Source organism: Hippoglossus hippoglossus, chromosome 4, assembly GCF_009819705.1.
Source record: "Hippoglossus hippoglossus isolate fHipHip1 chromosome 4, fHipHip1.pri, whole genome shotgun sequence".
In the NCBI taxonomy this organism is placed as follows: domain Eukaryota; kingdom Metazoa; phylum Chordata; class Actinopteri; order Pleuronectiformes; family Pleuronectidae; genus Hippoglossus; species Hippoglossus hippoglossus.
The window spans coordinates 22,394,125-22,455,072 of NC_047154.1; the positions used below are offsets into that span (position 1 = coordinate 22,394,125).

At 42.4% G+C, this 60,948-nt stretch overlaps 4 protein-coding genes across 9 annotated transcripts in view; 1 reads left to right on the forward strand and 3 right to left on the reverse strand.

The window, feature by feature from the left end:
• The window catches only part of ebna1bp2 (EBNA1 binding protein 2), a 13,374-nt gene extending 12,963 nt beyond the window's left edge, over positions 1-411 (reverse strand). Inside the window, exon 1 of the mRNA XM_034583258.1 lies at positions 403-411. The gene's annotated coding sequence lies outside the window, so the exon portion shown is untranslated. The remainder of the gene's footprint in view (positions 1-402) is intronic.
• An 8,854-nt stretch (positions 412-9,265) lies between these two features.
• LOC117760323 (transmembrane protein 125) lies at positions 9,266-24,013 on the forward strand. 4 transcript variants are annotated; one of them, XM_034583265.1, is made up of 3 exons: positions 19,930-19,941; positions 20,595-20,596; positions 22,638-24,013. In XM_034583265.1, the coding sequence occupies exon 3, from the start codon at positions 22,748-22,750 to the stop codon at positions 23,444-23,446; it is 699 nt and encodes a 232-aa protein (XP_034439156.1). In that variant the 5' UTR covers positions 19,930-19,941; positions 20,595-20,596; positions 22,638-22,747; the 3' UTR covers positions 23,447-24,013. The 4 variants fall into 4 exon arrangements, with proteins under 4 accessions (XP_034439153.1, XP_034439155.1, XP_034439157.1 ...); XM_034583262.1 differs by lacking the exons at positions 19,930-19,941; positions 20,595-20,596 and adding an exon at positions 9,266-9,714 and having other exon boundaries at positions 22,529-24,013; XM_034583264.1 differs by lacking the exons at positions 19,930-19,941; positions 20,595-20,596 and adding an exon at positions 15,420-16,878 and having other exon boundaries at positions 22,529-24,013.
• A 3,283-nt stretch (positions 24,014-27,296) lies between these two features.
• On the reverse strand, positions 27,297-51,807 carry ap1m3 (adaptor related protein complex 1 subunit mu 3). 2 transcript variants are annotated; one of them, XM_034583255.1, is made up of 13 exons: positions 51,584-51,807; positions 45,866-46,022; positions 45,257-45,324; positions 44,852-44,982; positions 40,848-40,995; positions 39,577-39,703; positions 35,012-35,154; positions 34,268-34,339; positions 33,838-33,996; positions 32,126-32,251; positions 31,484-31,559; positions 28,862-28,918; positions 27,297-28,770 (listed from the first exon to the last, which is right to left on the reverse strand). In XM_034583255.1, exons 1-12 carry the CDS (start codon positions 51,623-51,625, stop codon positions 28,896-28,898), a joined length of 1,272 nt encoding a protein of 423 aa, XP_034439146.1. In that variant the 5' UTR covers positions 51,626-51,807; the 3' UTR covers positions 27,297-28,770; positions 28,862-28,895. The 2 variants fall into 2 exon arrangements, with proteins under 2 accessions (XP_034439146.1, XP_034439145.1); XM_034583254.1 differs by having other exon boundaries at positions 27,297-28,918.
• Positions 51,808-53,509: 1,702 nt separating this feature from the next.
• Positions 53,510-60,699, reverse strand: c4h1orf210 (chromosome 4 C1orf210 homolog). Of its 2 annotated transcripts, none has more exons than XM_034583268.1 (4): positions 60,499-60,699; positions 56,359-56,924; positions 55,670-55,858; positions 53,510-54,645 (listed from the first exon to the last, which is right to left on the reverse strand). In XM_034583268.1, the coding sequence occupies exons 2-4, from the start codon at positions 56,414-56,416 to the stop codon at positions 54,446-54,448; spliced, it is 447 nt and encodes a 148-aa protein (XP_034439159.1). In that variant the 5' UTR covers positions 56,417-56,924; positions 60,499-60,699; the 3' UTR covers positions 53,510-54,445. The 2 variants fall into 2 exon arrangements, with proteins under 2 accessions (XP_034439159.1, XP_034439158.1); XM_034583267.1 differs by having other exon boundaries at positions 60,491-60,699.
• Between the last annotated feature and the right edge of the window lie 249 nt (positions 60,700-60,948).

Here is a 60,948-nt window from a genome sequence, read left to right on the forward strand (position 1 = left end):
TCTCCTCCTTTCAGGCCGTTTCCCTCCTCGCAAATAATTGCCTTGCTCACTGACTCATCTTCCTCTCATTTATCTGCTGTCTCCTTATCTTTCTGATTACCGCTCGGCAAATCAGGTTCCTCCATCCCTCCACACCTCCCTGCAACTTCTTGTACTCCTGCATGCGGCAGTTGTACGGCCTTCAGCGTTCTGTCAGGTGCATGTGAGTTCCTGCGTTACTGTTTAATGGATGTACAATAGTGTGATTAGAATATATCACTTAACCCCCCCCGACAAGATCATTTTTATATTATTGTGTTTGTCAGGATTAAGAGGAATTTTGCACTTGAATATATATTTAACACATCTTTCATCATGTGCTCTTTCAAGTAGAATAGAATAGAATCACACAGGAAGCAGCACCGTATTCATCCTCATGAGAACAAGAACACCACGCTGACCTTGTTCCTCAGACATATATTTATTAAATTAACGCTGTAGTTTGATTTCCCAACAAGAAAGTTGTAAAAACAGTTGAGCAGGATGATATTGTAGAAGAGGTAAGGCCCTAATGGGACACAGCAACATGGTGGCTCTTGTTTTTTAATCTTGAGGTTTTGGTTCTACGGAAAACCAAAGTAGATAAATAATTAATTATACATTTTATCCCTCTCTAAAAGTGTTGCTCTGACTTTAAAAATCCACAAACTGAACACAGATCAGTTCAAAAGTGGGACATCAGCTGTGCCATGAGATTTGCATTTGAGTCCCTACGCATCTCAAAGCTCAGGCTTGTAGCTGAAAGTGTAAATGAACATTAATCTACTTATAGAAAGGCCATGTCTCCAATGATCAGCTGCAGGTAAACATCTGGCTGTGGTTCCAGCTGTGGTGCTAATGAGGAAATCCTAGCATGAACACCATGAGTCCTGCTTCCATCAACACGGCCCCAGAGCACTGACTTTGGAAACACTGGGGATTATGAGACCACTGGTGAATAATCTGTTAAAACGTGTTCTTATTATCTGATTGTGATAATGTGTCGTGACTGGAGTCAGAGTTAAAATAAGAGGAGTTGCTCTCAGCCTTGAGGTCTTGTATACACGCTTCAACACATGTTTTTCTTGGGTTGACTCACACAGACACGAGCTTTGTCCATGTTACATTCACCAGCCTGAAGGACACTGAGCATCGTATCGTGGAGCCTGACGAGATGAAAGCTGGGTGGGAAAATACCTGAAGGTCTCTTGAGAGAAGCTTCAAGAGTGTGAAGAAAAATATGAAAATATGAAATACATGCATTTCATTTTTAAAGTGCAATTGTGAGACTCTAAGTTTTTGAATTAACTCGATACTTGCTCCTAAACCATGAAGCACAGTTTGATACAAATACATTTCCATATGTGCATATTTCTAATACACAGATGGTTGTTTGACAGTGTTCTGCACTACTTCCCTTTTTTCCTGACACAGCACTATCCAAGGTTATGGTAATGGAGGTGGTGGAAGTTGCTTGGGATGCAAACCATAATCATGTAGTTTGAAATATGGCTGGAAGAGCGTCATCTCATCTCGTCTCATCTCATCGGGTCACCTCTTCATCCGCTGTGTTTGCACAAGCTTTTCTAAAAACTGCATTAAGGTGTATAGACGGTGGGGGGGGGTCATGAATACACACATTGAATCAGCATGCACACACAAACCCACACAGTAAGAAGTGGCCCCACATTCATGCACATGCTGTCTTATTTTCCATGCACCCTCTCTTATTCCAAACGAACCTCGAGGGATGAGTGTGGTGGCCGAATGTTTTGGGAAAGGTCATCTGACTTTCGGGGGAAAACAGAGACAGGGAACAAAACTTTAAAGGTTAAAATCGATTTTGGCAACAAGAATTCCATTTAATCAACCTCCTTAACTGATGCAACCAGGTTGTGGTGACTCCACGCTCGATAAAGATCAGTAGCACTTTCCCAAATCTCTGCCCATTCATCACGAGCTTTTGCAGAAGTCGGATTGTCTGTAACAAAGCTCACTGCTGTCTGTGTGGGACGGTTCTGGCATTTGCCTTCTCCTGGAAGTCCATATCTCATCAGCAGCACGGCTACTGTCCAGCTGACGGACAGAAATCTACATCCCGTCCGCGGCTGCTGTGTGTCTGTGGCTCCCTTTGTGAGCCAAGGAGGGAGTGTGTGTGTGTGTGTGTGTGTGTGTGTGTGTTCAGGGGGGGTCATTCAATGATAAGTTGTTGTTTGTGTAAATGTCAGTTGCTGACTATGGAAAGAGCCCAACAGTGAGGTTATGTATCTGAAAACTAATTGGATGAAAAACTAAATTTGACTGTTTGAATACAGAGACGTGTGTGTGTGTAACTGTGTGTGCGTGTGTGTGTGCGTGTGTGTGTGTGTGTGTGTGTGTGTGTGTGTGTGTGTGTGTGTGTGTGCGTGTGTGTCAAACAGGGAAGAGTTTGTACATGCACCGCCCATTCATGAATAAAGATTTGCTCGGAGGGCAGCAGCTGCTGTTCACACGCTCTGTTGTCAGATTGGTTTGTGGCTGTCTCTAATTATAATCCATTTAAAAAACTGCTGCTTACATTTCAATTGGGTTTTCATTCGATCACATCGCCGGGTTTGAAGCTGCGTAAAACACGGGTCGTATTTATTCTCTTTCATCAGAGCATTGTCTTTGACGGAGAGAACTAAAAATAAATCCAAACTTTGAATGTACTGTACAATATGACAGTTTAAATGTAGATTATGGAGCAAACTTCCTGTTGACGTGCTCTTGATTTGACGCACAATTTCCCATATTAGACTTGAAGCTTATAACAGGAGAGCTGTGATTATGAGTCATTGCTCGATCAAGCCGGAGGTTTTCAAGGTTGTTCTGGAGTAGAACGAGAAAAAATGAGAAGAAAACATGTTGAACCTCAAGAGGATCACATCAAAGAGATAAAACACATTAAAACAAAAACCTTTCAGGTGAATTTAACTAAAATTGTGTAAGTGAAAAAGAAATGAGGCAACGAACAGTGAGACTGAACGACCTCCTGACTCAGTCAACTCAGAGAACTTCCATTTATTTCACTAAAGGATCAGAACCCAAAGACAAACCTCTTGATCCATGTCCCAACCAATGACTGCAAATAAAGATGGATGACGTGACGGCTCCCTAAAAAGTACCTTGATCGCCCCCTGGTGGCTACAGTACCTGGTCATAATGGTCATAATGGATGGGACAAATTAAGGATGGTTCAGATTCCAGTTTCACTTTCTCACTGCAGCAACAGGTCCGCACCAGTAACGCAGCCTCCTGGGCTGTTTCAGGTGTGGGTGTGTCGAAGCACTGAGGGCCGCCCCCTGATGATGGATCCGCTACTGGAGGGATGTATGGAAATGGGCAGAATTGACAACCACTGCGACGCAGACTTAAATATGCAGAGGGAAAATCAATGTTTTCTCTAATTTATCAGCTGTATCGAGTATTAATCTATAGCTTACAACGGAAAGTGAAACGTGACTGAATGGATGAACAGTGACACAAAGGCTGGAGATGATGTATGGAGGACTCATGCAATGATATATTTTGTTCTATATTTGAATTCACGTCTATGATCAATAGTTTTCTGCAGCAAAACTCTTTTTGCATAATACAAGCTATACCTGGAATCACTAAGTTCCAGTTTTTTTTAAAGAATGGTGATAATTTAGATTAGTCTAAGAATTTCCCATTCCCACAATTGAAAAAAAGTCACGTATAGATTCAAACATTTAAAAAAAGGGAACTTTATTGATCAGAAAGCTCATTTTGTTGCTGTTATTGGGCAAGAAAAAGTTTCTGCTCTCCTCGTCAGTGGTGATAGTTTGTAGTGTCCTGCCAACTTGGGCTATCTTTAATTTAAATGGAAATGAGACACTGGTCCTTATAGATTGAAGATCAGGTCCCTGATCATTGCTCGATCAGCCTCTCCTCTAACCGTGTGTGTGTGTGTGTGTGTGTGTGGTGTGTGTGTTTGTTTGTGTGTGTGTGTGTGTGTGTGTCTGTGTGTGGATCTGTACTCTCTGGGGAACACACACATTTTTTGAGAGTGGGAAATCTTTGAAGCTGCCGATGAACATGCACGTCTAATCTCATATTTTCAGATCAGATTCTGGCGTTGAAACAGGCACAGATGATCTGGAGAAGTTAGCATGTCCGATCAGTTATATTGGGCTAATTTAGATTAAGTTAATTAGATAGTTAAACAGTTTCGTAGACCCCACGCTGGTGAGAAGACGAGGAGATGCTCAAGAAACTGAGAATGCTTCGGAGAAGGTTCTGGCTTCGGTTTTCACTCGCAGCCTCTTTGTGTTTTGACTTAAAATAGAAGCTTTCAAAACTTTAACCACGTGCAAAGGTTTTCTGGCAGAAATCCTCCGAGGCGAACGTTTCCCATGTGCTCATACTCAGCAGGCTTCCTGGAATTCAGCCAATCAGCAAGAAGCATGTGCCAGTGCATGTTTTATTCCAAGTGTGTGACTGGGAAGTGGATGTAAAGGGAGAGAATGTGTCCATGTGCATTGTTCAGAACTTGATCCAAAATGTGTGTCTTTGTGTGTGTGTGTGTAGTCATAACTCATGGCTCCCTTGTGGAGACACAATCCAGACCCCACAACAAACAGTATCGGATTTTTAGGGTTTAAAGTTGGTTGATGAGAAATTTGAGTTCACTGGGGAATGTGAGGTCCTCTCAAGTGATGAAAACAAATAGTGTGTGTGTGCATGTGTGCTGAGCCTCTGTGCATCCAAGTGTGCAGAATGAAGAATTATTATTCTTGTGTGTAATCTGTATTAGTAATACATACAAATTGCACTTTGCTGTAAGACGACCCAACTGTTGTCTTTAAGTGATAGATGAACATCTGCAGTATTTAAAATAGAGGAATACTTGACATTTTTTAGGATGTGAACATGTTTTCTCTGCATTTCAGGGATGAAAGTGAAGTATTTTTTTTTTTTACAGCAGTGCCACCACTGTTAACAGACTGTCGTACATCTGTTCCCGGGAACACTCCCCTTTTCTCCCAGGTGGAGCTAAAGGTGTAATAAACACAGATGGAGTTTTCCTGCCACAGGGAGCAACAGAGGAAAAACATGTCAGCGCTGAAATGTAACATGATGAAAAACAAGTCACTGAGATTTGCAGAACGTCAATCGTTTGGCAGCTCGATGCTGAGTTTGCAAGAATAAAAAAGACCAGAGTCTATTTTAATGCTGTTTATGGATTATCAAGGTTCTGAGAAAGGAATGAAGATGTTTGAATACAGGTGTGTGTGTGTGTGTGTGTGTTTGTGTTGTTTGTGTCCCTGTTGAGTTTCAGTCAACCCTTAAACAAGATCTGGCCTCTAGTGCAGCTAATAAACAGTATTATATAGTCTCTAAGTCAGTCAGCACCACTGTAGTCAAACTGTATCTGATTTCAACTTATATCTGTTCTGGGACCTCCCTGCCTTTCCACATGCATTCAGAGAAAGACTGAGGTAGGGAGAGCAAACCTCCTTATACCCTATGAGCCTTTAATGAAAGTGAGTCTGGGAGAGGATCGGCTAAAAGACCAGTGGTTCAGAACAGACGTCAGTGACAACACAAGCCATTGATTAGGTCAGATTCAGTATTAAAAGGAGGTGCTGGGCTGGAGGTGGGTTGCACAGTAGCCTTTCAGTGGAAGCAGGAACAGTAGCCTACAGGGTCGAGCAACTTAAATAGAGCGCACAATATGAGCTCTCAACTGAATGCATGGGACTGGGTCAGCTGAGCCGTCAGCTGACGCTTTGCTTAGCAAATGAACTGTAGCTATGTCACAATCGAGGGAACGAGTTGACCACGAAAACCTACCGAAAAGAGAAGTTCTCTCCGTTTTGCATCACCAGTTCGATCATTCTCACCATTAGCTAATTTGACCTACTGGACCAGTTACCAAATGTGTGTGTCTGTAAAGCTAGCTCATTAGCTCATTAGCTCATTAGCTTCATCACGTGTGCACAATGGATCTTGGGATACGTTGGCCCATGAAGGGTCCACTCATCTGCCCTTGCTCCAGAATTGAAGGACGCTTTTGTCCACCGCATTTGACGGAGCCTTAAAACTGGGGCGGCACTTTAAATGTAGTCTTCAAAGGATGCAATGAGTGAGTGAGTGAGTGAGTGAGGTAACATATGCTAACAGCTTTACAGGATTTAAAGAAAAGCGCTATAATCAATATAATAATTATGTATGCAATGTAAAAAGTGCTGTGTTAGAAGCCTTTTTAAGAAAACATGATTTTTTTTTTTTGCAGTTTAATTTCACTTGGAGTAAAACATGCTGCTGTGCGAATGCATCAATAACCATTTGCTTCCCACTGATGTTGCAGCCTCCCTCTTTGGGGCCATTTAGTGGCAGCTACTTTAAATTCATTCATTGTTGGTATTTGGTCGAGATCAGTGGGAGGGAACATAATGCAACTGGAACAAAACACACAAAAAACACAAAAACAGGAAAATAAGTGAGCCGCTAATGTAACCAAATGACTCAGTGTCTTTGTTATTCTCACACGCCTCCCTCGACAGACCCCTACATCGCCCTGAGTGAGTGCACCGGCTGGATCAATAGCACAGCACTGAATCCCAACCAGATGCAAAACATGAAATCTTCTACTTTAAAACGACACACGACAATATATAACATCTCTCTGACACTTCAGACGCTTTAAAACGGACAAATAATCCACAAGTTGACGTTGAATCGTGCTTTGCTGCTGAATCAGAGCAGGAAGTTGCTTTTTAGAACTTCCTGAAAAACACGAGCAGAACAAGAGGCAGTGAACTGTCACTTATACGTTTTGTCCGGCGCCATCTTGTTTTCTTTGAAACCAGAAGTAACCATATTTGGAGGAAATTGGGGGTGGAGCCTGACACAGTACGCCCGCCTACACCTGCGAGCTGCACCTATTGGACTGTCCTAGCTGTCAGTCACACAGTACACGCCCAGATGCATGTAGTGCTTTATCATCTAGTTTGCTCTAAATGGAACAATAATTAACAAAGTGGACATCACGCTGTATTGAAGAAGACTTCAAACTAGCGACTGAGACAATAAAGTCCGTAGGAAAATGGTTACTGACGTTATACATCAAGTGAGAAGTAGAGTCATTTCCTCATAGACTTCTTCATGCAATCGATGGAGTCGCCCTCTGCTGGTCATTTGACAGAATACAGGCTTCAGGCACTTGGCTTCACTTCCCAGACCCAGAGTACGTTCAGTTTTATACAGTCTATGTCAACAATGCACATTATAACAAATGGAATTAAAAATATGAGGGATGAGGTCATATAGAGCAAATGAAATACCCCACTCACGCTGTATATTAGTTCACTGTGTCCATATATTCTGAGCACGACTGTCAGTGAGAATGATGGTGTCTCGCTCTTCCCTCTTCCATTATTGGATTTAAACACATTTAAATCTGGTCTACATGCAGGTTTATTCACCGGAGGCCATAAAAAGTTATTTTTACATTAGTCCAGTTACGGCGCATCACTGGGCGATCGAGGAAGTAAATGGATGTGAGCTTCTCTTGGCACAGCCAAATAAAATCAATCAATAACAGCCTTTGTGTCAGAGAAGCCATGATCGATGGGTTACGCCACAGGGAAGCTATTTATTACAAGAAGCAATTAACTGTGAAGGCATTTTTCCTCTAAAAAGTTGAAATAGTTTGCATACTCGATATCAGCAACACAAACGCACGTTCATACAGCACAATCATGTACAAATACAGGAACATACAGAGTTCTCGCACCTCCTTTCCCACATTCACACTCTCCATGCACAGCACCCAACCAACACAACGCCCCTGATCAGTCCTCGTTGCTTTGGTCTATAAATAAGACGCCTCTGTCTGCACATGCCATTCTGTGGTTGCACCACAATCTGCAAGCGACTAACTGTGAATGAAGCACTTGATCTAATTTTGGATCGTGGCACTGAAGAGGATGAAAATATCAAACCTGAAGTAATCGAGGAGAAGGAAGCCTGCTGGGGAAAAAAAGAAGAGGAACATGATTAATGTGATCCAGATTCTGAAGAATCATCAGGCGAGGAGGCACATGACAGAGCTGAAGCAGTTGGTGCATTAATTAATTAGGCAGTTGAACTAATTTTGCCTGAAAAATACCAAATAAAACATTTCTCAGTTGTGAAGATTTGCTGCTTTTCATTGCCTCCTATGAAAGTAAAGAAAGCACATTTTGGTTTTGGACTGTCGGTCGGACAAAGACATCTAATGAGCATTTTGTCAAAATCAAAAGAAAGAGAGCAGATTAATTGAAAATGTGCACACAAGGGTAATTGTTGTGTGAGCACTGTGGGTGGTGTCGCCCAGTGGGAACTGCATCAGCACAAAACCTCTGCAGGAGCATTTCAAGGGACTTTGGGAGCCCCGGGCCAAAGGGACCAGGAGGCCCCACATCGAAACCAAACCAAAATAGCCCTTGCTGTGGACTAATGTAATCAACCATTCTCAGGGGCCCCTTCTCAGCTTGGGGCACCACGCTATTGCCAGATTTGCAAAACAACAAGCTGTGAGTCTGTGGAGTGATGAATGAAAGAAACACAATAGTGTCACCAGATACTACGACCTTATTGGTAATCAGTTATGACCCTATTCATATAATTGATCGATAATTCTGTCTGTGCAATACAATCAATTCACTGTAGATATTCTCACACTGTGCATATCTTAAAGGTCCAGTGTGTTAGATTTAGGAGAAATGGATCTATTGGTAGAAATTGAATATAAAATATTCCTAGTGATGTTTTCACTAGTGTGTTTCATCTAAATTGTACGAATTATTGTTTTCTTTACCCTAGAATGTGTCCTTTATATTTAAATACTTTATATTTACATCTTTTTACAGTAGCCCAGACGGGACAAACTAAACCTTTTGAGTTTTTATGACGACTGAAGCTACCACAGGTTCACTTTCATGTTTGGAAGGGGAGGGCGAGTTGAGGGGTGTTCAGCTGCAACATGAAACGTCACCACTAGATGTCACTAAATTCTACACACTGAACCTTTAAGTATTATTATCCTTACACTTAAGTAGTGCACGTTACTTATTATTACTTACTGATGCTTGTTTTTGACTCTTGCTGCTTTAATATTGCAAATTTCCCCATTGTGGGACTAATAAAGGATTATCTTATCTTAGCTTAATGATTGTGGTCTTTATTGGTGAAGTTACAGCCCAGGGACAACTTGCATGTGTCTTCCTCCTCAGGGACCAGATGGGCTGTTCCATGAGGATCGTCCCGCAGCTCTTCAGCCTGATCTCTCCATCACCGTGTGGGTTTTATTTATTCATCTGTCAGAGTTTCGCTGCTCCGAGCTGCGGTGGTTCCTCCGCCACGGAGGTCGATCCACCGGCTCTGTGTCTCCTCCCATCGCCGTCCCCCTGCTGCCGTGCGCGGCCACACCTGCAGCAGACCGGGGGGGGGGAGTCAGAGGCAGAGACGGTGTGGAGGAGAGAGGAAGCCCGGACACATCCAGCAGCTCGCACCGCTTCTATCCGGACTCTCCGGTGTGAGGGAGGATCAATGCACGGGAGACAGACAGCGACCGGAGGCTGGGACACTTTAAATCATGGGGATTAACGTGGAAGAGGAGGAAGAGGAGGAAGAGGCGCAGGGACCGAGACTGAGGAGCGCGCACAGGTACGAGAGGTTTCTGACAAACAACACGGCAACTGTGACAACTTTTTATCATCGGACATCTTCATTTCATTCGAAACTTGTGTTTATTATCATGAATTATAAATGATGGTTTGACCTTGATTCCATCATTTACTCATCTTATCCCCCAAAATTATTTAAAAAAACCAGACATAAACATTTGAGAATATAATATAGATAAGCTTTAAAAAAGAACACAGAATCATCCCTGTTCATATATATATATATATTGTATTTGGTAATCAATAACCTATAGTGAATTTATACTCAACTTGTATCACTTGTATGATACAAACTGTTCCTGGATTCCTGCAGACATTTAAAGGATGATATATTAAAGACAAATAGAGGCTACATCTGTAAATCATCTCTCAAATAGCTCATGTATTTGTGTTCTTGCGTAAATGCCAATTTCCTTATTTATCTTATTTCCTGTAGTCCAATGTAAATGCATGGTGACAGTGAAGATTTCTTTTTATTTCAAGATAACATGAGATTGTCCTTCATGAGGAAATCTACTGTGTTACAGCAGCAAAAAGGAAAAAGTGATCACTCAGTGGGGTAAAGATAGTAAATAAATAAAAGTATACAATATAAAGCACGATGAACTATAAAAGATAGAAATGTGTACAACATGTAAAACAGTATTGCATATATATGAATAATATAGATTTCTCATATTTTCATTTTTACTCCTCTCACAGAAGACAGATATGATTTCACTCTCAGGCCAAATCCCACGTAGAGTTTCTTTATGTAACCTTATCATACTCCTCTCATGATCTCCACAGTCATCCTGCCTGACTGAAAAGAAGCCTTTGTTGATTGTGGGCAGTTTCTGTACTGCTCAGCTACAATAAATATTAATAGACTTTTCAAATAGGTTCTCCGAGCACAAACTGTGCAATGTCCTTCTACCTGTAACTGAATATTAAATCATTATGGAAACAAGCAATCCCGCTAACACTCAGGGGAATTGACCTCTAAACACGTCTCATTTGAATGAATTTAATTGCGACTTCTAGGAGAAAATTACTACATATATAAATTATAGGAATCTAATAAGTGGTTCCCCTGTTTCTCGAATAATAATAGAGTGTTTCTGTGTTCAGGAACTGCCCAAAATAAATGAACTAACACTTATTTCCCCATAATGAACAGGGAAGTAAAACATGTTATCACTGTATCACACCCTGACCTTTGCACCCGTGGGACGGCCCACAGTCGCCACTCGCGGGCACCGTAACAGTGAAGGCCTCAGATGCACTGTAGATCATCAATTCATAGGGTTACTGTCATATGGGCCGAGGTCAGAATTTGCTGCATTGTGGAAAATCCATAAACCAGATAGAGGGGAAGTGTTGTTGACGCTGCTTTCAAGTTATCGGATCAATCCACCGTCCAGGCATGACCCGGCTGTGCCACTTGGCTCATATAGATGTGCCGCAGCCGTAATCTACCGACCCGAGATGGATCATGAAGCAGGGTGCACGCCGTTAGTAACGCTATATACTGAAAACCACTTTAAAGATCTTCCAAGAAGGAGACTTAACACTTAAAAACAACTCAGGCTGAAAACAACATGTGATAGACCTCATTAGGAAAGAGCCTGAAGTCAACATAAAGCGCCGGATGAAAGAACAGGAGAAAAACAACGTGAGCCGCTGATTGAGTCTGTGGATGACCTGCAGAGTGGAGGGGTTATATGAGAGCTGTGTATAGGTGAGCGGTGTGTGTGTGTGTGTGTGTGTGTGTGTGTGTGTGTGTGTGTGTGTGTGTGTGTGTGTGTGTGTGTGTGTGACATCGATGCCAGACAGAGTGGAGCAGAGACTAGGCCAGAATCTTAAATATCCCCGAGAGGCATTTTGTTTCACAGTCAGCAGATACTCAGAGTCAGGCATGTAGTGTGTCATCAATAGCTGCTGTGGCGAGTGAGACCACCTCTGTCCCTGGACGTATAATACACCCGCTAATCAGCATAATCAATTCAATAAACAGTCATGAGAGTGGGTGTAGGACACAGACGTTTGTGTGTCAGGGAAAGTGTCCTGTCCCCTGTCTCATAGCTTTAAGCTGCTCAACGAGCTTTAAGCTTTGAGCACCTGTACTGTCCTAAACGCTTCCTCTGGCTTGTTAATATGTTCAGACCAAACAATGCTGACAATGCTAAAGCTCATCCATCCATCCATTATCTATACCGAATATGCATTGAGGGTTCGCTTGGGGGTTAGGGCCAATCCCAGCTGACATTGGGCGAGAGGCGGGGTGCACCCTGAACAGGTCGACAGTGTATCGCAGGGAAATGCTAAAGTTTAGTACCATTTTCACCATCTTAGAGCAACAAAGGCTGATGGGAAAAAATCATTAGCTGTTCATGTGTCTCAGTTTTTGTACATGTTAAACCAAAACACATAACATGTTACTGTTAAGCTGCTTTCAGAAAAGCACTGGACTCCGCAGATCCTCCGTATTTTCTCCGGAGACAGTGCATGTGTGTTTCTACGGACTTTATCCACCTGGCTGCTGTAAACAAATTCACGTGGTCTAGGCAGTGGGGTTGATACATGTGTGAAAGGCAAACTACGGGTAAACTCTATCTTACTAACTCTTTCACTGGACTGGTGAATTTTGTTGCCGGTGGACAGAGGGAGGCTAAATGTTTCCCACGGTTTATAGTTCTCGTGCTGAGCTAATCTACCTGGCTGCTGGCAGCTCGAGCTCCTAGCTTCAGTCTACACAGAGAGAGAGACAGGTATCAGTCTTCTCATCCAACTCTCGGCAAGAAAGCGATTGAGCATTTTCCCTAAAAGGTCCCATATCATCCTGTGGGAAACATGAATGTCAAATCTCTGTAAAACTAATGGCAATTCATTCAAGATGTTTCACATAAAACCACAAATGTGAACCTCATGGTGAAGCAAGAGAAAAAAAGACAAGGCCAAAACCTAGTATATGGCTGGAGCCTGTATGGTCATTGTGTTGAATGGAGGATGTAGTTACAATGGAATTTATAAAGGCTTGAGAGTGTTTTATGTTGCCTCGTATTTGCATTCTACCGTATGTCAGCTGGTTTTATCCCTTGAACTGTTCGCTGCTCTCTTCTACTTTCTGTGCTCACATATTCTGTGTTTTTAATACGGCCAAATTCCCAGTCAAGCTGTTTACACGAGACAATAAAAGACAAAGAAATGTAATAGTGGGTAAAGCTTGACATTGCATTCCCCATGAAATATCGCAGTCTCGTAAAATGTAAACTAGAATGGCACTCAATAGAACGCATGCCTCCCAACGGTCTCCTTAAATACAAATCGCACTCACTCCTCCACCACCTGATCCGGATCAACGCCAAAACTTGCTGGGTTCTTCCCCGACGTCTCTTCAAGTTGCGTGGTATTCTGTCCCAAAGTTTTTGCGCAAACCTGCTGACAAACAAATAAACAAACCAACAAACAAATGGAGAGCGGTGAAAATCTTTGCAGAAATAATAAGTGAGGATTTGTCTCAAAGTTGCAGTATCGTAGCCACAGCGATGCTAAGTTAGCAACACTGCCTATCAATGCCCCCCCGACCAATTAGTCACGGCCTATGTTCATCAGTAGGCCTTTGCTGTTGCAGGAGATCAGCACAGTCAGTGGGGTTCATCCTCTGGGGAACATGACAAAAATCTCTCTACTATCCGTGGCTCAAAATACCAAAACACCAGTTCCCTCAGGCTAAATCGTGAGGTCCAACTTTGCAGACACCAAGCCCGTCAACTCATTCATTACAATCATTATCTCCAGACAGCCACTGTCCAATTAGAATATGCAGAATATCACCTCTGAACCCGCAGGAGGAGGTGATGATGGTTAAAAACAAAGACTGAGACAAAAAAAAAGGAAAAAAGAAGACGGCGCCTCTTTGCCATCGTCAGCGCGAGTGAAGCACGGGGGGGGGGGGGGGGGGGGGGGGGGGGGAACGACCAGCATGTTAATTGGTGATTTGATTAGCGGTTTATTATTGCAGCTGTGCCCGACAGAGGAAAGCAAGCGGCCGCCCAGAGGTTCGTTCTTTCTTTTTTCTTTATCAGCAGTCGACTCCTCCGGGACGGGGAGGGGGCCGGGGGGGTTATCACACAGCCGAGTCATTATGCATATCATTCAGTTCATTTCCTCCAACTTCCAAAAGACACACACACAAAAAAAAAGGAACAAGAATCGTTTCTTTGCTCTTGTTTGGTAATGGAGAGTATTTGACAGAAGCAGAACTATTCAATTTCCGAATTGGACGCAGCATCTAAGAGCCCCATTTGGCTCCTGCTGTAGAAAAGTGGCTGAGAAGGATCCACAGCCTGTGTTGAAGTGAACTAAACTGGGCTGGGTTACGTTTTCGTCAGCAGCAGTGTGTGTCACCACCGGGAGGAGGAAGCTCTATTCACAAAGAGGGAAATGCCATATGTAAAAATCTTTTCTGTGCATTTGTGTTTTGATTATTTGGGCCTGTATTGTTAACGTGTGTTTGTGTTGGGGGGGTTAACAAAACGTACACAGGCTGAGGAATATGGTGATTTGTCATGCTGGGAACGGTGGAAAGACAATGCAACAGGGAACAAAGGGGTAATAACATCTCACAGTGTAAACACAGGTGTGGCACACACTGTATATGTATGTGCTCGCATGCATTCTGCCACAAGGGCTTTGTGTCAGGCAGGCGGGTACAGACCTGGAGCCAGAGGGAGGGGGGGGGGGGGGCAAAGACAAGTAATCCACACTCCTACCTCATGTGCACATCTCTCTCCCCAAACACCAGGATGCCAGAGCCAGTAGCAGACGGGAGAAATAAGAGTTTAGCTGGAAAAAGTAGCTTCGGTGGAGAGACAGAGGAGGAGGAGGGGAGCAGAGGTAAGACAGGAAGGAAGGTGTGGAGGGCTGGTATGAGGAAGGATAGGAGAGTAAATAGATAGTGTGTGTGTGTGTGTGTGTGTGTGTGTGTGTGTGTGTGTGTGTGTGTGCGTGTGCGTGTGCGCGTGTGCGTGTGTGTGGATAAGATGTCAGACACGTCCTGGCTGGTCGTGCCAGTCGGGGCGATGCAGTGTTGTAAACTGAGAAATGAGCTCTCTCAGAGATGGTGGGATTAAACCATCTCACAGGAACCAGACAGCAAGAGGGAGAGCTGATATGGGGAACGGGTCTGTTTGAGTCTCCGGAGGCGTCAATGACCGTTAACGATAAGAGTCTCCAGCCAAGTTTGCATTAAGCATGCTAACATACCCACGATGACCAAGCAACGCCGAGGCAGACAAATATCATCCTATGAGGACCATGAACATCTCTACAAAATAGTTCATTCACAGACAAACTAATATTACCATTTCTCAAGCCACGGCCAAAAGGAAATGACTACTTTGTGAAATGGCAACAGCTGCAACCTCTAAATGATTCCAGTGGAGGGGCTCGTCTGTGCATCCCCTCCCGTCTTTACGTGACTCATTTTGATGAAGCTTGTAAATCTTGACGATAATCACACCGCTGCATCTTTTAAGATTTGAACAAAAACGATGCACTCGCTGTTGGACGAGTAGAGGCTGAAATTCACGGGCAGAACAGAGCAACGAAGGACTGAACAGATAAGCCCGGCTAAGGTGAGCCGCAGGGCGAGTTCCGTACAGTGCAGTATGTGCAGCTGATGTACAGGTCTCTCTCTCTCTCTCTCTCTCTCTCTCTCAGGTTTTGCTTGTGATCCGTGACAGAGCGAGGCCAGTAACACTGACTCGACCATTGTCTCCTCACAGCTCTGAGCAGTGCGAGGCTCTCTGGTTGCCTCGGCGGCCCATTGTGACTGTAGAGAAGAAAGAAAGATCCGGCTTGTCTGGATAACGACCCCATTCAGCATCCTCTCTCTTTGCCACATTAGAAAGCCTCAGAACAACAGTGAAGGCTCAGCACTATCCCGACCTCCCAAACCCTTCCCTGCATCCTCTACCCACCTCATCCCTACCGCCCTCTCTATCAGCCCCGTCCCTCTCTCTCTCCCGAGCTTCAGCCGCAGCCTCTGCCCCGTTCCGAGTCCCAGATGACAGCCATTACCCTCCCTCACTGCACGAGCCTCCTTTCCGCTCCCTCCAGTCCCCGTGGCGCTTGGCACCAATGCCCATCACACAGACAGATGGAGCCAACCCTGACCCCTCTCCTTGCCCGTGGGGACGCAAAGGGAACCAACCCTCACTAGAGGAGTGGGGGATGACAGGAAGGAGAGAAGAGGAGAGTATTGCTTTGTCACCACAGCAACTCATCATCCGGTCTCCCTCGGACTCCCCGTCAGCCGAAGCGAAGGACCTGGGATAGAAAGGCACACGGCGGGAACGTCAACAACAACAACAACAGAAGGACCTTTTTTTTTCTTCCTGCAAATTGTGCCTGACACATTTCTTGCTTTGATTATTTGGCAGAGAGATCTTGTTCCGTCGCGTGTGGACAGAAGAGGCGAACGCTGACAAGAATTCTAAATATGGGAAATATCATTCGAGAGAAACAGGATGTCACAAGAAGACGGATCTAAAAAAAAAAGCGCTGAGAGAAAACCGGCTCTACACATTCTCAAGTTTTTCTGAAACCCACAAAAGTTGCATTATAAGCCCTTGCACTTCCCGTTAGCTGTGGCCTCTGTGGTCTAAACGAGTGACAGCAAGAAAAGCTGAACAGGCTTTCACAAAATGTCACAATTTTAAACATGCAGCCACAGTAAGCAAGCTGCTTTTTTCATTGTACTTTCCACACCTGCATAAAGCATAAAAAGCTTTTCACTGACAGTAAAAAAAGAAATGTACATGGGACTCAAATCAGGGTCCTCGGGCATGCGTGTCTACATTCAACTGAGCTGTAACTTCTTGGTTGCACCTCTGCTGACGGATGAAACGTCCACTCTGTGTCATCTCCTCGGACTAAGAAACTGCACCTGAGTCCCTGCGATTATTACGAGAGGTAATGCTGTTTCCAGATTTCTAAGCGACTCTGCTGACCGGCATTCTGATTAGACACACAATGCCAGACAGCCAACTTTAAAGGACCCACACATCAACAAAAAAAACGAGACACTAATGGCTGGTGAAATGAATTCAGCGGGCCAACATAACAGAGGGGGGAATACCGGAGTCCCAAAGCTTCCCAGGTAATTGGAGTGCTGTGTATTTTTTCTCTTTTACTCCAAAGCACGGCTCCTCCGGTGACCTTGCAGGGCTGAAAACTTCCAGGAGACAGACGCGGTGCGGAAGAGAGAGTGCGAATGATGCTCCACGTCCAAGGTTTACAATTATCTTTGGGATTTTTCGTCATTACTCTCGGCGCATTAGCATAACAAAGAAAGTTTGGTCTGTTGGCTTCAGCCTGTCGTCAGTCATTTCAGCTTTCAGTGCAGAACTGAGCTTCCACGATACATTTATCATCCCTGTCACTTAAAAGACGCCCGCGTGACGTCCTCAGTATCTGTTTCAAATGAATGGTGGTAATGATAACGGGTGCAGCTTTCTATAGCTTCTTTATATAGAGAAACATGTTTATATAAGCAGGTATGTTACTGTCAAGTCCGCACGAGTTCTCATCGTCAACCCAATGCTCCCTAATTGGTCCAAATGAAAGATAAAGCGGATCAATAATGCATTTTTTTCTTCTTTTTACAGTAATTGGATTTTCACAGTCAGCTGCATCTGAGCTTCCGTATTTCGTAGAATGCAAAGGGAGTAGGAGTAGTGTGAAACTTCACAGCTGAGGTGCGAAGATTCGCCCTTTTATATAATGTACTGAAGGTTTTTTAGTGCACAGGTGTAAAAGGACTGAAGCGTTTCATCGTTTTCAGGATGTCATGCAAACGCAAGGTTCATCAAACAGAACTGAATAATTTCTAAAACCTTTTAACGATTATTTTGAAGGTGGCCCAAAGCAGCATAGTGTAAAGATATCTTTCATCACTCTGATTCCACATTTCTACGGAGCGCTGTGGTCCTTGGAGTAAGTGAGTTGAGATATTGTGCGGAGGGAGTGTAAATTGTTTGTGCCTCCGTACCTGTTTTCTATTACTTAAAAGGAGGCGAGTGGGGAGCGAAGCAGTGAGTCAGTGCTATTGTAAAGATATTTATGAGGCCTGTGTGACACGGCTGATGTAGAGTCCAGAGGTCATATCAGTGATAAAAGAGGAAAGGCAGACACAGTCCATCAGCTCTGTGTGTGTGTGTGTGTGTGTGTGTGTGTGTGTTTGTGTACGTGTCTACGGGGATCACAGTGTGGGATACACAACATGGAGTAAGATATACTGGAGTCATTAAGAGTTCGATTTCATCTCATGATCTTTGTTGCGAGCCGTCGCCTCTCGCTCCATCACCCCTTGTTCCCCCCGCTGCTCTTTACCAAGAGCTATGTAATGGAACAGAAAATTATTTTCCATCATGAGGATGATATTTTAGTTTTAGATGGTGGTTTGGTTCTTTTTTGTCACCGTTAGAGCCTCAGCCACAAACACACACACACAGACACACACACACACACACAAAAACAGATACGCATCTCAATTATTGTGCTATTTCCGTCGCGTTACCTGTCAGTGACACTGAGCTCAGACCAACTGGGATTAATTAGTGACTCAACAAACACTGTGTGCATGCACATGCGCACACTCTCTCTCTCTCACACACACACACACACACACACACACACACACACACACACACACACACACACACACACACACACACATATACAAATGCTGCTTTATGTTTTTCTTTCTGTGTGAAACATACACGTGCACTCATCATAAGTGAATAAACACATGTGCCAACACACTTCATATTTCACCTCTTACTACTTATTCACAACTGTACACTTTTGAATAACACTCACACACAAGCACGCACACGCACACACACACACATACATGCACTCACACACAAAATCATCCATCAGAGACAGAATGTGAAAAGCTTCCAGAACAGCATGTTGCCAATAAACACCCCTCCTCCTCCTCCTCCTCCTCCTCCTCCTCCTCCTGTGTAATTACCCCGCTCTTCATTTCACACCTTGTGTATGCACCTCATATCTCTCCGTGTCACCGTGTTACCGCTCTGCCTCAGAACAAGGCGATACCTGTCCACGCTAATATGAAATGTGATCCTGCGGTTGATTTATTGTCTTCTCTAAACAGGCGGGAAAGGAAAACCTGTGTGACAGCATTTGTAAATGTTGTGCCACAAGTTAAAAACAACAGTTCTGGTTTGAATGCATGCAGCAGTGTTTGGGGGTAAAATACTCGGCCAGCGAGGGACGGGCTGCGGCTCCCGTCAGTGTTGGTGGCGCCGGGCACGTGTCCCACACACTGCTGATTTTCGATAGAAATAAAGCCGCTGACAGGTTTTTAAAGACAAGCTGTCGACAGCCATAACCTTGAGGATGATCGTGTGTGTGTGTCTGTGTGTGTGCGAGCTGTATATGTTTACATTATTGTGTTATGGGCTGTGTGATGAGGTTACAAACTACAGTGGAGAGATTCAATATGCTGATGTAAGGTAAAGACTGAGGAGGGAGAAGCTGGGGAATCAAGAGGAATTTACCAGGTATATTAAGCCTTTATGTGATATGTGGAAACACAGAGAACAGTACAACAGTTCAATGTAGACAATGCATATAAAAATAAAATATAAATATATATAGGGAAGGACAGACAGACCATCTGGAAGGCACTAGAGTTCAATGGGAGGATTCATTAAGTGAGCTAATGTGGGTGTGTTTGGGAGGATGACTGGGAGAAAATTTACATTTATACATTAGCTGTTTGATTTTGTGTGTCCCTCTGTGTGTGCGTGTGTGTGTGTGTGTGTATGGACATTGTTTATTCCATCAGCAGCTGATGCTTGTTTTATTTTAAACAGCCGCCTCTGAAGTGGAAACTCATTAGCATAGTGATAATGAGGGATAGTAAAGGTTGCCGGTGTCAGCACACACCAAGTTTTTTACATGCCCGAAACAGAAATTTGGGTTATTCGAAGAAAGTGTGTGTTTGAATCATTTTTCTCCACTTTGTACTGTAAACAAACTTCGACTCTTTAAGCTGCTTTCAGACGTGCACTTTCTCCTGAGGACGTGTATGTGTCAACGCAACTGTCTGAGTGAGAGCCTCCAGAGTTTCTGTGGACTTTCACATTTCTCTGCCTGGTCCCCAAAGTCCGCAGAGAGTCAAGGAGCCAATGTTAGGAGCACGCTGCTTCATGTGTGTGTTTAAGGCAGGGGTGTCCAAACTTTTTTTCCCGAGGGCCACATACAGAAAAATATACGAAGGACTGGGCCACTCACTAGACGTGAGGTATACTGCCTCACCTCTCATGCACTAATATTGGCAAAATCAATCAAATGCAGGTAAATTACATTTGATAATTGAACATGTTTGAAGAAAAAAAAGCCTCCATCAAAGCTCTCCATTAGTAGATTTTCATTTTATTTTTTACAAAAAGGTTGGCAGGTCATTCTCTCAGTGACAGCCTCAGATTGGTTCTTAGGGTGCTGATCCCCCTTCATTGTCCTGTATGAAGGGAGAGACAAGAAGAGAAATAGGGGATGTGGATATTTCAAGCTTATTACACAAATAAATGATTGGGCTTGTTAACACATCAACTAACGTTTGTTAAAAACTTGTCATCAACTTTAATTGACTGAATTTATTAAGTAATTGGGCTTATTAACAAATGAAAACTGTGTGTATATTTTTAACTCACCTGTAATGGGAAGAATGTTGCGCTCAGTGGGAGCAGTGATGCTGATTCTTCAGAGAATCATCACACTGAATTTCGATCAGTTCTAATTGCAGACTCTCCTCCACTTCTTCTGCATCCATTGAAAACGGAGCCGCAAACAGTGTGATTTCCTTCTCAATGACAGAAAAATCTTGGAAGCGCTGACTGAATTCTGTCATGAGAGATGTGATCACAGACACATATTCTCCCATTTTTGCAGAGAGCTTGGCATTTGGAAATGCGCATTTGATTTCGGTCAGCGTGGGGAAGTGCGCTACATTGAAGTTGCGCAGTTGTGACTCGAAGAGACGGAGCTTCGCGCGGATATACTTCAGAACTGGCTATTGTTGCATTTTCTTGAGCTTTGTTAGCACGGAAAAACTGTTGCTGCGTTAGCAGGCTAGCTGCCATTTGCTTTACCTTCTCTTTCCGCTCGGCGCCAGTGTAGGACGTGAAGGTCTGATGTTTCGTTTCATAATGCCGTCGTACATTGTACTCTTTCATCACGGCAACACTCTCATTGCAAATCAAACAAACACACTTCCCCTTGGTTTCTATGAAAAAATATTCATTTTTCCACCGAGTCTGAAATTTTCTGCACTCGCTTGAAATCTTGCGTCTCTTCGGTTCCGGCATTTCTGGTGACCCTGAGCAAATTTTTTCTTCGATTGCTTGCTTTGTGGAGACGCTGCCTTGTTCAAGACAATAGCGCCACCTAGTGTTTAAACTAAGAAGTGCAATACAGTGGGCCATAGTCCATTATATTTTTAGACTTTGATACGGGCCAATTAAAAATGGATGGCGGGCCGCAGTTGGCCCGCGGGCCGTAGTTTGGACACCCCTGGTTTAAGGCAAGGACCCTTAGCAGGACATGTCTGAAAAGGTCTTTAGTAACTTCACACCAAGCTGTTCTACGTCACTGCAGCAAGTTAGGAAACTTCATTGGATCATTGGAGGAGTTTCAGCTGGTGAAAAAAATGTTACCTTTGCACTACTTAGAATCCTCCAAGGTGCACAGAGCAAACATCCTTGTTCAAAGGTCCTTTAATTGACAGAGCAAAGTTAACACATAAAACCAGTTTCTGTGTAAGTTGGAGTGAATGAGCTCAGCGAGACACGACCGAAACTGACTCGTCAAACAAACCCTTGACCAAAGGCCTGGACCTGTTTATATGCTGTAATGGATTGTTTGGGTATAAAGCGAATTTATAGTCTTTCCTTCATGTGGTTTGCAACAGTCCGTTTAGACCAAGTATCTTGTAAAAAAAACACAGACTGTGTATAAAGATGGACGATAGATGTCGACTCCTCCCATTTTTTAAAAATGAAGCTAAAGTGTCCTGGGTATGGGATCCGCCAGCTGTCAATCATGATATTTCATAACATTTTTAAAGCATCAAATAATCTATACAATATCGAATTATTAAGATAAAAGGAAAAATTAACACCATAAAAAGAAAAACATATTAAAGGCATTTGATTTGATTCATAGTCAAATCCACTAACATGGAGGATGCTGGGTTTATGACCTATACTACAACCAGCCACATGAGGGTGATCATGAAGATTCAGCTTTACGGGTGAGGAGCTGTCGTGTCGTCCATCTTATTATACAGACGACCGATAAACTATTTTAGCAAAACAGCTAACTTAGCCTGTATGTGTTTTAGGTATTACCACTTTGTAAAATGCAATACATCCCAATGTCACATTTCTTAAAGGTTCAGTGTGTAGGATTTAGTGGCATCTAGTGGTGAGGTTGCAAATTGCAACCAGCTTAATATCCCTCGTCTCACATCTATCTTCCCAACCAGGTAACCAGGTGTTTGGTTTGTTCGTAGAAATGTAGAAAAAAACAGCTAAATTAAATTGCTGACCCTCTTAAGTCCTACACACTGGTCCTTTAATGACTTTTTAATAAGTCACAACACCACATTCTTCATATGCATTTCTTATGAAGCAGCAAATCCACACAGCTGAATAGACAACATGTGAAATCAAACACTGTACGAACCCTGTTACATCATCATCTGTCTTCTCTTCCAGATGACTGCCGACACTCTGCAAAACCAAACTGGAACTTCTGTGGAGGTTCGGACTCTTTGCTTTGGAAGTTGAGGCCGATAAGAGTTTTTAATTCACAAAGGAGCTGGAGCCTGAAACGTCTGGAATACACTGGTGGTGAATGAAATAAGACTTCGTAGATTATTACCTGCATTTTGTGGTGGTGGCTTCCCTATTCAGCAGGCTGGGAGTGGCTGTACGATGCCTGAACTGCATAACTTTCCCCCCCTGAGGGTCCCCAGTGACCCTGAACTGGGTTTAAATGGACCCGCAGACCCAGCTCGAATTCAGCACAGTATCCTGGAGGAGCAGGTGGAGCTGTGGTGGTTCAGAGATCCCGGGAAGTCTCTGCTCTGCTACTGCGTGGCCGTGCTCCTGATCCTGGGCTGTGGGCTGGGAGGCGTTGGCCTTCTCTCCACCACCACCAGCGTCTCCAGCGAATGGCGTCTGGGCGTGGGCACGGCCCTCTGCCTGCTCGCCCTGGGAGTGCTGCTCAAACAGCTGCTCAGCTCGGCCGTGCAGGACATGAATTGCATTCGAAGCCGCCAGCGCATTGACATGCTAAAGAGCGGCGGTTTATCCGACCTCCTTGTGGTTTCCATCACGGGGCTGTCACTGTTGATTTGCGGAGGGGTTCTGCTGCGTCTGGCCCTGGCGAACCACATGCCGAAGCCAGGCCAGGCCCTTAATGACATGTACATCTCTGGAGTGGTTCTGCTGGCTGGAGGGGGGGCGGCAGTAGTGGGTGTTGGGATTTATTCCGTCGTGGTGATCCTGCTTGAGAGGACAAGGCACGGACGAAGGCTGATGGACCGGGTGTTTAATGTCTTCACTGTCTCTGGACGCATGGAGCGCCAGGGTCGCAGAGAGACCACCTCCAGTCTGGCGAACCTCATATGAGACAGAACCACAATAAAAGTGTGTAATTTAATATCTGAACATTTAGCCTCACGTTAGAGGGATAATGATGAAAACACTCTTTACATACTGTACGTCGCATGGGACATATCTGCTCGGTGAAGATGTAGTTAACGAGTCCTCAAGTGTTTGTATTTTTGTTTTGTCCGCAGGTCTCTGACAGAGACGCAGGCTCAACAAGGAGAAATGCTGATTCCATTAGTATTTAGAACGATTTTTCTTTTCAATGAAAAGCACAGATTCTATCGGGTGAAATATCAGTTCCAAAACAGGAGTGGAGTGTTTTCATGTTATTGTTATCACACAGAATTTATTACAAAGGATCTATGATGTGAGCATCACCTACAATGGTCCCATATGATTACGCTCTTGTCAAATAATCTCTGACGATGTAACACAAAGTTGTAAGTCTACACGACGTTGGCTGAGACATCTCACACAAGTGCACTGACAGAAAAGTTATTGCACGAATGAAAAAGCCACAACACAAATGCTATCGCTACAACTTAGATGCAAAAGCCACAACACAACTGTAAAACCCACACAATGGAAACACAACCACAATGAGCAGAGATACTTACTGCGGTCACTGTCGCCTGGAAAACCCAGTCAAGCCAATCGCTGCTTAAAGGTTCAGTGTGTAGAATTTAGTGACATCTAGTGGTGAAGTTGTGATTTGCAGCTGAATACCCCTCAACTCACCCTCCCTTCCAAAGGGAGAAAGAGATAATATGGTAGCCTTCAGTTGTCATAAAAACTCAAAAGGTGTAAAAAACATGGCGGCCTCCGTAGAGAGGACCTGCTACCGATGTAAATATAAAATTCTACGGTAAAGAAAACAACAATTCGTACAATTTAGATGAAACACACAAGTAAAAACATCAGTAGGATTATTTTATATTCAATTTTCTGCTAATGGATCCTTTCCTGTTATGGTACAGGTGCATTCTTTCGGGTTTTGCGTGCTTCAGGCAGTGCTTTGCTCACTTCTGTTGTGGTTGTGTTGCTTTTGCAGTTGTGTTTTCCGTTAAGGCCCTTGTGTGGGTGTGTCTCGACCTCAGTACCACGCAGATGGAGAAACAGGAAGCTGGTTTGTCAAAGGTGATATGAGGTTGTGGTTAAAGGGGCCAGTTGCACGTCGGTGTGTGTGTAATGTATCTGTTCTAAACATGTATCCTGTCAAAGTGCTCTTGGACCACACCTCTGTCCTCTACCGACACTGATGATCGGTGATTGTAAGTCGTCGTGGATCAGAGCACGAGCTGAACAGCTGTAAATAGTAATTACAAAATCCAGTGATATACGGGACGACATAAACAGGAAAAATAATCTTTTAAAAAAAAAATTCTTGTCATTTGTAATTCATGCACCGACCCTCACCCTGTCCATATGTTCTCATGAAGTTCTGTGCAGCTGATGAACCTGACTGTGGATGGTGATGAGGCGAGAGCTTCAACGTGGCTCTTAAATTAATCCCTCAGTTGAATAATAAGTGATTATGATCCATGCAGCAGGACTTTGGTGTAATATTTGTCTGCCTGTAACACGAGAAGACGACATGATTGTTTATCAGAGAATTATATCGGAGCACTTTATCGACTGTACGTGGATCATTTGTGGTTTTGTGCATCGACTCAGTATTTTCTCGGCCGTGACTCCTGCAGCTCCTTGTTTTTACTTTAACCTGCTTCTTCTGTATTTGAGATATTACACCGAATCAATTGATTGTGTGTAACGCAACATGTTCACTCACTTTGCAGGAGTCATGGAGAATCACCATCTCCTCCAATCTGTTGAGTTTTTTTTAACTTCTTGGCTCTTTGTTTTTAATCATGATTCTGAATGTGAATGTTCTCATCAAACCATGTGGGTGAGAGTTAAGCAATAAAGCTCAGATGAACCAAACTGTGCATCACCGACCCGGCACCGACCGACAAACACAGACATTGAGTTTCACACATCTTCTGGGGTTAAAAAATAGTTTGCTGAGATCAGACTTTCAAAATAAAACAGGAAACGCAGTGGAACACAATTCTAAACACAGAGTGGAACACAGAATGAAAACAAGGAAACACAGGTAAAGGTCAAATAACCAAAAGTGTCCATAATAAGAATAGTCCACAGAACTATTTATCCAAGATTTAAACGTCCAAAAACATGACATTGACTTCCAATTTCTTTTTGCATTTTCGATCCCCGAAGCACTTAAGTGAAATAAAGTTTTGCCTTTAACTTTTATGAGGATTTATTTGAAGAAACTCGGAGCTCTACAGTAGCCATGACTTTGCCTTCAGCATGGGGCCGTAGTTGGAGGTGACAACTGAAGTCCCGGCACTTTCTGGATTCATTAGATGTATTTTGGGCTCAGATAACAGAACACGATCGGTCCCCACAAGGTAGAGAAGAAGAAATGACTGTTGGATCCATAACATCAACGTTGTGGCCTGTCATAGAATTTCAGTGTGCTTGCAAAAAGGTCGAACTGGGTCGTCAATATGTTAAATCATCTTTCACTGAATTAGGTAAATCTACAGTCTGCTGACACGACTGCGTTGTTATTACAGAGTCTCGTTTCCAGAGGCGTTAATACATTTACTCTGAAATGCAAAAAACAAACCATCATGACGCTGACGAGAGAAAAACCGACGTGTTTGTGAAATGTTACCAAAAGATGTGAAGAGTAATTCCTCACGTCGCTTTGCAGAAGAACCTCAGAAGAGCTCCTGCATTGTGTCACATTGGTCTGTGTGTGTGTGTGTGTGTGTGTGTGTGTGTGACAGTCGAGCCTCTTTATCTGCCTGCACACACACAAACACACACACACACACCCTATTGCCTTGAGACAAAAGGGGTCACACAGTTAACCATTGTTGGTGTGATGACAGACAGCAAACTGAAGGCACAATGCACAAGGCGGCAATCTGCAGGGGCTGGTATAAACTAGCACCACTCTCTCACACACAGACACACACACACTCATAAATCCTGTAATCCTTACTTACACCAATCTGTCTTTTGACCTTAAGTATACAGTAGCGATGGCAGCCTGTGTATCCGTGCATGGCAGCGAGAGGTGGGCAGAGCGAGCAGGGAGACAGGTCGGCTGCTGAGGAGAGGCAGGTGTGTGGGAGGAGGATTCAGAGCCTCTCTGTGAAAAACAGACTAAATGTGATCCGCTGAAGCTTCCTGTAAATCCAGATCAACATTTGAACATCTTTTCTCCCCCGCCTGACACTTATGTTTAGGGAAACGTATGTGGTAGCGTTTCTGACATTCTTTTAAATCCTAAGTGTCAAGGCTTTATTAGTTTGGTTATAAATCTGCTGGAGGTCGTCTTAGTAAATTCAGTAACGTTTACCACCCACGTCTGCACAGGAACGACCCTGTTTAGTTTCATCTAGATGCTTCTCTTGCAATCTGAGTTTGGACAAATTCATTCTGAGTGAGTCATTAATTGTGAATGTGGTAATTAGTGGGTTTAAGATATGATGGTAGGTGGATTTTGTTAATTTCAGACAGAGACAAACTACCAGTTTTTAGGCAAATCTAAGATCTCGAATATAACGTAGATAAGTGTTTTTCAAAAATGAAATCCTCCCTTTAATCCTAATACACTGCAAGTCGGGCCTTAGCAGCAGTACACACACTACTGAGTGCTATATTGTTTTAAATATTAGTAAATAATATATTATTAGTATTATAATTATTAGCAGATCTGTCCACTATGTCAAATTGTTCTGCATTTCAGGGAATCGTATTATTCATCTTTAACAAATAATTCAAACAGTCCTGCGAGGAAGTACAAGCAAATAAAACAACAAAAAACAATTGTAAATAAGATACAAAAGAATAGTTTATTTCCAAATATATCCCTTTGTTTCCTATGGACAAACAGTAGTCGATAAATTAATGAAAACTCACACATTTAATACAAATCCTCATTGGTGTCTGAAATATCCTCTTACACGAGACAGCGGGCTGATTATAATCCAAGGGTTTTGTTCTCGATAGCAGTGATGCAATAAAATGACTCAGGAGCTTTTGGCAGTGCAGCTGAACCGAGGCGGTGCGGTGCATGCACAACAGAGGAGAGGGGGGGGGGGGGAGAGAGTATTGGCGTGCAAAGGTCAACACACAAAAGAAAAAATAAAGAAAAAACTGATTACCTCAACATATTGTCAATATTCTGAGATTCTGCAGAGACACAAATCCCCTCCGGTTATTTTACCTTTGTGCTCTCCGGCCTCCTGATCCCCACTTTCCTGCCCCTCTATGCAATTTCCTTAGGAGACCACCAAGTATGGTATAGACAACAGTTAACAGGATGAATAAAAATGTGTCCGCCTCAAAGCAGCGAGCGGATTTCGATCACCAGGACAAGGTTAAAGACCCCGCGGGAGTGTGTCGGCAATATTATGTTACATTGCCAACGCCTCCAACAATATTGTGCCTTATTAATCATTGATCTGGTCGCTGGTATTAGTTTCAGGGCACCGGGGATTATGTTCACAGTGCTTAAGGTGAAGATACATCGATGATTCTTTAAGGCAATGAACGTATAATAGATCAGGTTCCAGCAAAATGTGAGGGATGAAGATTAATGACAGAGTTTATGTGAAAGTGGATATTAAGGACAGAAGATATAAGGAATAAAAACCCTTATAATTAAAGATACTGAAGGATGGAGAAGTGAGAAAAATGCTGCATTGAACATAAACAAAAACAAAAATCCATTTTGAGATTTTGATTTCACAAATTAATAAAATAATTGTAAAAAGCAATTCATGATCTGCAATCTCGAAAAATGAAAAATGAAAAATGATCCATTACAGTTACCGAATCCAGGCGCTATATAATCAGTTCCAGTGGGAAAGCAGAGAAGTTAAAATAAAGTTTCATTCAATTCTATATTTGAGTTAAAAAAAAAAAATTCTTTCCCCAAATTCTTCAGTAAATTGACCTCATGGGAAACGAGAGCTCGCCAGAACCAGACAGTGAAACCAGGTTATCAGTTCATTATTCACATTTTTTAAATATTGAAGTCCTGAGGAACCTTTAAAAAAACAGAATCACAGGTCAGAGGTGACGCAACAGCCTTTCCCATCTGAGCCGGAAGGGATGACGCCTTGTTTCCTCTCAGAGTCGGTGAAATGTCCTCCTGCACTTGTCCTCTGCAGTTCATTAGAGACGGGGAGGTGGAGAAACAGAGGAGAGGAAAGGAGAGGAGAGGAGAGGAGAGGGAGAGGAAGAGGAAAAGGAAGAGGAGAGGACGTGAGGAGAGGGAGAGGAAGAGGAAGAGGAAGAGGGAGAGGGAGAGGAAGAGGAAAAGGAAGAGGAGAGGACGTGAGGAGAGAAGAGGAAGAGGAAGAGGGGAGGAGAGGAGGAGAGGAGGAGAGGAGGAGATCCATTCGTCTAGCAGCATCTGTGCCCTTTAGTTTGTCCGGAGCTGGTAATCTGCCAAGAAACGTAGCAGAGCATTAACACAGCTTTCTTCCACTCATCACCCCTGCACATCACATTACTGCCAATATAAGCCCTGTTAAATCCCTAAACAAGATTCCCACTAATTCCAGTGCCACTCTACAAAATCACATTAACGATATTTAATACACTAACTTACAGAAATCTGAGACTACGACGAGTCTCTGGAAGAAAACGATCAGATGACATCAATCGATCACATTTATTAAAGTGCAGCGTTTGTAATATATAACAATCTTCAATTAGCAAAATCAGATGTTATGAAATATGAAAACTGCTGCTCAATAACACACGATACTAAATGGACATAAATATGTGGACGGGGATGACAGCATATTTGTACTTTTACTTCTGGGTCATTATTGAAAATCCTAATTTCAATTTGTGCTAAACAAACAATAATAGACAATTCCATGTTTCCAATTTTGTGGAAAAGCAATTTCCTCTTTCAACATGTCCCTGTAGCCTATTGAAAGTCAGGTCCATAGAGGACTGAGGTGAAACATTTAATGGTCACAAATCTCTTCCAAAATCTCGTCAAACACCTTCGCAGAGTTTGGAATTTTAGATGTTAAACAAAGATGTAAAGTTTAAAATCAATATAACCCTCTGAAGAGGCATCAACTCCAATTCCCAAATAAAAACTCACACGTTCTAACATCACAAAAACATCCATAGCAGCAGAGCTTGTCCACTTCAGCCCATGTGACTGATCTGAGTACAGCCGCTGCAGTGTGATCAGATTCAGACCAGTGACGCTGTGTGTCAGTGAAGTCGTCCCGACCTAAACGCCTGTTCATCACTCATTAATAAGTCAGGCCACAGTATCAGGGTGTTGTATAATCCAGTGTGTGCGTAGCGCTGACTGAAATGTGATCGTCAGCGTCTTCCCTCCCTGTGTTGCTGATGGCAACAATAAGAGAAAGGTGATAGCCTCCCTCTCCAGTCCCGCCTAACTTCACCACTCTTCAGTCTCTCACTGTCTTCACCCTCCTCCCCCGCCGCTGCCTCCTCCTCCTCCTCCTCCTCCTCCTCCTCCTCCTCCTCTCTCTTCTGCTTCCTGGCCGATGTCGCGGCGAGGCGACAGTAACCTTGGCATTTGCTGAGTGCCACCCTGGGAGCCTCCTGGCACTTGGCGGCATCACTCAACCTCCGCAGCTCCTGACTCGCACCCGACAAAAAGCCAAGTAATGGATATGACTGATGTAACTGGGCCAGGATCATTCCTGGGCTGCAGGTGAGAAACTTAGACGATTTCTGGCAGCGGTTCAGCGAAGGTGTCGGGCTTCCATCTCCATAACATTCCCATTTACCCCCCACTGAGGTGAACTGGTGAGGAGGATTTTGCTGTGGTGTCATCAATATACTGCAGCTTTAAACGATGCATATAACATTCAGGTTCTAATTTTAATATAGGTTGTTACTTGAAGAGGTTCACATGCCCTAATTTACAGAGAACGCATCATCCATTGCTGCAGCTCCTCTTTTCAGCCTCTGTCTGAAACACTGTTTTAGCTCCTGTCTCTTTAAGCCCCCCCCCCCCCCGATAAAGCCCAGTCTAATCTGATTGGCCAGTTGGGATTGGTGAACTGCTTCCAGCTCAAGTAGGAAATGTCGACTCCTGTTGAACTAAATACGAAGCGTCTCAGGAGCTTCAGTGTTTCTTTTGCCTTTTTCACTTCACTTTTTACATTCACAAAAAAATTGAATGAAAGCTTAAAACTCACTAAACACTAAATTCCTCGGTATCATCTGTGACAACTGTGACGCTGATGGATTCATTCCCACCGAATCTCAAGGTCCCAGCTGAAGGTTTTCACAAACAAATCCCGCTGCCTTTTCTTAATAAGTCGCCCTATTCAAATGTGGACACTTTACCCCGACCCGAACCTGAAATCTGCCACAAGCCAGAACCCCTAAAGGAAGTTTCTATCCCTGGCATCCTGTGCCGTGTCACTCTACACCCCCCGAGGCCACGGCTCCTGGTGATAGAGGCAGGTAATGGATATGATGGATGCTACGCAGCTGGGTTCATTCCTGGGCCACACGCTGAAAAGTGATGTAGAAAGACTGATTCTGACACGGCTCTCACAAGGAAAACATTTCTTTTAACCTCAGGGTAACCTGCGATCTGCCGACAGGCGCAGACTTGAAGACTTCCTGCTTTGAAGGAACAAAAACTTGAACTTCAAAATGAGAAGAAATACATCTTCATAATAAATTACTTTCATTGTGTGATTATGTCTAATTTAACTTAACTTTTGTTATCATTTGTAAGCTCAACCAAGGAGTTTATGTTTTAATTGGGGTTTGTTAGTTAGGATAATGCAGAAATGTGGAGGGGTGGAACCCAGTCTGTTACATAAAGCTGCTACTGTAACTTCAGTCTTTAGCACCAGAATCTCTGATCTCATGTTACCTTGTTTAGAAAAAGCCCACAATCTCAATGGGTTCCATATATTTAAACTCAAACCCAACTTAATGTGTTTTTATGAGAGTGTGAGGTGTGAAGAGTTTTTCAGTGTGTTCTTTTCTCACCTCCACTTTGTGTAATGTAGCGCACCCACGGCAAGGCGTGGTAACCGCTCTTCTCTATGATCTTCAGGTATCGCACCTGAGGAGGGAACAAGGGTTTAACACACGGGGGGGTCATTTCAGTCGCTGACACAGAAACACTGTGTAATATAAAGGTCATCTAGTGAAAGCCCTGCTATCTTCACGTAACCTTTAATCCTCTAACTTCTTCTTCAGTGATAGCATCCCATTTAGAAGCTCATTAGATTATAAGTAAAAGCAAATTCCACAAAATAAGTAGAGGCTTTTATTTTGGAGTTTTCACAAGGTGTCGATAAAATGTACAAAAGTAAATCTGACTGCGACCAAAGTTTTTATATTAAAGCATCATATAGCCTAGAGTATATTTAATTTGCCATTTGCTTTGCTTTATTCTAAGTTTAACACTCTACCATCAGCAGTGATATAAAGAAAGAAGAGTGTGAGTTGATTTCAAACAACAGAAACCTCCCGGATTACGAGAAGATTTAATAAATCACCTATTTAATCTCGTACTGGTAACGTTCCAGTTTGTTTTCCCTTCATGTGTGAATGTGTAACCGTGGGTTGTTGAAACTAGGAAGTAGGATTCAAAAAAACAAAAGAGCACAAACAAACGGGTCCAACCTGAATTCCAGACACAGTGAAATAAGGGATCTCAAAGTTAACTGTGATCGGTCTCTTCCCCTCCAGCTCCTCGCTGTCCACGCTGGGGAGCCCAAAGTGGGCCCGCATCAAGTACTCCTTACCACCCTGTACACACACACACAGAGACAGACACACACACACACACACACACACACACACACACACACACACACACACACACACACACACACACACACACACACACACACACACACACACACACACACACACACACACACACACACACACAAAGTTGTGTTATCAGGTCAGATAAGGCAGTTTTATTGGTTTGATGAATTCTGTTCCCAGTTGTCCGACTTCCAATTAACACCGGGTTGTTTTGTCCAAAATCAAAACAAAGTTGATATTCATGGCAACGACTCCCATGTCACCATCAAGGTGAATCAGAGGTCTGTTCATTTAGCGTTTGTCGAGCACGTCCAGGCCATAAAAACATGAAGCAGGTTAATCATTCTTTATACCATGCACAGAGTTTTGTTAATGTTGTTGTACTTTGGTTTTATTCATGAAAATCAGTTCCTATTTTGACTTTTAAAGCCCAGAATCTTTGGTATTAATTCACTATTTAAGTGTAACATTTAAAAATCATGGCTGAACAATCGAGAAACACCAAACACACACTCGTACATATCAGTCCCCTGAATATTACTGATTATTTGAATCAAGATCCTTCAATTATTCCATTGGAAATTGGCAAAAATATATAAAAACTGTTGTGTTAAGAAAGTGAAAGAAATAATTCCTGGATTCGGAGCTATGCCAAAATTGAATAGGTTCTTTCTTTGCTCATGTCCCATCCCTCCACCAAATTTGGTGTAAATCCATTTGGTGGTTTTTATATAATTCTGGTTTTACTCGTTTCTTTTTTTTTTGTTCCAGAGCGTGTTTGTCTCTGCTGTCACCAGAATATAAATTCTTCAAAATAAAAGGTCAATGTTTTTAAAATAAACTCTTAGAGAGGTTGTCTGTCATCTTCATGAACTATATCTACTCAGTAATTCATCACACCTCCAGTCTGTCATTGCTTGTTACTTCCTATCCTCCCGTTCGTGCTTGACTCTGCAGAACATTCTTCTGTGTCACAGTCAAACTTTGAACGCAATAAAATCATGTGTCCTCATAAAGAATCACAGTTATCAGTTATGTGTTTTATGGGGAACAAATATAAAGTGGTGGTTGATTGTGATAAGAGAGTCGTAAACTCACTAATCCATCAGTTATCTGAATCTCTGTTCTGCAAACATCAAGTTGCCTGAACAGGGGATGTGGTTTAAGCTTTTTAGAAATCGCTCCATTTACCATCAGCTATTTTATAATCATTGATACATCAACCTTTTTTACTGATTTCTCATTTATTGTCGGGTAGATTATTATCAGCTGTAGCCAAGGGCGGGGGTGATAAGATTTTCCAGAGCACGAGTAAAACAAATAATAAAACTGAAGTTAAGGAAAGAGTTTTTGTGTGAAAGTGTCAGTAATTTATTTTGTAAGTTTATTTAGTTTTAGTTTTGAAAGTTTCCTTATTTGTGTTTTGGTCTGAGCTCTTCTCACTCGTTTAGGCCTCTGTTAAAAAAGGTGACGTCACATATTTACAACATTTGAAAAGAAAGATGACAACTTCTTCTAGATATAATTCACGTTATAAACTTTTCTTTATGTGCCGTACTAACCGAGAAAGACTTGATGTTCCACTGCACCATGCTCTTCTCGGGGACCCACTTGGCGCTGCCCGTGCTGGTCTTGAACTTGGGCGAGTCAGCATCACTGGGCACCGGCACCATGATGGCCACGTTGTTGGCAGTGGAGCGACTCTTAAACTGACTCCGGGCCTGCGGCGGGGCGACAGAGGACAGAGTTCGCATGTCACCTGAGACCTTTACAACAAATTCAAATCATGGAGGTCGTCGTGATTATGCAAACTGCAGCGTGTTGTTCTAAACACCCATGTGGCCGTCGCTGCGTCAGACAGATGGGAGGCTGCGATCCGCCCGAGATGCGTGTGTCGTAAATACTAAAGACGCTGCGGTGAAGACGGGACTGGATGAGAGAGTAAGGGCACGGTTCTCTGTGTGTTTGTGTTTGTGTGTCACTCATCATTACCTTCACCTTGATCTCCACACGGCTGTGGGAGTACTTCTCAATCACGCTCTCGATCCATATAAGAGGCTTCACCTGCCAGAGAGAGAGAGGGAGAGAGGGAGAGAGAGAGGGAGAGAGGGAGAGAGAGAGGGAGGGGCAGAGAGAGGGAGAGAGGGGGGAGGACAAGGTCAGAGGGTGAGTATACAGTAGAGCTGAAATGCATCACTACAAACACACCTCCAAGAGACACAGTATAAGGGACATGACGACTTTTACCACTGCTCGTATTATTTTCATATATGTGAAACCACAATCACTACTACTAACCCATCCTAAAATCGATATATTAATACTTTTAAATCAGATGTTCTCATGTAAATACTACTAAATTTTGGGTAGAGTACGACTTTGTACATTGTTTTACTGAAACAGTTGCTTATTTATACATAGAATAGAATTGAATAAAATAGAATATAATTAAGAAGCAATCCCATTCATGCATTCACACAAATTAAGATACTTCAAAAGAGGAATTTAGGTACATTAGAAATTATATGTACAGGTGTAATCTGCAAAACAGTGACGCAGTTTATTGCTGTAAATAAAACTATGACTGTGACGTGTGTGAGACAAACAAGGAGTGATTCTCTGGTGTGTGTGTGTGTGTGTGTGTGTGTGTGTGTGTGTGTGTGTGTGTGTGTGTGTGTGTGTGTGTGTGTGTGTGTGTGTTCAACAGTAACATTGGTTCACATGTGTCCTACTCACTGTTGTGTTAAGGCGGTACGACATGAGCTCGCTCTCGCCGTCAGGTGGGATGAAGGAAATGGTGCGGTCGTTCTCGAAACGTGACAAACGGACGCACTGGTGAAACTTCACGTCCTCCAGCTCCACTGTCTTGCTCTTCTCTCCTGACACACACACACACACACAAATAGACACACACAAACAATACACAATGATGATCCGAGAGCTTTTCACGCAGCCTTGGGGAAATCAAGGTCGAGATAATGATGACTGACAAACATTCAGTCTCTCTCCCTCTCTCTCAAACACACACACACACAACCACACACTCACATACACACAAATCTGTCTGACCTCTTTTTGTCCCCTCAAACAATTATTAAGCCGCTACACACAAACATACACATGCTGCCATCACCTTCCCATCACTGAAGCCTATATTCAGCTGCCTCTCACACACACCCACACACACGAGAGCAAACACCTATTGTTCTGTTACCCAGAAAAAAACACATCTGCACTTAAGAGGTGTTATATTTTTAATTGCTCTGCCAAAAAACTAGTTTACCACCACATTAATATTGGTGTTGAAAGGTGTTCAGATGAAGCCGTTATCTGTAACATCAGTATTTATATTAATGACTAATTCATCGTTTAGTCTTTAAAGTGTTTGTGAAATCATGAAAAATCGCCTTCACAATTTCCCAAAGGCCAAGTTTAAGTGTTCAAAATGCATGTTTTGTTCAGTGAAACGACCCAAACCCGAACATGTTCTATCAACATGGATAGAAAACAGATTTAAAAAGCAAAAACTGAACGTTTGGTGTTGTCAGGATTAATTACTAACGATTAATCTCTCCCTTCATTATCTGTACCGCTTATCCTTTAAGGGTCTGCAGGGAGCTGGAGCCAATCCCAGCTGACAGTGGGCGAGAGGCGGGGACAGGGGTACAACATGGACAGGGCGACAGCGTCTCATAGGACAAACAGAGACACACAACCACTCACACTCCAATCTCCATGTGTTTGGACCGCGGGAGGAAGCTGGAGAACCTGGAGAACGTGCAAAGTCCACACAGAAAGAACCACGCTGCCCTAAAGATGAATCAATTTGTTGTTTCAGTTGTGATCATAAAATAACCCTCTTCCTTCTTAACCTGTAACTTTAACGCCGAGCACACTGTGCGGTCTAGACCTTTTTCCCCCGTAAACAAAATTAGACTTTTCCGGTGCAATTCCCCTCAAGAGCGGAGCGGCGAGACGGCAGCTCTGTTTCGATAGGCAGTTAAAAGCGTGACCTCTTTAATGGTGGTGTGTGTTGTCGGCTGGAGAAAGCTCAATGTTCTCCCCTGCGCTTAATGGAGGGTGATGAGAGGTGGAGAACTGCTGAAATGATTGTGGGCCTGTGGGCCTTCCCCCAAAATCCCTCATTCTACAGTGAGCTACAGTCCAGTTCACCTGCAGGCGCTGACGGCCTGTCAGTGAGGGTTTGTTTTCACTTCCCTGTTCACTGCTCTCTCTCTCGTGTGTGCACATACTGTAGATTTTTGGCTGTGTGTTCATATGTGGATAAATCATGTGTTTCTCCGTTATTGTTTTCACCCCGATCAGTGTGTGAGTGGACAAAGTAGAGATAGAAAAACTGTTGTTGATCATATGGTAGAAGGTTCTTGGTTTGAATCCCGGTTTGGGCAGTTTCATTGTTCACCCCTAATGTTAATGTGGGTTTCCTCCAGCTTCTTCCCACAGTCCAAAGACATGCAGACTGGGGATAAGGTTAATTGGAGACTCTAAATTGACCATACGTTGGTCCTGCGATACGCTGGCGACCTCTCTAAGGTGCACGCCGCCTCCTGACCAATGTCGGCTGGGATTGGCTCTATGCAGCCTCCTGCCACCCTCAAAGGATAAGCAGTCTAGATAATGGATGATTGGTAGGAATGGTGTCATCTCTATGAAGATGATTTGATGAGGATGGAGACACGATCTACAACTCATTTAAATGAACCATCATTTGTCATCATATGGTATAAATGACGTATTGATATAAAATGGTATTGAGACGATGTAAAAAACAAAACAAAGATAGCATTGCCTGACTGATGTATATACAGCAAACCCACAGGGTGAACATATCCCCTCCGATGCTTTTTATTTTGCTCTCGTTTGTGTGCATCTGTGTGTGTGTGTGTGTGTGTGTGTGTACATGTACACGTGTGGACACTTCCCCATGCGTGTCTGAAGACTGGCTGAGGTCAGGTCTGGAGAGAGTACAACACTTTCAAACAAGCAAAGTAGCAAAGCCCTTCTCGTAAGTCACACACACACACACACACACACACACACACACACACACACACACACACACACACACACACACACACACACACACACACACACACACACACACACACACACACACACACACACACACAGAGAGAGAGAGAGAGAGAGAGTGTACACGCTTCGAACGCAGTGTTATCAAGACGAGACAAGAAAGAAAGGTCACACTCTGTCACAGCTAGGACCTAAGGGGCTGGTAGAAGAGACAGGTGTGTGTGTGTGTGTGTGTGTGTGTGTGTGTGTGTGTGTGTGTGTGTGCGTGTGTGTGTGCGGACATGTCAACAGAGGACGGTAGGTGCAGCAGTTTCCCCTGAGGTTCACCTGTTTCCCTACTTTAATGCACAGCAGCAGACAAGAGAGAGCTCGTGTGTTTTCTGTGTCTGCCGTCACACAGTGAAAAACCAAAAAACACCCACAGACACAGGAAACAGTTCTACTGTGACATTTGGTAAATGCTTCTGTCTGAAGCATCTTCCAGAGCGTTGGTGGCCTGAGAGACAATTGAATAAACAACTCTTAGCATTCGGAGGTTGGAGAAAAGAGCCTGTTGAGCTGAAAGTGGATCATCCACGACACAGAAAATGAATCCCTGACTATGTTGATGGTCTCTTGGTTGCAGCTTCTCGAATGTGAAGATTTACTTTGTGCGCACACAGAAAATGTCCTCATTGAAACAAGCAATCACAGGATGTCACCACTCATCTATTGGATCAGTAATTAGGAAAATAATCAGCGGATTTATTGATAATGAAAATATGTGTTAGTCGCAGCCGTGGTGTACAGCTCATAACTATAACAGGCTGAGAACATGATCTGTCAACTTCAGGGGAAAAAAGTAAATACTCCCAAAAATTTAAAACTCACATCCACATGATTATAAACAAACAGAAAACCCATCTGATCAGTAAATATGACAATCTCAGACTAAATGATGTCGACATCTGGTATTTTAATGGGATAAGTAATTAAATGTGCCAGTTTTCAGATAGTAAATAATAAGAAAGTCACTTGTTTGACATTTATTTCTGCTCAATGATTGACTCCTGCCAGCAGAGGGCAGTGTTTGATGATTTATGAGCTCTGGTTTGGGCTGCGTCCAGCTGTGATGGAAAAAATGTGGATCATGCAAATATGATAATCACCAAATGACTGGGAAATGATATGTAAAACGAGGAAACTGCAGAAGCTCAGCGTGCAAAAACACATTTTAATATTTGTATAAACATTCCCAGAGTGTGTGTGTGTGTGTGTTTGTTTGATCATTATTTGGGATCATTATTTCTGTGGATATGTTATTTCCCAGACGGAAACACACAGCAGGGAAAGTGTGGGCTGCGTACACAGGATATCCACGGACCCTCACCTTTCATCTTCAGGGCTGTAGCCCGGGGTGAGGATTAACTCAAAGAGACTAGACAGTGATGAAGCCTTTTCCCCTCGGTGAGGAGCCGTAGGGGGTGGAGAAAGAAATGTAGGAGATGGAGAGAGAGAGGGCGAAAATGAAGGAGAGGAGGAGGAGGAGGAGCAGGGAGATGAAGCAGTGGGAGACATTATTGGAAAAATTGGGAAGAGGAAGCTGAGGGAAGGATGAAAGCTAAGCTGGGTGTGGGACTGTGGGAGTGAGGGGTTAAGACAGAAAGAGGAGGTGAAGGTGGGAGAACGAGTTCAAGGTGAGAGCTCAACCATCAGGGAGATGGTTGAGCTCACAAATATCTGCCTCAACTTGGGCAAAAAGTACGTTAAGTATTAAATATTCTATTAATTTTTCAAACAAATATGGAAATGTTCATCGGGTGTGAAGATCACATGATAGAAAATTGCTCTCTCATGATCAGATTCGATTTATATTACTACTAATCAGATCAGATCCCTCACTTGCTTCTCTCTCTCTCTCTCTCTGCTTAATTTTGGTAGTTCTTCCTCACTCTAGTTGCGAGTTAAAGGCAGAGGATGTCGCACCTTGTAGAGCACTATGATGTAAATTGTAATTTGTGAATATGGGCTGTATTATTTATGATTAATTGATAGAAAGACGCTGGGAGGGTGCATACCTCTGTCGATGCTAACACCTTATCTCTATAACCTTCCCCCCGAATTTCGTGGAAATCGGTTGTGTAGAATTTGCATAATCCTGATGCAGACGGAAACATAACCTCGGTGGCAGAGCTACGAAACCTAAATCAAAATATATAACATAGGTCTATATTACATCTTTAATATAAAAAATGAGAAATATGACTTACTGCCTGTGATTTCAAACAGCACTTTGTCATTGAGGCCCAGTCTGAGTTCAGGCATCCCCGACAGGACCACTCGGAGCTTTATGGTGCCCAATATTTCACTGCTCAGGACGCTGCCGTTGGCATTCACCTACAGGAAGAAGAGAAAAGTTAAATTTATATCTGATTGAAGGTATTTTTGATCATTCTCAGATATTTCCTAATAATTATTGTATCAGCTTTTCTGTTAGATCCGCTCATCTGTTTGATAAAAGCACAAAAATAACTGTGCACTTTCATACTTGATGATCAGCAGTAGGACAGAATCACAGAGACTCCAGCGCATGAACTGGGAGAAATAAACAACCACTCAGCAGATCTGAACACACTGAGGGACGCGGCTGAGAGGCTCTCAGCGTGCAGTGGGAGAAATGGAATCGGGGCACTGGTGCGAAGGAGGATGAAGGAGCTCTGAAGACATTTGAAATTAAAAAAAGCCCCTGGAAACAGAATAGGAAGTGGGAGCTTCACCGCTGTGGAGGTTAAATACCTTTTATCACAATACACCTCATCAGCCCGTTGTATAGCATCTCCTCGCTGTGCACAATCGGGAAAAAAGAAATAAATACCACAACGTGCTTCACTGAAATAGAACTGAGGATTGTTGATATTAGAAACCATTTCCTTCGCAATTCTATTCAAGGAAATAGGAAAACTGTTCGGAGGAGACAAAACATGTCACAGGGTTTTAACAAAGATGATTTTAGCAGCCGACACACCCACTGAGCCTCGGTGCACACGAACACTTGGACTGTTCCAAGATAATCAGTTAAATGGATGATGATGACAGATTAAAAGAACTAATGCTGTGATGAAATCTGTTGGACTATCAGAGTAAACATGACCCGTTGTAGCTTTCCAGCTGAAAATCCATTAAATTCTGGAGTGGATCTGGATTAATGAGCGAATTCAGGAGCTTTTTTTCACTTTCTTTGACGAGATGGCGTCAGGCTTGGCGAAGCTATTTGCTTCTACTTAGTCCTCAGATGGTTCATTTCCTCACAACTCATCACTTTACATCAAGTGAATTAACCGACTCATTGTACAGCTTTTACTTTGGCTACTTTAGAGTCAAATCCCTAATTCCCAACATCATGGTATATGACGTACATACCCAGAAAGTTTAAATATAATGGACAGGATTATCAGAGATGTTAGTTGTACTATTGAACATTCTGTGACGTTTTATTAACTTTTTACTTTCTCCAGATATTGTTTGGGTCACGCGTCCTCACCAGTAGATTCACAGACTCGATGACGTCCATGAAAACTTCGTTCTTCCTGTACTTGATGCCCTCGGACCGCCAGGACACGGCGTTGGTGACGGTGGCCGGAGGTCGGGGAGCGCCGACCTCTAATTTGTGACCCTGCTGGGTGATGTACCTGAGAGAGACGAGGGCAGAGAGAGGTTTTAACACAACTTCAGTCTGTAAACCTGCAGAGATGTGAAAAACACAAGCAGCGGCAGAATGGACCGTGGTGAAGTTTTTAACATATGCAGAGAGGAGTCACCAATTAATCAAAAAACTCATATCTCAAAAGAAAGGTCAACAAACATTGTTGACATTTGTGTTTATCAAATGTTTTGGTTTATATTTGGTTTTAATCACACGTCATGATATAAAATAAATGAGTGGTGAGTCATGGATGTAATTGGAAAATGGAGACTTACATAAACTCACTGTTACTCCAACCACAATAATGTGATTTATTCATTCATTTATTTGATTTCTTCGTGTGCGAGTGGAGGAGCAGGTTTGTTTAACTGATTCTCTCCGACTGCAGCCGGGGAGAATAATGACTCGTCATCATGAGAATAGAAGCTGTGTTGAGATAAACAACATGTGACCAGGCCAGGCCCCCCCCCCCCCACCACTGTTTTCATCTCAATGTTTCTACTGCAGAACTCCAGTGTTCACCCATTACGTCAGCAAAAGTTATTCCAAATTAATACAATGGGTCTTAATTCTCTCCCTTTGTTTATTGTATATATAATATATTATGTTTATCCTATATAATATTTACAGTAGCTGCTCAGTTTACTTTTTACAAATCTGTAATTAATTAAAAGTAATTGAGATATTTAAGGTTAAACTCAAGACACTCGTGCTTTCAGAGGCTTTGACTGTCCTTGCTTCTTATTCTGTTCTATTTTATTTTGTATTATTTCAAACATGTAAATCATTAGAGACCCACTTCTTCCCACTGGCTTTCAATTCGAGTTGAGCGTGAGACCTTGATTTCATCTGCTATTGTGCGATACTCTAAATTCTCAAATATTTATGATGCTATTTTCAATTTCAGCTTCACTTGGCAAGCAAACCAGTTTTTATTTTGGCACATGGCAGAATGGACCATGGCAGAATGGACCGTGTCATACAAACGATACAGAAAATCTATTAGTAGTTAATGGATGTGTTTATTCATTACTCAGTAAAAACAGCCGGCAGTAATTTCCCTGTGAATGATGGATTCCTACAGAAATCTGGACAGTTAGATGTTGTTGTTAAGACTCGTTGTTATAAACACATTTTGACCTGCACTTGAACCAGATGTGGAGAAGTGGCTAATAATCCCACCAGGACACGATACAGATGTTAAATATCTATGGGACATTTCCTGAGGGAAATATCTGTTTCTCTAGCAGCTTAACGCTCCACAGGCTTCTCACTGAGTCTGTAGTTAATAGGACATATGCAAAACAGTACTGTACCTGCCAGGAATGCTAAAGATAAAACAATGAGGGCAGTGAGAGAACGTAAATAGTAAAGTTGTGGTTTCAACAAGGATCTGAAACTCACTGTGAACCTTCATGAAGCTGCAGAGTCGGGTGTTTATTCTCTGCAGGTTCGACACTACGAGTAAACTCTTCGACTTCGTCTCTCTGTCATTTGACACATTGTTATTATCAAGTTAACTGTTTGAGTATTCGCCGATACTTTATACTTATACCTGTCCTCACGTCCAACACTGTTCATTGTACCGTCGACCTTGTGTCAACTTACATACGACTATAAAACTTATCCTGAATATGACTTTTGTCCACATCACATCCCGCTAGTTGTTTACACTCAAACGCAGGACATCTGTCCTCAAGCAGTTGGTAACTGCAGTAAATTCTTCAAAAACTCCAATAGGACATTATAATGTCGTACGTGTCTACATAATGTAAATAAGGTTGTAAAACTCATGTCTTAATTTGATTATTACTGGACCTTATTTGAGTTTAGGTTATCAGAAAATAATGTTTACAGGCAGTGACTTGTTTGGACTGTTGTCTTAATTGGGTTAATATTGGAATATAAGTGTCCATGTAAACATATCTATTGATCCTAGTGTCTTGTTTTCAGTTGTATTGCACATTTTCTGTCTAAAGTCAACAACAGAAAAGTGCTAAATAAACAGGATTTTGATTGACTGACAGATTGAGGCAACACTCTCACTGAGAGACTCTCGAATGCATGTTGACACACAGCAAAAGTCTGAAGAGATGAAGAGATGAAAGGCGGTGACAAGTGGGCTCAGGGTCGACGTCGGGTTGTTTTGTTGCTTTGCCGTTTGTTCTGTTTCACCCTGATTTCTCCTCAGAAATGCTAATGAAAGCATCTGGAGGCAGAGTTGGCAGCAAACTGACAGATTAGCATAACAATGGCAAATCATAACAAACACACACAGACACACACCCACACACACAAGGGCTCATATGGAGGCTGCACACATGAAATGCAATATTGCTCAGTCTCTGACATCCACCCACATGCACACACACACACACACACACAACAAACACACACACACAAATTGCACGTAGGTAGGTGTTATAATGAAAGAGAAAAGGGGCGTTTTTGTGGTTGGGGGCATGAAAAGGTCAGAGAACTGAACTACGCCTGCAGACAGAGAGTGTGTCAACATGTGTGTGTGTGTGCCCGCAAGACATAGATGACACCTTTGCGTGTCTCCTTGGAGAAGAGCAGGGCTTCTCTGTGTGAGACTTGAGTGTGTCCGGCTGATGGTGTAATTGTGTTTGAGTGCCAATAGGAGCCTGGTAATTATCAGCCCTATTCAGAACACATACAGTATATTGTTCACACACACACACACACACACACACACACACACACACACACACACACACACACACACACACACACACACACACACACACACACACACACACACACACACACACACACACACACACACACACGCACACACACGCACACACACGCACACACACACAAGCTTTGGTGTAAAAGCATTAACTACAGGTACAAGTAAATCTAAAATCATTCAAAGACAAGAAAACCAATGTATCATACGAATTGAAACTTTTTTTAGAAATACCCAGTCAAGCTGATCATGTGAAAACTGACCCATGTTGCCGTGGCAGCACTGGCTCGTTACAGAGCGAATGTTTTTATCCTGGAAACAAGCGTCTCTCAAAAGGAACCCAGAGGAGAGAAAAGCAACAACAAGGCTGTGCACACTGAGAACACTCAACACTGGTAGAGCCAGAGAATAGTAGTTTCAGTTCATTTCACTCGCTGAATAAAGCTCCACCATACATTACAGGGTTAGTCACCAGCTGTACGCTGTTGAATGGGAATAAGAACAAGTCGGCCCATAGCACAGGAGCACAGTGTTCTCTTTCTCCCTCTCTGCTGGTCACTTGTACTTCTTTAAAACAAAATTAGCGCGCATGTAGTTTATCTAAAACACGGCAAATAAGGCCATCGACTCCCTTCACATTGAATCTGCCTCTGTGTTCATGTTGGAGCCACCATTTGAGAAGCTTTGGCTGTTTAATGTGTATTATTAAAACGTATTTGGGTCCTACAGGCAGCATTATATAGGAGTATAGCTGTACTGTTCTGTAGCCTTTACATTGTATAAAAACAATATGTGTAGGAGCAGTGTTTCTGGTTTGACGGCACTGTGCGTTTACAGGTGTGTCTATTCCCTGAAGGGACATAGTGCAGCAATTATGAACTTTGACAGTTTGAAACTTGAACCTAATCAGCCTGATTGCTCCTTTGACACAACACAGTACCAACACACTTCTACAAATCATACCTTTGTTATGGTGCCAACTAGTTTAACAGTGACAGCACCTTCTGTCAAGATTAGCCACTTCAATCTAAGATTTAGGTTTCTGCACATAAGCATAACAAGAGTAAGAGTATTTTTTGCTTGTTTTTTGTTTGGCGGACTATTATAGGCTGTGTAACAGTTTTCTTACTCTTGCAGGATCTTGCTGTCGGTCGTCTGAGGGAAGCCGAAGTCCATCACTTCGTCCATCAGCTCATACACCGTCACAAAGTTGTCCCGAATGCTCTCCTCCTCCAGCTCCTTAAAGTACTCCTTAAATACCTGCACACAGACACAAAATACACAGTGTGAGTACAGCACGATGTATTAGCAGCTCAAATGTCTGTGCAGTAAACAGGAAGTTATGGCTACCAGACAATTAGCTTCGCATCAACACAATAAATATGGGGAAGCAACCAACTTGGTCCTGATCCAAGGCAACAAAAAACAACTCCGAGTACCTCAAAAGCACAGAGTCAGCAGATAAAAGGTGTAGAAGAATATTCACTCTTTCTTTAAGTATTTGGATGATTTGTGTAAAAATAACAGCTCTCACCTGGATTATTTTATAAAGAAAGGCGTAAACGAGAGCAGCGTTGGCGTTCTTCTTGGTCATCGCCACCACTGAAGAAAAGACTGTTAAGAAAAAAAACGGTACCTGAATCGAGCTGGAAAAAAACAAAACATGCACATTGGTCTAAATCACAGGTTGTAGACATGTGGGGGAAAATCTTTTGGATACAGTGGTTGGTTAAGAGATGAATGTAAAGAAATGAAGTCATCAGAACGTATGAGAAAATGGTCCCAGGGCGGTTAAATAGCTCCCACTTGTCCCACTTGTCTACTACTGCAGTGCACTGGGAATACCACTTACTCACAACTGCAATATCATGCTGAATTAATAATATGTGAGGAGGTTTGACTGCCCACATTCCCAATGAGGAAAGCTTAGACCATGAATAACACATCACAGTGAATCTGTGCTCTGTTCTTCAGCTGGCTGTGAAACATGTCGTGATAAAACTGGAGCTCAGGAGAGAAGAAGCACAGGGCGGCTCAGGAAAAGGAAGCCATTCATAAGATGCTTTAAATCTAGGAAAGCCAATCACTCTAGGAAAACTACACTAAGATAAACTGCTTCAGGTCTTTGGGCTGCAATGGATACGGTAAAGGTTGCTGTGTTTGAGCCAGAGGAAGTGTGTGGAGCCATGGCAGACCAGCGGCGTAATCTCAGCCTCTTCCTCCCTCTTCATCAGGATGGGCATGAAGTGGTCGATCTGGTTCATGTCCATGTTCCCCATGTAGTTACGGCAGATCAGCACCTGGACGCATCACAGAAAGGACAAAATATATAAAAAGGCAGGCAATGCTTTTGCGGAGGCAGAAGCCAGATATGAAATATTTACAGGTTTTTGGGCCGACTTACCAAACCTGAGCACTCAAGCTTAAAAGATGCTTCAAATAACTATGACTACAGACAACCAACCCCCTGGATGGAGCTGATACCCTTTTCCCAAATTCACCCACTGAGGAAATGTGCAAACTGTGTTTCCAACTCGAATCTCTGGTAATGAATGATGAATGACCAGCTTCCCAACATGAAACTGGGAGCAGAGCTTGGAAATGTGGCAAACAAAAGTGTTCGAACTTCACAAACGCAAGCACGGATTAAAAGTTTGAGGACATGTGGTGTCAATGAACGAAAGCTCGACATACGTTGTACGATTAGACCCAATTTCTGAGATGCACGACTCACAAGTCCGACCAAACAATCCAAAGAACCATGATCTGAATCAGGCTCTTGTGTTTGTCTTGACTCATCCTCTTCAAATCCTCCAAAAAGAGCTAGAACCTGTTTGTTAATAAAGGTGGGTTTGGGCTCATGAATATACAGTAGCTCACAAGCAAGTCAATTACATGTGGACACGTGTATGATCGCAGCTTTTCTCTATAATAACAATAGAGCTTCTTACAACAATATATTCTCTGTTCTTTTGAGACTATTGTCACCAATATTTCTACCTTTTCTTTGTTCAATCTTTATGCCATTCTTACATTTACTAAAGACACAGCTGAGCCACTTTCTGCACAATGTGGACGCAGCAGAAAAAGGGAACAATAAACGTCCAAATAACAAAAGATGAGCCAGAAACTCAGGTTACACTGTGAACAGTAGTTGTTGGAAAATAGGAAGTTCAAACTATGACATGAATGATAAGCCTAGTGTCCTTGTGTCATGTATGGTCGCCTCACCTCAACCATTAGCTACGATTTCTGGTGGTACTGCTCCGTTTTGTCTGTTTTGTACATGTGAGATTCCAGAAGACGTGTGCACGTATACGGATTAAATAAACGCAGAGTACGGACTGAAAGGCTCCGTCTGTATCCAAAAAACTATCCAGCATTGAGCATAAATGAGACTTAACCCTAATGAAACTTATTCTATCTAACATTATTTTAAATCAAGCTACAACGTTGTTCAATTTGCTCTGAGAAACCACCACGTCTTCTTATTTCAGCGCCCACAACAATAGGAGTCAGCAGTCTGAGTCCAAACACAGAGTGAAGTGAAGAAAGAGATCAAAGATTTTACGCTTGAGGGATGTGACACACACACACACACACACACACACACACACACACACACACACACACACACACACACACACACACACACACACACACACACACACACACACACACACACACACACACACACACACACACACACACACACACACACACACACACACACACACACACAGCTTCCCCCCTTTCTTTAATAGAAGAGTCTGTGTTGCACGGGGGGTCACGCAGGAGCAGATACAACAAAGGCAGGAGGAAATAAGAAATAAAAAAAAGAGGAAATTCCAGGAACGTAAAGTAATCTGGGGGAGAAAAGGGATATGAACAGGCCGCTGCTCGGCTCCTGTGAGAGGAGACGGAAACCATAGAGCGGAGAGTTCACAGGTCAGCGGCGTCGCAGAATGAGGTCTACACAAATCTTCGTATCAAAAAGAAGGTGCGGCGCTGAAGGACCCTTCTGGAATGTCAAGAGACTCTGTACTTCTGAAGCCAAACGATGAAAGGAAAACATGACAGCATATATTTGTTCACATTAGTCTGAACTCTGCTTTACTGAACTCTGCATTCTGTTCATAATAAAGATGGATGGATCTTAAATCAGAGTGAGTTCAACAGGTTAATCGACTCTGACAATCAAATAACTGTCACAGTTGCTTTTCTCTACCTTTAATCAAACTGAACAACTTTGGGTTTTAAATTGTTGATGAGAGAAAACAGGCAACTTGACACGAGTTGTGAAACAGACCTCTGAAAAATTGCAAATCATCATAAACAACAAAGCACTTATCCGCAAACCACTCCCAACTGAATCATGACCTAAAGCCCATTGCAAGTGAATCTTGGATGGATCTTGATGAAGAACTGAGATCTATGAGTAGTCTATGTGTAAAATGTGGCGCAGCTTGACTTCATTTAAGGGGAATGACTCTCTAATGATTATTCTTTCTTCGAATCATCAAGAAAAAGTCTCATTTCAACCGTTCTACTCTGTTTTCCAACTGTCAGAAAACTGAAGTGTGTTTTTTTTGGAGTCAGTCGACCCTACAGCCAATAACTGGAGGTGATGTTTCACCTCAGGGAGACTCCAGAGTCAACACATCTCTATCACGGGTCAGTAAAACTCGGATTAACAACTTTATTTATTTAGTCAAGGCCCAACACAGCAAATAAAAACCCCTCACGCTAACATTTAGCATATTTCATGCCCCAAGGCAGAGTGCACCAACACAATATTCCAGGTCTATTGTCAATGTGTTCGTTCCAAGTTAAAAATACAGTATCATACTATTAAATTACAAATATTCATACACCCCCAATTATATCCCTGAAGACAGATTATGATTCATACAAAAGTAGCTAAATATAAAAGATGTATAATTGATTCAGAGAAAAAACATCAATAACTGAACATAAATAAAAATTAAATACAAACATAAACAAGGTACTATAAAGAAAAGAATAAGGGGGAAATGGTTTTCACTATTTTAAAATGACATTCAACTGCTGGTTAAATCTAGAAAGAATAACCATTACTGATGTTTTAAAATCAGTTTTCAAAACATAACAACAATGAATGAATTATTATCTATTCAAACCGATAGTGGCCTTAAATATCATTGCGGGGGAAATCATTGCGGGGATTAAGGGGAAAGTTTTGTTACTGGGACACGCGAGGCAATCAGCGACCGGGTGAAATCAATAGGAACCGTTCGCTGCTGACCTCCAAAGCCAAATGGCAACAAAACCCTCACTCTCACTGGAGCGGATCCCTGGAAGGCAAACAGGGAGCGGAGAGAGTCTAAAGAGCTCCTGTCACTTTGTTTCACCATCAACAGTTTGGAAGAAAAAAAAGAATCGTATCAAACAAATCTCAAAGCAGAACTCAGAACGTTTTTATTATTAGCAGAATGATGATGGTTTTAAAGTGTTTGTTTTAGAGCTGTTGGAAGTTGACAGTAGTTTACTTGTAGATGAAATAAAAACAGATGCCACTGAGCTGCTCCATCAATTGCAGCCATTTAACACTGTGCACACTCACAGTGCCTCTGTCTCCAAGCAGCTGGAGGCTCATTTAAACTGCACTATAGTCTTTACTCAGAACGAGACGAGAATTTATCATTCTAATGAGCATTATTGTGGATTTCTTGTGGTGTATTTACATTTAACTGTTACTCTACACCATGAGGTACAGTACAAAATATATAATTCATAGAAATACATGCAAAAGACATTCAAATTAAATGGCAGACAGTCAATACAGTACTGCAATTCATTCTTGGGGGGGCGAACTTGAATGTCTGTAACCGTTTTTTAAAAAGACAATCTATCAATCACTCAAAAGCAGAAACAGCAACTTTGATAGTGGGGCTGCAAAGTCCCAGTAATTAGGGTTCATCCTCTGGGCACCATGAATGGATGGGTCTGAGCCACAGGGATGGATCAAGACGAACAGCAACTGATTGGCCTATTAATAAGGCCAATATAAAAATGCTGAACATAAATGAAACTCTATGCCATGATACAGTTTTACTCAATGTCCACAAATGTCCACAAGTAATTAAAATTATAGAATTAGCTAAAAAAATGTGTGTCCATTTATTTAAATATAAGGACGACAGGATCACTCTATACAACCCTGTCTATATATCGTTATATTTGATCTGTGGTGGAATTCTGAATATTTGGGAGCGTTTATAATCACAGGAGCACTTAAGTATTTTCGTTTCATCCTCAGCTGTAATTGAGGACACAGGACCTGGGCTGGTCAGGATATATATATATATATATATATACACAGTGTATGGTCAGGACAGAAGGGGGGGGGGGGAGGACTGAAGGTGAAGAGCTGCTGACTTGCCTCAGGGCAGAGAACGACAGTTAGGGAGAGAGAGAGAGAGAAGCTTTAATCTGCACAATCAGACATCCAGGCTATGAGGGACTGATCCTTTTCCCTGATGGGTATTATCTGGTATATATATATATATATATATATATATATATATATATATATAAGGCTTCTTCAGCAATTCCTTTTCTTGCCTTGAAATAAATTAACCCTGTGAGGATTGAGATGTAAAACTCCATGAGGGGAATATTCTGTGGCCTCTTTTATTCCTCGTGTACTATAGGCGATACACCCCTAAAATGTCAGTGTTTTCTACATTCTGGATTTGGGGCACTTGAAAAAACTCTTTGAGGAAATGCAACTAATGAATATTTTTTTTTGTTCATTTTAACCATTTTCACCAATGTCAGGGCTCACGGACACTTGGATGACGCCACAGGAGCAGTTTTCTTCTGTTGTTTTTTATATGTTTGAAGAATCGGTCGTCATTTACTTCAGTTGTTTTAGATTTGGCTGCAACACTGTTTTCCCCTGAGACTCCAGAAGTGTTTTGTGAACTCAAACACTTTCACCCACCACCTCCATCTGCACAGTGGTGAGTCGATAATGAGTGGATTTACATTTCTGGGTGAACTATTCCTTTAATATCATAGTGTCAAAGAAGAAGATGGCATAGATTCAAAATAACATGTGATGGTATATTTAATATATAAAGCACATTTAAGACATAAAAGTATATATTTTTTTTAATTTTATTTATATGATATTAAGTCCCAGTGATACTTTCTGGTTTAAAGTTTTGGAGCTGCAGAGAGTAAAGTTTTAAACTTTGAAATAGGACACATCACATATAATAAAAGTTGCATCACTGCACAAGAACAAGAGTCTCAGTGTGTGTGTGTGTGTGTGTGTGTGTGTGTGTGTGTGTGTGTGTGTGTGTGTGTGTGTGTGTGTGTGTGTGTATGTGTGTGTCTATCTAGCTATGAGGACCAATTCCGTTTCAATACCTTTATTGTGAGGACATTTTGGCTGGTTCTCAGAAATTCAAAGTGTTGTATGACTTGGGTTAGATTTGAGATAAGAGTGGGTGAGATAAGAGTGTGTGTGTGTGTGTGTGTGTGTGTGTGTGTGTGTGTGTGTGTGTGTGTGTGTGTGTGTGTGTGTGTGTGTGTGTGTGTGTGCATACACAACATGTTGCTGAAACTAGTTTTTCGAGTTGAGCTGCTCTCGGTGTGACGTGAAAACTGGAAGGACACGTACAGGAAACACATCTAACATCTGGTTCACGACGGGCAGCGAACTAATCAACACACACTAACTCGCACATTGAACCACACTTTATGACTTCATTTTAAAGTTAGAGTGAGTCCTCTCCTCCTGCAGCAGGTGCTCCACTGAACAACCTGCTGTCAACTCCCCCCCCCCACCAACAACAAGTCGGAACAAACTTACCTTCCCCTTCAGGTCCAGGATGAAGATCGCGGACGCGGACATCTTGGTGCGCGTGGAGAGAAGAGCTCAGTCAGAAGAAGTGTCCAGGATGTCAAACGTGTCCGCGCGCAGAGATATGGGTCATTTCTATGAAGGGATATCCGCAGCCATCCTCCTCCTCCTCCTTCTTCCTCCTCTTCTCCTCCTCCTCCTCTTGCCTCCACAGCGGCTCTGCCTCAAACTGCGTCCGTTCCACCGCGTCAAGTTACCGCTGGTGAAGGAGAGCACACTTCCGGTTGTTAACAAGTACATGTACTTCACAACTGTACTTTGGTTTTGAAGTGCGTGTACTTAGTTTGTGTGTGTGTGTGTGTTTATTTCACTCACAATTTAAATACACAATCTCAAATCTTGAATGAAAAGGAGCAGAAAGAAGAATAATCTTTATATAATCACAAGACATTAATTAACAAAGCAAATAATTCAATACAATATTTAAATTTAAAATAGCTGTAGGCCAACAAAGCCCCTCACACCCCTCTAGCATAAGTTTTAAGTAAGTAAGCATTGAATATATAAATTGTACTTGTGATGACTTCATTAACTTAAGTAGCTTATGGGAATTCATCATATATCTCTGACATTATGCTTCTTTTTTCTATTCTAATATATTGCAGAGGAATGTTTTCTACTTTGTACCTGCTTAACAACGTTTACTTGCACTTACCACATTAAAATTCTCAAATAAAATATACGAGTGTCAAATAGTTTCAACCTCAGTTTTTTGTTTAACCTTTATCATGAAATCACAACTATACTAAAAATGAAATATAGTTATTTTGCTAATATGTTGTATTCGTTTAGGTTTGTTGTATTTTTATTTTTACTTCAAGTAAAGTGTATATATTCTACTTGCACTAGCCTATTTATTAAGTATTTTTATTCACGATCTTGTTTTTTGTTAGGAAATCCACAACAATACATTATAGCCCTTTTAGTGTTTTATTTCAGAGGCTATTAATTCTAATGGCATCCCTCCAGTGTTTTCTTTTCAGTTTAGATCAAATTAAACACCCACTTTCACTATCAGAGTTCAATCCTGGACTTTTATTGTGAAGGCTAAACCCTCACAGTTCTGGTTCCCTTCCAGCTCCTCTGTGTGAACTTGATCAGTGTTTCCGGGTGAAGCGGCTCTTCTCCTTTCAGCTCCACTCAGACCTGACACACCTCCTTCATCAGCTGGACCCTCTCTGAGGCTCCAGGCCTCTGCCCCAGTCCAGCTCCTCTGTCCGGCTGCATCCCTGCTGCTGGTACCAGTGCAGAACAGGGAAGGTGAGTGTGGGGATTCCACTGTTGGGCCTTGATCAACCCTGTTTCACTGACACAACAGTTTACAGACTTATCTAAAAGTTGACTTCACAGAAAAGGGAAGTACTGATCATGCATGTTGTACAGCCCATTGTTGCCATCCAAAAACTAGAAGTCAATCGTGGAGAATTAATGAGAAGTGAGAACTGAGAACTGAGAAGTACTGTCTTTAGTATAACTGCCCTATTCTCATAGGGAAGTTGACATACTTTTTCACCTGTAGTCCTACATTAAAAAATCATGGTACTCAGATTGTTGAATTGTGTTTGCGTGTAACAACACAGTTTAAAGACCTGGATTTAAACATGTGTTGTTGTTGTTTGTAAAACAGCTGGACAGTATAAATACCTTTAGCCTTTAGCCGTACCCTCATGTCCGACCTGTATCTTTGATTACGAGGCCGAAACACTTGATGACGCTAAAGTACACAACTGAAGTTATGTCGCTAACATCTGCTGGTGGCTGCTAACACCTGCTAACATGTGAAGGTAGTTGGTACCTTAAATTGTGCAGAAGACCTTCAAACGTACAAGGGATATCCACCATCTTGTCCTGTATTCTAAAAAATAAAATCCACACTTTTTGAAAAGCATCATAGTTTATTCGCCAGTCAGAGTTCCTCAAGTTTCAGCAAGTAAAACAGATTTTTAATCAATTCATTGTATAATTCATCCATGTACACACACATTTGCTTATTTATCCCTGACAAAACATGAGAGTGCAAAGTGAAATGTTCCTCTCCACAGCTGAGATCATCCGTCCAAGACAATGTACATGACTTGTAATACAGCATCAGCAAATCAATCAACCAATCGATAACTGTCAACAGACACAGGTGATTGGTTAATATATATACAGATGACCCGTAGGCTGCATGTAAAGATGGACGACGCGTCTCCACTTCCTCCCACTATCCAGATACGAAGCCAAAATATTCCCTGTATACGAGCGCTGCCATTTTGTGCCAATTACGTCCTCACAAACATCAGTGCGATAAGAACTTTCGTAAATAGACAGAAACCATTAGTTTGGCCCACATCCCATCCACTAACATGGAGGAGGCTGGTTTATGGCCTATACTGCAGCCAGCCACCGGAGGACGCTAATAACACACTGGCTTCACTTTTGGGGAGTCGTCACGTCGTCCGTCTTTATATACAGTCTATGAGAAGACCTGTTAATCTCTTTTCTATTTAAACCTTTACAGTTTATCCCTTTGATTATCACTAATAAATAAGTAACAAATAATTTACTGTTACTGTCGTCGCTATGCTGACAGATAAAACATGACCACTGTGACTCGTCATTAGACCACACGTTGAGAACTAGTGCACTTCTGCGCTTCCTTAAAATTCAGACGCACGCAAGCCCAGGTTTTTACATTTTACAAAACTTAACCAGTGTTTAAAAATTGCCTCTTTTGTGACTGACAATATGAATCTCACAGAAATAAACACAAACTAAAGAAAAGGTGGGAGTGGATTTAGTGGTTCAGCTGGGTGGAGACACTCGACACTAAGCGATGGTGAATTCAATCTCGTCCATCTCCTCCTCAGTGTCCTCCATGATCTCCGCTGCTCGCTCTGCCCTCGCTCGCTCGCTGGCCGGGATGTAGTTGTCCTCGATGAAGCCGTCGTCGTCTTCCTCGATCACGGGAGGGACACAGTGAGGGTTCTCTCCACGACCACTGTGCATCCTGAACCCAACGTCAAGGCCTGGAAGCAGAGAAAGATTAGAAATACATGAGACAAATACAAAAACACACCTCGGAAATCCAACAAAAATCTCGAGACAGCAATTGATATTTTTCTCGCTGTTCCATGTCATCGCTGACGAGGATCGTGACGACTGTGAGAGGAGAGAGTACAATAGATAATACGTAATGTCACGCTTTTAGAAGAGAAATGGACATTTTCACACAAGAGAAAGAATAGCCAGGGTGTGTGGTTTACAAGGACGTGCTCAGGGAAAGGTCTGTACTGACACGTACAGCCGGAATCTTGAAGCTGAACTGGATGAGTTGCAAGGACATATGCACTTGTGTGCAGTTAAAGCTCTTTGGTGAAGTTCAGGAGCCCGACGAGCAGCTTTCACAGTGTTCTGTCAGAGTCAAGGTCACACAGACACTTGTCCACAGAGAAAATGGACAAACTGTGAGAGTCTGTGAAAGAGAAAGAAAAACAACACCCTGGATTCTGGATGGTTATTTGTTCAGAGATATTTTGTCTCGACTCTGACATTTGTGGTTGACATCCCCACTTACCAAGTTGTCGTCTTTGATAAATATGAAAATGCTGTCATAATATTTACTGATAATTCATATTACGTCGATATAAGCTTGGAGAAATTCCCGTAATAACAATTACAGCATATTTTAACAAAACGTAATAAGACGGATGACGTGAACATTTTGTTCACACCGTTTCATTTCTAGCCGTCACAAAATAAACTGCAACCCTCTATTTCTTCCTGAATTAGTATAATCTCTGTAACACATACAACCCATCACCTCCAGTGCAAAATATATCAAAGGATTCTCGAACCAGGAAGTAGATGAAGTAGTTGAACCTAGTTTTTGATGTTCAGTTGTTCAATACTTCTAAATGACGATTACACCAGTAAATCTCTCACTCACTAAATCACAAGAACACTGTGCAGGGTCGGTAAAGCAGCATGCTCTTCATTTAACAATAAAACATATTTGTTGTATAAATGAACAGAGAGAAAAAAAACACAAACCTGACGGATCTAACTGGCTGACCGTGTCCGCCTCCCTCAGCCGTGTGTGCCGGTAGCTGGCCAGGTAACGCTGGACAACGTGGCATTTAGCCAGGAGGGCGATGGCGATGGAGATAAAGATGGCTGTTCCCAGGACGGCCGCCAGGAACTCCCAGTTGTGATTGGTGTATTTGTCTGTCGGTCTTGTTTCTGTAAGAGAGACAAAATAATCACTTAGTTAGTGTGTTCTGGTTGTGAGGCAGCCCCACTGTGGACCAACTTAAAGGAGACGTATTGTATTGTAATTCTGTTTGATGATTTGCAGCCTCTGTCTGAAATTGCTCCAGACCTGTAGTAACCTGTCAGGACCCACAGAGTAATTTTTAATCCAGTTTCGGACAAAAAGTTTGAAATGAAACTCTGCTCCGGATGTGTTTTGTCACGTTGGCTGGGCGATCTACGTGACTATTCACACTAAACATAACTGTAATTGGGGAAAACATCGGGCTCGGGTCGGGTTTGGACACAAAAAAAAAGAATGCATGTTGGGTTCGATTCAGGTTTGTCTAATTTGCTCTATGACTCTGTCGGGTTTGGCCAGAGTCAAACTATAGCTGTGAGAGGTGCATTATGCAAATGTGGGCCGTTGGAATGTCACGTGACATCCAAATTTTGTCAGTTTGACTTTACAGATGTAAATGAATTCTTACCATTGAATGCTGTGGTTGGTGTCGGTGTAGAGAACGTGCCATTTGATGATAGTTCCATCTGGCTTTGCTCTTATTGGACTAGAGTGACTCGTCCTCCGTGGCTCAATTTGCTTCTTTGTTGGATGAGACCTGTTTCTTGCTCTGGGCACAATTAACTCCAGTGTGAAGCCATGGATGATGGGAGTATATCACACAGGCATGTATGTCAGGGGACAGGACGGTGCCTGTGACCCTCTGGTGAAGAACTCCACTTTATATAAGATCCAACAGAGGTTTTAAATGTTTCATCAACCCAAGTCTGGTAAAATCAAACTCTGCTCAGTGTTATATTGTCCTCAGTAGGTGAAAATAAAAAAGAGAGAGGGATCTGAGGGAGATGTTGCAGAGCAGGCGCCTCCCCAGAGGAGGGAGGTAGTGGAATATCTCTCTTGACCAGGAGGGTGATTGGCCCTCACAGCTCCACTAGGTGGCCACGTTGAGTGACAGGGGTTGAGTAACAAGTGAGAGGTGGTGGCAGATGTATCATCCCACAAGCGAGTGGAAATATCAACCACACTTTTCTTGCTCTAGAGAAAGGAAACAGAAAAAGGAATTTTTACACAGTTGCATACAAAGGCAATCTATCAGTAAACCACAATTCCCCCACATCCCACGTGCATTGGGGCTTTGAATTCTTTTGGACTCAATGCATATTTCATTAGTGAATCATACAAAAAGAACACGAACAATCAAATGACCTAAATATTTCACTGAGTATCTGTGAGGAGTGAGGGTGTTATCAGAAAAGTAATCCCTTAAATCCAGTAATTGAGTTTGAGCTGTCAGGAACTCAGGAGGATATCATCCACAACAGGAAAAGTGTGTCGCAAACAGGAAGTCCCACATTCTGGAGGACCTTCCTCCGTCTGTCTGTAGTACAGCACTGGCAACATCTCTAATGTGTCTGTGTGTGTTTCATGGACAATAAAAGAAAACCTACTTGACGTTATTTGTTTAGGACAATGATGTCATTTAAAAGCTTTTTAATAAGAATTTATGTTGCGATGAGATATCGAATGTATAAACGCAAGATGCTACATGCCCTCACTTACTGTATGATCAATATACAGTTGGAATTATCAGTCGATAAAGCTCTACAGCTGAAATACTGTGAAGCAGTTGATTTGAACTCACCTATCAGAGCCTGTAAACATTTCTAATTCATACGCTTTAAAACCTTATTTCTTGTTTGGTCAATTTCTTGCTGATTTATCAGAGTCACGTCTGGATGCTGGTCGACTGGTCCCAGCCAATGACGGCATATAAAGAAAAACAACATGACAGCTTCGCAAAAGTGAAGCCAAAACATTCTTGTTGCCACCTAGTGGCTTGCGGAAGTATACGTCAGAGTGAAATTTGTGGTTTTAAACTCTTCCTGATGAAGAAAGAATGACAAACAGCAAAACGTTTACCAAATCTAAGGTTGAGCAGTTGTGTGTTATTTGTTAAGCAATAATATTCATATATATTGGACTTTGATAATGATATTGTTGTATTTCCCCACTAAATGCATTATAAACCACACTAGTTTTCCTATTTGTTTTGTGCCTGTTAGTTTTTCTATATTTTTATGTTCTAATTGTATCATTGATAAATGTATTCATGATACATGTTCACATCAATAGCTCATTGATGCATCTAATGCAAATATAAAGCCTTCACCCAAACTAGTTTGTGTTTGAAAGAGAGAAGAGCTTTCAGTTCGTCAGTCGGTACATTTGCCAGATATTTGCATGTATGAGTTTGGGTGGATCTGTATTTAGGGAAACAACTTCTGTGGAGAGGAAATACCCATTCATATCCATGCTCCACTATGACATTAGTGTTTGACATGCTTTGACCTGAGATTTTAAAAGCTAAAGTCTCATTATATTTTAGATAAATAATATGATATAAATATTTTTCTCAATGCCTGCCTTTCCTGTTATTAATCATGAACTATAGTGCTTTTATCTTGTGAGGGTATTTTCCCCCACGCTGGTTGTTTTTGCTAAGTGAAACAAACACCACATAAATATTGTATCCAGCCGTGGAGGGAGAATCTTTCACATCCTTTAATTCGAAAGTTGTAAAAAAGTAAAAGTCTTTCACTCACAATATTTCTCATGTAAATATATGACAGTATCATCAGCGAAATGAGATTAAAGTACCAACAGTATTCAGGTCTATTTGGGTGTCTCGACCTTTTTCTTGTGCATTTATCATTCTCAGGGTGTTTTTCCAAGTATCCAGCAATAAGGCATTCTGATGCTGTACTTAGGGCTTTGCACCATTAGGCCTCTTCCCCTTCGTCTCCTCCAGCTACTCTCTTCAGTGGTGTTAGCTGTAAACACGGCACCAGGGCCGCGTTTATCTCTTCCTGTTCTGTCCCCACACGGGAAAAAGCACAACAAAAAAATACACACCAAGCAGCACAGGATGAGAAGCCTGGGAGTGAAGGCGTGCACTGCATGTTCCACAAGTGTAGCAGTGCTCGTCTGCCAGATCTGCTGCTCCTGTGTTTGTATGTGCATGTATAAGAGGCTCCATTTGCATCCCTGTCTGCGCGTGTCTGTGTTTGAATATCGCTCTCAGAGGAAGGAGTCGGTTTATTTCCATCGTCATCCTTTGTTTCATTGCCCCAAATTGTGAGCTGAGTGTCAGGCTCTGGACTAATGATGGCCACGGGGTGTGAAATATTCTTTCCGTCAACAAACTGAATTAAACATCGAAATCACATTCTGCTCCTGGAGTTTGATTGCGTTCCTTTGAACTGACAAATTAACTGTAAGCTAATTTAATGCATTCAATGTCAGCGTGTAGGTAACAAAGAGTTTTATTGAGATTAAAAAGGAAAACTCATAAATTCACATCAAAGCGCATCGGAGATCTGCTCACCGCAAAGTGCGTTTGGCTTCTATCACAGATTATATTTATCATACTCGAGCGAGCAAACATCTTTTCCTCCCGACTCCCCGGCCGCAGTAATCACGGATAATCATTCTTCTCAGATAATAACTGAGCCGTCCTTCAGCTGACCCTCGCCCCAACAATCCACAGAGCAGCATGCGAGCCTCCCTCGATCCCTCTTATCCCGCTGCCAAGTCCTGTGTTTTCATCCCGCTTTGAAAATGTGTGAAGGAGTCAGGCTGTGCCATTGTTTGTCTGTGATAAGGTCCGACAGAGCAGCACGTTCAGACCTTGTTTACGAGTGTGATTATCCAACTCACGTTCTGTAAATCAAGCTCTCGGAGTCTGAGGTGGAACCAAGTGTTTACACATGAAAACTACACCTTTGAGTTACGACTGACGTGTTTTACATTTGTTTTGAAGCAAGTTCATATAAAGAGCCTTTGAATGTCATGTTTGTTTTTTGCCTGTCAGCCGTGGAATAATGGAGGTGTCAACACACAAAGTAAAAACCAGCTAATCAAACAAGACACTGCACAACCTGCATTCTGATGTGACGTTTGAGGTTTAAATATTAACTTTAGCTCCTGGTACTTTATTAAACAAATGCTGTGAAATTGATGTGTGACTTTAGAGATTGAAGAAATAACAAACAAAGTGTAATCTAATGAAAGTGAGCAGTGTTTTGTGTGAAAACAGCAAGTGGCCAGCATCAACATGTGGGTCGGTAGTTCCCACACGGGGATACGACTGTTATAGGTGTGGATAACTATAATTTTTATTAACACTATATACATATAACAAATAACATGTGAATAATAACTGTGCATTTTAGCCTTGTGTTGAAAGGAAAGAGCTTTTTTAGCCGTCAGCAGTTGCAGGAAATGGTTTAGTCACCAGGACGGTGAAATGTAAACACTGGTTCGGGCACTTCTGTGTATTGAGACAAAATGGCCTTCAGCAGCCACCACAACACAAACACTGCAATGTAGGAACATTTTATATCATAATTCATATTGTTGAATTACTGTTGCAGTATTTCAATACTGTTATAGGTCAGAAAAAGGCAGATTATTTGTTAACTATCCGTTGGCTTGATAAGCGGTGTAGCTCAAAGTCATAGCAGTCATGTGACCTTTACACAGTGAAACACGGACACTGTCGGAGCTCATTTAGGAAACCGGCTCTTCATATGAAGTCTTACCTGCTCACCTGTCTGCCTCGGCCCCTGTAGCTTCAGTGAGTTCACCTGCTGTCTGTCTCTCTGTCTGTCTGTCTGTCCGCGTCTACATCTTCTTTTTCCTTTCACTGTAAACATGGAGAAATGTTGTGCAAAGGTTGAATCAGGCTGTGCTCGGCAGCTGCTTCCCAGAAGGGCGAGTTAATGGGTAACTCTCTAACCAAGGTGTGCTCCCTCCCCCCCCCCTCGCCATCCAATGGCACGGCAGACCTGGTCACCGGCAGTGTGTTGTCCCTCAGCACAAGGAAGAGGCAAATGTGACTTGTGAGCACAACGTCATGATGTAACTGCTAATTTGCATTCACAAGGGAAACTTTGAGCAACCAGTCGAACCTGCTTTTTGTAAAAATAAATGTTCAGTGACTGGAGTTATGGTTCCCATGAGGAGTGGTCATGTGATCTTGTTTGATATCTGCTGTGTT

Excerpts from the sequence above, each read along its gene's own strand:
- LOC117760323 (XM_034583262.1), top strand. The coding sequence starts at position 22,748 with ATGCCTGAACTGCATAACTTTCCCCCCCTGAGGGTCCCCAGTGACCCT.
- ap1m3 (XM_034583255.1), bottom strand. The coding sequence starts at position 51,625 with ATGTCCGCGTCCGCGATCTTCATCCTGGACCTGAAGGGGAAG. Across the intron at positions 46,023-51,583 it reads TCCTGGACCTGAAGGGGAAG|GTGCTGATCTGCCGTAACTA; the intron begins GTAAGTTTGTTC and ends TGATGCGTCCAG. Across the intron at positions 35,155-39,576 it reads GCTGTTTGAAATCACAGGCA|GAGAGAAGAGCAAGACAGTG; the intron begins GTAAGTCATATT and ends TGTGTGTGTCAG.
- c4h1orf210 (XM_034583268.1), bottom strand. The coding sequence starts at position 56,416 with ATGGAACTATCATCAAATGGCACGTTCTCTACACCGACACCAACCACA. Across the intron at positions 55,859-56,358 it reads ACCAACCACAGCATTCAATG|AAACAAGACCGACAGACAAA; the intron begins GTAAGAATTCAT and ends TCTCTCTTACAG. Across the intron at positions 54,646-55,669 it reads CAGCCAGTTAGATCCGTCAG|GCCTTGACGTTGGGTTCAGG; the intron begins GTTTGTGTTTTT and ends CTCTGCTTCCAG.